At 42.1% G+C, this 72,089-nt stretch overlaps 2 protein-coding genes across 2 annotated transcripts; both read left to right on the top strand.

Moving 5' to 3' along the window:
- Positions 1-4,198: 4,198 nt before the first annotated feature.
- Positions 4,199-32,969, top strand: LOC122105068 (steroid transmembrane transporter SLC22A24-like). The gene is made up of 10 exons (XM_042676170.1): positions 4,199-4,772; positions 6,585-6,688; positions 12,449-12,603; positions 12,720-12,882; positions 14,442-14,565; positions 17,547-17,662; positions 24,501-24,715; positions 27,322-27,433; positions 30,438-30,641; positions 32,562-32,969. Exons 1-10 carry the CDS (start codon positions 4,371-4,373, stop codon positions 32,620-32,622), a joined length of 1,656 nt encoding a protein of 551 aa, XP_042532104.1. The 5' UTR covers positions 4,199-4,370; the 3' UTR covers positions 32,623-32,969.
- Positions 32,970-39,749: 6,780 nt separating this feature from the next.
- Positions 39,750-71,835, top strand: LOC122105070 (steroid transmembrane transporter SLC22A24-like). The gene is made up of 10 exons (XM_042676172.1): positions 39,750-40,271; positions 45,171-45,274; positions 57,189-57,343; positions 57,460-57,622; positions 59,194-59,317; positions 62,293-62,408; positions 65,607-65,821; positions 67,605-67,716; positions 69,283-69,486; positions 71,419-71,835. Exons 1-10 carry the CDS (start codon positions 39,870-39,872, stop codon positions 71,477-71,479), a joined length of 1,656 nt encoding a protein of 551 aa, XP_042532106.1. The 5' UTR covers positions 39,750-39,869; the 3' UTR covers positions 71,480-71,835.
- Positions 71,836-72,089: the final 254 nt, after the last annotated feature.

The raw sequence follows: 72,089 nt of genomic DNA, 5'->3' as shown, positions 1-72,089 counted from the left end.
ATCTATGATTCCTTCAAAGGAGAACCAAGGACACAAGTCCTCTATGAATGAGAAAAATAATTCTAAATCCTTTTTCTTAACCCGCGTTCCCCGTGTCTTGAAGGCCTCCCTGAGGTCTGACAGAAATAGATCATGTGACGATATTGCTTGTCCCATAGTGGGTCACTCACCATGCGCCGTCCCCACTCCCCTCCTGGATCTGTCTCTCGGTGGGGTCTGTCGAGGCGATCTCGCGATCTCGGACTGTACTTGGCCAAGTTTTCCCGGAGGACGGCGTTCCTTCCTCAGTCAGAGGCTCGTGCCCCACGTTGGGCGCCAGTTGTCCCGACCCGCAGGACTTCAACCAGGGCAGTGAACCTAAGCGAGAAGGAATGAAGGGACAAGAGACACGAAGAAGGACAGCAAGACAAGGATTCTGATCAAGCTGCCAAATTTTATTTTTCACACAGGGATATTTATATGCTTAGAATAAGGAAGCTTTTTCATTGGGCGTAGCAGCTGCAGGATGCTTGCTTAGGGCAATGTGAAAAGGTGGTCAATAGCAGCTACCTGGTCTTTGTTTGGGGCAGGATGCAAAGACCAGATTCTGTAAATAGCCTTGAGAGATGTTCCAGCGAGATAGTCAAGCTTATCATGCAGAGAGACTCCCTGCAGGGCTCTCGACAGCCAGCCTCTAGAGAGCTAATAGCAATGTCCCTTCCATAAAACAGGAAGATAATGAGCTACCAGCCCATTATATGATATATTATCAGATAGCAAAACTGTATAAGAACACAACACAAAAAGAGCAACACTCTTGATGAACATAGACGTGAAAACTTCAATCTTGCATTTCTTTTTTTTTTTTTTGGTGTGGTCGTGGGGCCTGAACTCTAGGCCTGGGCACTGTCCCTCAGCTCTTCAGCTCAAGGCTAGCGCTCTACCACTTGAGCCACAACACCACTTCCGGCTTTTTTCTTTTTTCTTATGTGGTGCTGAGGAATCAAACCCAGGGCCTCAGGCATGCAAAGCAAGCACTCTACCACTGAGCCACCTTCCCAGTCCTTCAATCTTGCATTTCTTTATATTCATTATTAATGGTTTTACAACCATTATTTTACACATGCACACATTTTTCCTTTTTCATTCTTTTCTTCCTTTTGTTTTCTTGCTTTCCTTCTTTTTTGCCGATAATGGGACTTGAACTCAGGGCTTGGGCACTGTCTCTGAGCTTCTTTCACTCAAGGCAAGTGCTCGACTTGAGCCATAGTGTCACTTCTGGCTTTTTTTTGAGTAATTTATTGGAGTTAAGAGTCTCACAGAGTTTCCTGTCTGTGCTGGCTTGAACCAGGACCCTCAGATCTCAGCCTTCTGAGTATCAGCTAAGATTGCAGGCATGAGCCACTGGCACCTGGCACAGATATCTTTAAAAAACAGTTGCAATGTAGTCATGGTATTTAAGACCTGCAATCCTAGCTACTCAAATATAGAGGATCACAGTTAGAGGTCAGCCTAAGCAAAAGTTTGGTGAGACATGATCATAACTACTGAAAGATTAAAAATTAGAGTTATATTTTACCATTGCTAACTGCTGATTTTGCTTTTGTAAACTTGCTTGGGCTAACACCAACCCCCTCCCTCGAAATAAGGAATTGGGTAAAGTCTCAGAGCCCAGATGTCGGCCCCAGGACAAGGTCAGTGGTCACAGATAAAGAACAGACCGTTCCCATTTAGAAATTCCCCAGACGGGACCTTGAGATAATGACCACGATAATGACCACCTGGCAGGACCAGCAAACTAGACCAAATGCCAACCAATCACAAGCCTGTAACTATGTGAACTCCCTTAACCCTTATTGTCCAAAGTAACCCCCCCCTTGAATTCCCCCCCCCCCACGCCAGTCATTTTACAAAGAGTGTTACAAAATTTCCCGCGTAAAAAATGATTGCTAGGGTATATGGTGACCTTTAAACGGGCCAATCCCGGGACACCTTGTGTTAATCTTGAAGTCTTTGCTTTAAAAATGCCTGTAACCACTGCTCAGGACTCTCTCCCTTCCCGAGGCAGGGAGTCCGTTTGTGCAAACACCAAATAAACTCCTCTTGCTTGTTGCATCTCTCGGCCTGGAGTCTGAGTTTCTGGGGCGCCCTCCCGTTGACGAAAGTATCCTAGGGGACTAAGGTCTTTCACTACCCAAAGATAGGCATGGTTGTGCATCCAAGAATCATGGGGAGCATGAAAAGGACCGTGGTCTTAGCTGGCTCAGACATAAATGTGACACCTTATTTGGAAAATAAATAAAGGAAAAATATCTAGGAGTGTGGGTCAAGTGGTAGAGTGCTGGCATGGCAAGTATGAGGTCAGAATTTCAAATCCAATATCAAAAAAAAAAACTTTGTGCACTGTGTTTACAACACACAAGAGACAACTGACAGTAAGGGGGAAAATACTGACAAGCTATGCAACAGGTAAAGATAACATGTCAAGGTTACACATAGAGCTCAAAAATATATACAGTAAAGGAACAAATAATGCAATTTATAAATGGACAAGTAATTTGAACAAAATCCTCAGTCAAAAAAGAATTGCAAATCAAAACCACACAAAGGGCTGGGAAGGTGGCTCAGTGGTAGAGCGCTTGCCTTGCATGCCTGAGGCCCTGGGTTCGATGCCTTAGCACCACATAAGAAAAAAGAAAAAAGCCGGAAGTGGCGCTGTGGCTCAAGTGGTAGAGCACTAGCATTGAGCTGAAGACCTGAGGGACAGCACCCAGGCCCAGAGTTCAGGCCCCACGACTGGACCCCAAAAAAAAGAAACAAAAACAAAAACACACACAAAGATTCTGTCTCACTTCAGTGGGGTTGAAATCATCAAAAAGACAGACAACATTGCTGATGAGGATGGGGAGGGAGAGGGACTCTCCTATGCTGTTAGTGGGACTCTAAACTAGAGCAATCACTATGGAAATCAAGGCAGAGATTCCTCACCAAACTAAAAATAGATCTTATGAACATGCTAACTACTCTTGCGCATGTATCCAAAGACCTGCAAATCAATATAGAAGAGATACCTACATACCCACGTTTATTGTAGTCATGTTCATAAAGCCAAACTGGAATCAGCTGAGGTGCCAGTGAACAATGGATAGATGTGGCAATATGGTCCAAACATATCATGGAATAGTACTCAGTAATATAGGAAAATGAAATTGTGGCATTTGCAGGAAAATAGATGGTTCTGTAGAGACCAGCCTGCAGGGTGAGCCAAACTCACAAATCCAAATATCGTATTTTTGCTCACTGTGGAATCTATATATATAGAAAGACACATAAATAGATACACAGAGATGAAAGTAGAGAGAGACAGAGAGAGAGGCATAGATTAAAATTCTAACTATGGGAATACTTGTGGAGATGAAGGAAAGAGAAGGGAGGGAAAGAATGAGGGAGGTTGAATAACAGAGGCTACATTGTGTCTTTATACATAGATGGGATAAGAAGCCTCACTGAAGCCTGGTATATTAAGGGAGCCTAGGGAGAAACAGTAAAATCAGAGCCAAGGACAGCTCCCAGGCCTTAAGTTCAAGCCAAGGGACCAGCATACACACACATACATTATCTGTTTCCTCCCTTTTCTCTATGCTTATTTCCCTATTTCAGATGTCATAAAAGCACCATTACTAGAACAATTTAAAAACTCACAAAAAGTTAGCATTAATATTCAGCATTCAACTTTGCTTTACATTTAACTAACCACATCTTTCATTTCTTAAGGGAAAATTCCACTCTGCTCCATTCTTTGCATAGAAACATAATAAACCAGTTAATTTCGGAGTGTCCAGAGTCCCTCTTCCGAAAAAGGGGAAAAAAAACAAGACCAGGACTGGGAAGGTGGCTCAGTGGTAGAGCGCTTGCCTCGCATGCATGAAGCACTGGGTTCCATTCCTCAGCACCACATAAGCAGAAAAAGCCAGAAGTGGCGCTGTGGCTCCAGTGGTAGAGCGCTAGCCTGGAGCTGAAGAGTTGAGGGACAGTGCCCAGGCCCAGAGTTCAGGCCCCATGATCGGCAAAAAAAAACAAGACCATTGGACACATGCCTTTTAGGTTATGAAAGCAGTAAATTAAATAAGAAGTACAAAGATCACAGTTATTCCTGGAAACAACAAAACTATTAACTATCAGTAACTATTAAAGCCATGTAGCTGCCCAAACCCACAGGACCAGGAAATTCCTTCCCCAGGCGTAGAGTGGTGAGACAGGGCCCAATGAGAAGACAGTGAGTTGGGACAAGTGCAGCACTGCTGGGCTAGTGGAGGGAAACGTGTTCCCCTCTCAATATATCTCATAGCACCACTACATTCCCCTTGGGGGGGAATTCCTGTTCACTCCCAATGGGTTTTGAGGTCCTACTGGATCATGTTGGAGTCCTAGGAAGATTCCAGATCCTTCAGCTACTTTTCTTTTACATCACTAGCTTTATAGCATATACTCATGTTCTATTAGAGAACTTCACAGCAGCCGTGCCTGAGCACCGCTGCTGGGTGCGCATCCTCGACAATCACACGCTCTCTGACAATGGCACTGGGCTCCTCAGCCAGGAGGACCTCCTGAGAATCTCCATCCCACTCGACTCCAGCCTCAGGCCAGAGAAGTGCCGGCGCTTTGTCCATCCCCAATGGCAGCTCCTCCACCTGAACAGCACCTTCTGGAACCTGAGTGAGGCAGAAACAGAGCCCTGTGTGGACGGCTGGGTGTATGACAAAAGCTACTTCCATTCCACTATTGTCACTGAGGTAAGAGGCCCCATTTAAACCTTCTGTGTGTCTGCTCAAAGGTTTTTGCAGTAACACAAAGCACAGACTTGCTTTATATATTCAATCCCCCCCTCTCCCCAGAGTATATTAGTCAGCAATTTGTATTTCCTATTCCTTCAGCAAGTAGCAACTGCTCATCTATACTACCACGATGATGAGTTACTAGTACTGAGGTCATGAATGAAACAATCTAAACAGACACCTGTTATTAAATAATTTGATCTAATGAGAAAGACAGCTGTAATTTTAAAGAACAATGGAAATACCATGAAGGAAAATATTATCCTAGGTCAGTGGCTCTCAATACTTATTATGAATTATTACCCAGAGCAAGTTAGTCAGAACCTTTGGGGCATAAATCTAGTCCCCAGCATTTGTATACTTTTTAACTGAATGGATGGGTATCCACATGAGAGTTATTTTCTCAGTTGAATTATTCAGTGGTAAAAGAAATCAAACAAGACTTTGTATTAGTCCAAGTATAAAGGAAACCTTTCTTCCTAGGGAAAAAAAGAAGTTTGTTTTTTTTTCATTGTGAGAATGCCATACAGAGGAGTTACAATTACATGGGCAAGATAACCAGTACACCTCCTATCAAACATTGTTGCCTCCTCTTTGTTTTCCCTTCCCATCCCTTCCCATACTCCCCCCACCACCCCCGACCTGATTCCTCCCCCTCCCCCCAGCCCGCTACCAAAGTTGTAAAGTTCGTTTTTCAACATAACGACTTGTACATCTCATTATTGCAATGGGTCCACCTGTATCCCTAGTTAAACGATTTGTTTTTGCCCTTCCCCTCCACAAATTGTACTAACATCAAATATAGTGAAAGCAGGGGTTATACTGTGGGGGAGAAAAAGAAGAGTTTTTGTCATGTACTCTCCATTATGGTAACTCAATTTTCTTTAAAATACTCCTTTCTATGCTATAAATTATGGTAACAAAAGAATATATGTGCTGGTGGCTCAGGACTGTAATCCTAGCTACTCAGGAGGCTGAGATCTGAGGATCATGGTTCATCAGGAAAGTCTGTGAGACTCTTATCCTTATTTAACCACTAGAAGACCAGAAGTGGTGTTGTGACTCAAAGCTGTAGAGTGCTACCCTTGAGCAAAAGAGGTTAGGGAGAGTGTCCCGGCCCCCCAAGAACAACAAGATAAACAGATACATACATACGTACATACATACATACATACATACATACATAAATGCTGAGGAAATGAAATTTTGACAAAGGAATGCATAGAACCAGGTGGTGGTAGCTTATGCCTATAATCCTGTCTACGCAGGATTCTGAAATCTGTGCATCCTGGTTCAAAGTCATCCAGGCCAGGAAATTCCATAAGAAAACATGAAAAGCATGTGGTTCAAGTGAAAAGCAGTAGACTAGAGAAAAAGAGAACCAAAAAACTCAGGGACAGCACCCAGGTCCCACCCTGACTTCAAGTTCCAGGATGGACACACACACACACACACACACACACACACACACACACACACAATGTGTGTAGAAGCTAATGCATGCAACAGATGGAGTTGGTCATCTGAGGAGAAGAATAGAGAGATAAAGCCATGGAAACTTTGAAGACAGAAACAGAACCTGAAGAGTTGAAAGGAGCTGAGTATTTGAAGGTGTGTGGACTGGTAGAGGAGAGTGGCTGCAGAGGAAATGGACAGGAAGCGGGATCCACATACCACAGCACATTTTCCCTCACAGGAAGGCGCTTACAGTCTGTTTCCACTGAAGGCTTCAACTCTCCTGACACCGCTCTCTCTTCCTTTCTCTTCCAGTGGGACCTAGTATGTGAGTACCAGTCATCCAAATCTATGGTTCAAGTAGTATTTATGATTGGGTCACTGCTGGGAGGTCTGATATTTGGCCATCTTTCAGACAGGTAGGTGTCATTTCACTTTCTCTGTGGATGTTGATCAGATGGTATAGTCTTTTCTGTAGTTAAGAAATCTCAGCTGAGCTCTAACTTTGTGCCTTACATAGTAGTCCAGCACTCAGCAGAAAATTATCTTTTAGAAGACATTTAGAGAAATTTTAATTTGTATTGTACAAACTTAGAGAATAGTGGGATCTGATGAACTGATGTATTCACAATCAACAAAATAAAAAGCGAATATCTTTTCTATATAACAACAACAAACCATCTACAAAAAAAGCCAGAAGAACCATTTCATTCTCAATGGCTTTCTCAAACTAAAACACTTAGGATTAAACTTGACCAAAGAATTTAAAGACCTCTAGAATGAAAGCTATAAAACCCAGAAGAAAGACATTGAAAGCCAGGTATGGTGACTCATACTCCTAGCTACTCAGGAGACTGAGATCTGAGGATCAAAGTTGTACCCCAGCCTGGGAAGGAAAGTCCATAGACACTTACCTCCAAGAACCTGTAAAAAGCTGGTGTGATGTCCCAACCCGCAGGACATCAAGAGGGCAGTGAACCTAAGCGAGAAGGAATGAAGGGACAAGAGACACAAAGAATGACAGCAAGACAAGGATTCTGATCAAGCTGCTAATTTTTATTTTTCACACAAGGGTATTTATATGCTTGGAATAAGGAAGCTTTTTCATTGGCTGAAGCAGCTGCAGGGTGCTTGCTTAGGGCAAGGTGAAAAGGTGGTCGTTACTTAGGGCAGGGTGAGAAGGTGAAACAGCCTCAAGATGTTCCAGTGAGATAGTTGGCTCCCAACATCTCCCCCTTTCTTATTTAGAAAATTGACCATCAATTGTTGGTGCTCTTTTTAAGGGGGTGACAGAGGCTCTGTTCCTCTAAGGGCCCAGGGTTTTTCTCCGCTCCTGAGCGAGCGTCCTCACTCAGGGAGGGGAATTTTACAGACCTTGGCATGTTTTTTGAGGAGACGGCTTGTGGGTATGCATGCCAACCGTCATGCACCAGAGCTTGCCACTCAGGGGTCTTGGGTTTGGAGATCTCACGGATCCATCCCCCTGCAGTCTTACCTGAACCCTTGATTTGAGCATTTTTTCTTCCTCCCATAGGTGCATCCTCCCCCAAGCGGAGGGGCCTATAGGAGGAAGGGCGAACCTATCTCTTATGGCAAGGGCGCAATAGGTCTTGCCCGTTGAGTGGTCAGGAGTTATGAATAAGGAGAAGGGTTTTCTGAATAAGAAAAAGGAAGGGGGGCGGGGTTCCCACTGGAACAAGCTCATGGTGAAACACTAATTAAAAGCCTAGGGTAAATCCTAGATCTCAATGCCTTGGTCTGCCATATCAAGGCGATGGTGATGAACCTGTATGGGCTTAGAAGCCAAGAGATTAATCTGTTATTTAATAAATTCAAACAGGAAGGTCCACATCTGGAGTTCTGGCTGCATCTGTAAGAGTAAGAGAAAAGGCATCATCCTGGGGGGGTGGGGGAAGGTTTCCCCTGGGTTGTGATAAGCCATTCACCTGTTTTCTCAAGCGTTCTGGCAGCCACCTTGGGGCTGCTTGTTCTTGATCTAAAAGTCAAAGAGTGGCAGGGAGTGGTCTACACGTAGCTTCGGAGGGTATTGCCCCTTGGCTTTGTTTGCCTAAGGGACATTCATGTGCGAAGTGACCAGGTTGTTTACTTTCTGCAGCCAAGTTAAGCCACGAGACAAAGTCACTGTAGGGTTCATCTGGCCCCTGTCTAACTTTTGTCAGGGAAGTAGTAGCCAATCCCTTTTGAGGGAGATGCTTCCAAGCATAAAGGCCAGCATTTTGAATTTGTGCCAAAAGTCCGGTAGGAAAGCGCGCCTGTTTAGCATTGGTATCGAAGGGCGCATTACCCAAAAGTTTAGTATAGGTCCAGGTTTTTGAAGATGTTTTAGCCAAATTTTTTTTGCGTGGTCTCTCTACATTGTTCCTTAAAGTCCGCATTCCATAAAACAAAATCACCCCCACTAACGGTGGCACGGGCCAGAAACTTCCAATCTTTAGGGGTGAGCCAGCGCGCACTTTGGTTTTCTAACAAGGCTAACGTATAAGGCGCAGTCGGGCCATATTGGGCACATGCATTTTTAAGCTTTTCAACAAACCGGAGGCTAAGCCTCTTATACTTTTGTTGGCCTTTTCCCTGGGTGGGTTGTTCCTCTTCATCCCCAGTATCCTTTTCCTCATCTTCCTTTTCCTCCTCTTCTGATTCGTCCTCTTCACCCTCTGAGGTCCTATCTGTCTGGCTCCGAGTTACTGGAAAGGCGAGAACTGATTGATGGTGTTATCTAACCTTAATTTTATCAGGTGGTTTTGGCGTATCGACCAAGGCCAGTATGCGGCGTTCATAATTACGGACCGCAGTTCTTTTAAAAGTTGGAGGTGTTCTCACCTATGTTGAAGGGCCTCTGTTGGGAGCCAACTATCTCACTGGAACATCTTGAGGCTGAGTTTACAGAATCCCACCTTTTCACCTTGCCACAAGTAAACACCCTGCAGCTACTAACGACCACCTTTTCACCTTTCCCTAAGCAGGCACCCTGCTGCTGCTTCGGCCAATGAAAAAGCTTCCTTATTCCAAGCATATAAATACCCTTGTGTGAAAAATAAAAATTGGCAGCTTGATCAGAATCCTTGTCTTGCTGTCATTCTTCGTGTCTCTTGTCCCTTCATTCCTTCTCGCTTAGGTTCACTGCCCTCGTTGAAGTCCTGCGGGTTGGGACACTCGTGTAAAGGGGCCAGGTTAGGTAAAGGGGGGAGAGAAAAAACATCTGGATCTGGAGGGGCAGTGGGCCCTTGAAGGGCCGGGCCACAAAATGAAGGGATTTTCAGTAAATTGACCATCAGGCATATCTAATACAACGGATGGGCAAGCAGAGGGGGGCCGAGAGGCATGTTGGAGAACCTCCTCTCCCGTTTTTACAAGTTTTAAAATTCCACTATCAAATAGAGAACATTTTAAAACTTCATTAATCAAATTCCAATAGGAAAAGGCGGTAGCAGGAACCTTTTCCAAACCAAAGATTTCATAATAATCTGCTAAACAATCTCCTACTCTTTGCCATCTTTTTGCATCTATGATTCCTTCAAAGGGGAACCAAGGACACACGTCCTCTATGAATGAGAAAAATAATTCTAAATCCTTTTTCTTAACCCGAGTTCCCCGTGTCTTCAATGCCTCCTTGAGGTCTGACAAAAATAGATCATGTGACGAATTGCTTCTCCCATAGTGGGTCACTCACCAAGCGCCGTCCCCACTCTCCTCCTGGATTTGTCTCTCTGGGGGTCTGTCGAGGAGATCTCGGACTGTACTTGGCCAAGTTTTCCTGGAGGACTGCGTTCCTTCCTTAGTCAGAGGCTCGTGCCCCACGTTGGGCGCTAGTTGTCCCTACCCGCAGGACTTCAATGAGGGCAGTGAACCTAAGCGAGAAGAAATGAAGGGACAAGAGACACGAAGAATGACAGTAAGACAAGGATTCTGATCAAGTTGCTAATTTTTTATTTTTCACACAAGGGTATTTATATGCTTGGAATAAGGAAGCTTTTTCATTGGCTGAAGCAGCCAATGAAATTCTATATTTATCTAAATTATATAATTATAATTAAGATAAATATAATTATTATATGTAACATGTGTATCTTATATGTGTTTATATATGCTTATTTTAGGTCTAGCATGTACATATGAGAGAAAACATGTGAACTTTGTACTCTTAAACCTGGCTTACTTCATTTCATATGATGATCTCCAGTTCCATCAATTTCTCTGAAATGATGTAATTTCATTCTTTTTCTTAGCTTAATAACATTCATGATACATCCATTCATGGTCTGGGAGTAGTACTGATAGCTTGACCCTTGTGAATAGTGCTTCCATGAATATGAGCATATAGGGTTGTCCATAATAGTCTGAAACACATCCTTTTGCATAAATGTCCAAGAGTGGTAGTACTAGATTGCATGGTAGTTTTTTTTGCAGTTTGTTAAAGAACATCTATACTGGTTTATTCAGTGCTCACATTTGTTTATGGTCCAAATGTAGTGTATAAAAAAAGTGTGATTTCCCCCAAACTCCTTGCCTCCATTACTTGCTTACGTTTTTGATGCTGACTATTCTGCCTAGAGTGAGGTGAATTCCAGTGTTGTTTCAATGACCATTTCTTTGTCACCAGAGATAGTCAGTGTTTCTTTATGTATTGATTGGCCATTTGTAGTTCTTTTGTTTTGGGGGCGAGGGGTTGTCAATCATGGACTTTGAACCTAGGGCCTTAGTGCTGTCTCTGATTTCTTCTGCTCATGGGTAGCACTCTACCACTTTGAGCCACAAATCTACTTCCTGGGGTTTTTTGGGGGGTGAGGGAACGGATGGTTAATTGGATCTCAGAGTCTACCGATCTTTTCTGCCCATGATCCTCATATACCAGCCTCCTGAGTAGGTAGGACTACAGCCACCAGCACCTGGCTAATTTGTACTCCTTTTGGGAAGTCTCTGTTCAGTTCTTTTGCCCATTTATTAATTCATGGTTGATTCTTGGAAGTTTGGGTTGTTTTTTTTTTGAGGTTCCTGCATCTATTGAAATGATCATGTGGTTCTTGACCTTACTTCTATTGATATGATGATTACAACAATTGACTTGGAAATATTGAACCAGCTTTGCATCCCTGGAGTAAATACTGTTTGCTCATTGTGTATGTTTTTTGATGAGTTGTTGAAGTGACTGGCCAGAATTTTGTTCATCAAATGTTCATCAATGTTTATCAAAAATAGATTTATACTTCTCTCTCTCTCTCTCTCTTTTTCTGATAAGTCCTGTTTGGTTTTGGGATTGAGGGTTATGATGGCTTCGTTGAATGAGTTTATAAGTGAACATTTGCTTTCAATTTCATAGAAAAGTTTGAGGAATACTGGTGTCAGTTCTGCTTTGAAGGCCTTAGAGAATTCAACTGTGAATCCATCTGGTCATGGGCTTTTCTTGTATGGGAGATCTCTTATTGTTTCATTGCTTGATATGGGTCTATTTAGATGATTTAAATCTTCTTTGAGCCTTATTCTCTCTTCTGTGAACTTTCTATCCACTCCTGAAGGGAGAGGAGGTTTCTGAGTTGTCTACTGTTCATGATGAAACAGACTTTCCAAGGCACAAGAAGCCAGACACAGCTGAGAGTGGTTGTTAGGCTATCTATCTGAAACATTGATGGATGTCTTCCCCTTCTGTCTGTCAAACAAGTTGGACTTCCACCTTGACAGTGCACAGACACTAATAAAGATAGCAGAACTTTCTGGATTTCACTCCTCAGGACTCTAAGCATAACACACAAACCTGTCATCCCAAATATGTGTCTACTAATGAACACTTCTGACAAACTCTCATATGTTATCTTCTTTTTTATATGGCTTGACATGGCACCAGAGTTCTTATGGTGACTTTGCGTGTCCTCACTGAGAGACTGTGGACATCACATTCATTGGCAAATTGCTCAGCTTCTTCCATTTCAGCTGTTGGCTAATATAGACATTCCAACAAATCTCAAGTATAATGTAGAAATAATATTTAGCATTGATTAATATTTAATATTTATTTAAAGAACAGCATATTTCAAATGGATGATACCTAATCTTTGTAGAAAGATTCAGTATCTACCTTAAATTTCATGATGTGATATCTTTGGCTGTTTTTAGTGTTATTGTTTTTGGTCTTGAATAATCTCACATAGTCCAATATTTCTTAGGTTTGGGCGGAAAACCATCTTCAGGTGGTGTTTATTCCAAATGGCCATCGGTGACACCTGTGCAGCCTTTGCTCCCACCTTCCTTGTTTACTGTTCCCTGCGATTCTTAGCTGGGTTATCTGTTGTGCCTATTTTCGGAAACTCTTCTGTTCTCAGTAAGTCAGTCATTTGATCCTTTAATTTCCTTCTTGACTAGCAATGTCTTGAAAACATGATTTGGAAAAAATAATTATAACCATACAACTATAATTACAACTGTGTTTTCTTCCAGTTGTAGAGTGGACAAGACCTCAATCCCAAGCTATGTTAGCAATGTTGGCTTCCTACAGTACTGGGCAGATGCTCCTGGGAGGACTGGCTTTTTTCTTTCGCAGCTGGATCACACTGCAGCTGATATTATCCATACCTCTGTTGGTCTGCTGCGTGTTATCAAGGTATGGACAATATGTGTGGCCTTTAATTCTAATGAAAGGGAAATAGAGGCTTAGAGGGAGGACCTGACACTTGGGATCTGTGTCATCTCTGAATGATCCTGTCACCTCACCCACAGTCGCCACTGTGCTACTGAGACACAAAGGAGAACAGAATGCACTCTGCGAGGAGGCTGTAGCTGTGGAGTGAGCACTTTTCTATCTTACCCACAGAATTATTATGGAATCTTTTTTTCTTTCCTTTTTAAGCATATGTTGCTTGGAATAAGAGAGGTCTCAGGGAGCTATTTTCACGCATGTAAATAATGTACTTTGAACATACATCTTCTATTCGCTTTTCTTATGCCATCTTCCCCTCTTTTTTAAAAAATAATTTTAATTAGTTTAACAAGCTTGACTGTGCTGTTTTTTACAGAATGAAGTTATATTTGCACTCCACCCCCACCAACTACTGACTTCAATCTCCCTGTGTTCCTATGGCTCCCCAGCAAATGGGCGCCTTTTACAGTCATAACATACAGGTGCCATATCATATAAAATATATTTAAGTCCAGATTTGCCAACAAGAGTATATGATATGTGTCTTTCAGAGTCTGGCTTTTTTCACTTAGCTCGATGATCTCCAGTTCCTTCCACTTTGCTGTAAACAACATAATTTTGTTTTTCTTTTTGAGTAATAATATGCCAGTCTGTGGATTATTTCTAGGGCTTATATTCTATTCCATTGGAATACATATCTTTTTTTTTTCTTCCAGTACCATGATGATTCAATACTCTGGCTTTGTAGCACAATTTGAAGCCAAATATTGTGATACCTCCAGCATTGCTTTTTTTGTCCAGGAATGCTTTCACTCGGCAGAGTCTGTTGCACTTCCCTATCTGTTTTAAGATTGCCTTTTCTATTTACACAAGGCATGTCACTAGAATTCTGATGAGGGCTGCATTGAATCAGTAGAAAGTTTCAGTAGTATATAATCATGAGAGGTCTTCCCATCTTTCGTTGACTTCTTCAACCCTTAATGCTTTGTACTTTTTTAGTTTTGAACAAAAGTGATAAAATGAGCAAACTCTACGGCTTCAGCCAACAACTTTCCTTCTGGTTTTTGATCAGTCCATGGAATAAAATTTACATGGACTTTGTTGCCCAGACTGGCTTCAAACTGTGATCCTTAGATCTCAGCCTCCTCAGTAGATATAATTAGAAGTCTGAGCACCAGTTCCCAGTGTGTAGAATTTTACTGTGTATAAAATCACTGAAAAAAACCCTCTATAGAGATTAATTATATGGCATGTAGATCATATAGGGATATTAACCATTGGAATGTCAATGGATACTCAGACGATTTGTTCATTCCTCCTTGTTGTCTATAATTACTTTCAACAAACAAACACTTAGATACCCTTCCTGTAAGTCCACCAGAGAAGGCAGATTTAATCAGAAATGACTCTACTAAGATGTACAAAGTCTATATGAAATGGAGAGGAAAAGATATTTCAGAATAAAGTTATGTGTAAAATAAGCAGTTAGATGTTTACTGTAGCTGTGTTGTCTTCTTTTTCAGGATGCTGGTAGAGTCTGCTCGGTGGCTGGTTTTTAGCAATCAGCTAGAAAAGGGCTTAGAGGAACTTAGAAGAGTTGCACGTATAAATGGAAAGAAGAATGCTGGGGAGACCCTGAGCATCGAGGTGATCTGAGAAGGGGGCTGATTACTGGGAATGGATGATTTGACCTCACAGTCCTACTATTCTGGGTCCTCTAGGCATATTCCAAATTAGAATTTTCTAAGTTAGAAGTTTTTTTTTTTTTTTTTTTTCGGTCATGGGGCTTGAAGTCACGGCCTGGATACTGACCCTGAGCTTTTTCCATCAAGGCTACCACTCTATCACTTTGAGGCACCATGCTACATCCAGTTTTCTGTTGATTGACTAGAGATATGAGTCTTGGCAACTTTCCTGCCAAGGCTGGCATTGAACTGGGCTCTTCTGTTCTCAGCCTCCTGAGCTCGCTGCTTCTAACTGACACTTGCACATCACCATCTTAGTTCCCCCACAGTCTTATTATTGTGTAGAGAAAGAGGAACCAAATAAAAAAATGTGTCTATCTTTTGTCAGAAATCACATCATTGTTTGAATAAAAGACCAATTTCCCACACACGACACACATATGGGCAAGGAAGCAGTAACCCTTTCTCACTAGTTCAATAAATCATGGTTCACTTTAGGGAAAGCATTAAATATCATTTTAACTTCCATGCATTTCATTCAAAAATTAAATGCTTAGTAGGCAACAAATAGGAAATCTTGTTCTAATCCCAGTGCTTTGGCAGTAATTATATAAAAGTCCTTCTTTCTCTGATATTTACACTGTCATTATCAGAGAGTACCAAGATGTTGCCTATGTAGAAAAGCTCTTTGAAAATCTTTTTTTTTTTTTGCATTTCTTTTCTTGTTGTAAGGTTTGTTGATGTTTCTCTTATTTGTTTTTCTCCATATTTCTAGAACCTAGGTCCTAATATGGCTGGCTCACTCATAGATACATTTTACTCACTCATTTTAAAATCTTTGTAGCTGGGTCCTAGTGACTCATGCCTATAATCCTACCTACTCAGGAGGCTGATATCTGAGGATCGAGCCTCAAAGCTAGCCCAGGAAGGAACATTTGTGAGGCCCATATCTCCAATTAATCATCAAAAAGCTGGAAGTGGTGTTATGACTCAAGTGGCAGAGTGGCAGCCATGTACACCAAAGCTCAAGGGCAATGCCTAGCCCCTGAGTTCAAGTCCCAGGAGCAGCTTAAGGAAAGAAAGAATTAAATAAATACCTTTGAATACGTAAAGTGTGTCAGCACAGTGTTGGATATTACTAACGGAATTAACTTCATAGCATCTGTCTGCATGAAACATTTTAAACTAGGGCCGAAAAATTGAGGGACAGTCTAATACAAAATCGGTGCTAATCCAGTCTATGTGCCAGGCATTGGTGAAAAAACCAAAAAGTGTTCAGCCAGCATTAATGGTCTAGAAAGGACTAAGGTGATAAGAGCTGGAGGAGGCCTTTGACACATCACCAAACTGGGCGGCAGTGACACTGCAGACAAACGTGCCCACAGGCTGCTCTGAAAGACAGCAAATGCCACATAAGAAAATGCTAACCAAGGAAGACACAAAGGTTGTATGTTCCCAATCAAAGTAATGTCATCCCTCTGCTATATGAAATAGCAGTGTCTCCAAAAGTTTCCTTTCATTACAACCAACATATGCTCAAAGTTCAGAATCTATTTTTCCTAGTGCTGGGTACTAAATTAAGGGCCTCTTACATGGTACGAAAATGATCTCCACCTCTAACCCACAGAATCTTAACATTTTAATGAGGTGTAAATGTGGATGGGACTACTTAAGCATTGTTCTCTGATTATAGAATCTTTACATATAAATCTGTGAAGCTACAGAGTAAAAAAAAAAAAGTCCACCTGTCCCAAACTCATCCAATATGCAATAATTATATGAGCACTGTGGAAATACTGTATTGTTTTTGTTCAAAAGGGAGAGGTAACATACAAAGGAATCCAGAGCCTAGCTGAATCCAGCTAGGCAAAGGTTAGAAATTCCTATTGTAGTTTTGAAGGCTTGGAAAATTCTAGCAGACTGGTCCTCAGCAACAAACTCTTGCCTTTCAATCAGAGCTCTGAATTCTTCACATCTGTCATTAATGATAGATAACATTTCAAATAAACAGTATTCCTAAATAGTGTCCCAAGAAACATTTCAGCAACACTTCCTCATTTTGTATTTTGTGTCTTTACTTGGATAATCTAAAGTACTAACTCACTGATAGAACAGTTTGTCATATCCAGTATTAACTCTCCACAGGCCTAATATAGAAAATGAATAAACTGTTATAAAAATAATAAACGCAAGCCAGGCACATGTGTCTCACCCCTGTAATCCTAGCTACTCAGGAAGCTGAGAACAGGGGATCAAAACCCAAAGCCAGCCTGAGGCTATTATCTCCAAAAAACCACACAGAAGAAGGCAAAAGAGGACTGGGAAGGTGGCTCAGTGGTAGAGGGCTTGCCTTGCATGCATGAAGCCCTGGGTTTGATTCCTCAGCACCACATAAGCAAAAAGAAAAAAACCTGGAAGTGGTGCTGTGGCTCAAGTGGTAGAGCGCTAGCCTTGAGCTGAAGACCTGAGGGACAGCACCCAGGCCCAGAGTTCAGGTCCCACAACCGGATCCCCCCAAAAAAAATTAAAAAAAAAAAAGAAGGCAAAAGAGTTGCTACAGTCAAGTGTTAGAGTCTAGCCTTGAGCAAAAGCAGCTCAGGGACACCACCCAGGCCCTGACTTCAAGCCATAGGACCAACACACACACACACACACACACACACACACACACACACACACACACACACACACACACGATTAAATGTCAAGGTTCTTTACTTGTCCTTGCCTCAATATTTAAACAGGCTTTAATCTTATCTAATTCCCCTCTTCCTGTATCTTTCATGGTTCTTCCCACCTGAGATGGATTTAATGCCCAAGTCCCTACTCTGTAGTTTTCCTGGAGGATTCAACACACCATATGTGTTTCATCTTCTAGTATTTAGCAATATAATTGACACATGATTGACACCTCATGAATGCTTATGACTTTTGTTGTCCAAGGTTGTGAAATCCAACCTGCAGGAGGAGTTTGAGGACGCCAAGGCAAAAATATCCATTTTTCAGTTGCTCCACACACCCAGGCTGTGTATGAGAAGCTGCTGCCTGAGTTTTATCAGGTATGTTCCTTTAAATAAACTTATCAATATGTTTTACCTCCAATATCTTATTAGAGAGGAACTACATTTATTCGTTCAAAAAGAATAGCAACAGCAGGCCAGGGACTGGTATAATGCTTGAGTTCGGGATGCCCAAAAAGACCACCAGAAACCAAGATCGATGTAATCAGCAGCGAGGTACTTATTGCAAGCTAGCTCGATCATCTGCGCACACCACAAACAACTGGTGACACTGAGAGGCCCGAGCCTGGGGTTTGCAGCCATTTCATACACTCTTTATGGAAGGCTGGGGCTTTGCACTCCTCACATCATTCCTTGACAACTCAACACACACCGAAGGAAAATCATAAAACATCTCTAATACATGGTTCATGGGTCCAATGGCGGGAAGAAATTCAGAAAGAGTTATTGGTCAGATCAAGAGGTTGATGCGCTTTAAAATTATTGGTTAAAGTCACAAGGGTGGTGCAAGGGAGTACATGCAGAACTGCAGGACTTTCTGGTTAGATATTGGTCACTACTCCTAGGTGGGGTTCTGTCTGGAATCTCAGGCAATTTGGCTTAGGTAAGCATCATCTGCAGTTTTCCAAGGACTGTTTCTACTTAGCTTTCTGTGGGATTTTCTGGCTTTAGGACTGCAGTAGGTTAGAGGCTAAATTCCAGAATAAAATGAGGTCTCAGGTAAATTATTGGTCAGGTCTTTTACTGGTGGCTCATGCCTGTAATCCTAGCTACTCAAAAGGCTGAGATCTGAGGATCACAGTTCAAAGCCAGCCTAAGGTAGGAAAGTCCATGAGACGCTTATCTCCATTAAATGACTAAGAAAATACCAGAAAGTGGAGCTGCGGCTCCAGTAGTAGAGTGCTAGCCTTGAGCACCAAGACGCTCACGGACTACATGAAGGTCCTGAGTTCAGGCCCCAGGATTCTCAAAAACAAAAAACAAAACAAAACAAAACAGTGGCAGCATTATATACAACACATCAATACATAAGATAAGAAAAATGATGTTAAAGGGTTTATGTTTAATTACCACCTTTTAAGGTTACCTTATGAGATCTCTCAGTGAGACTGAACTGGAAATCACATTCCAGAACAAAGTTCAGCACTGCATACTAGCATATGGAGTAATCTACTGTGAAACATACTTGAACATTTTATCTTTTTAGTTTTTATTGAAATAGAACTTACATAAAGAAAATAGTAGCCAGGCACAGAGGCTCACAACATGATTCTAAGTGTTCTAAGTGCTGATGTTGGGAGGATCTCAGTTCAAGGTCAGCTCAGCCAAAAAGTTCACAAGACTCCATCTCAACCAATCAGAAGAAAGGGGTGGTGTCATCACAGCTATGCAGGGGCATAAATAGGCAGGTTTGGGTCCTGGATGGCCCTGGCAAAAAGCAAGACTCTCTTTGAAAAATAACAAAAGGAAAAGGAGCTGGGGTTGTGGCTCAAGTAACAGAATCCATGTTCTCATGCCTGAGATAAAACACCATTACTTACAAAAAAGAAAAAGGCACAAAGTCTGTGTTCATCGAGATCCATTATAAATCCATAGGCCCATAAGTTAGCCAACCAAATGAGCACATTTTCTTTCCTTGAATCATTTCTCTTCTACCTTACTCCCATTAAGAAAAATAATAACCATACTTATCGCTCTCTTTCTGAGATTATTTTGCTTCTTTAAAAAAAAAAGAAGTTTTTGTTAGCCCTTGAATTCTGTTATGGGGAAAAGAGTCCACTACTCAGAGATAGCCTCAAGTAAAAAGATGACTTTACTGGGGAAGAGGAAAGCTGACCGGCCAGGGATGCAGCACACATGAAAACTGTGACCCTGAATGGCCCACAAGCTAGTGTTTTTAAAGGCAAAATCCATGTGGTCAAGCCTGGCCACAGGCAGGTGGCCAAAATGTTTACAACACCCACATAAAGATTGCATATTTATGTCAGTGGCCAGTGGAGTTAGAGTCCATCTCATACTATCTGTTCTAACTAATCTATCATTCTGGTTTGATTAGGCCAGTGAATTTGGGGGGGGGGGCCCACACAAAGCAAACAGGTATTCTTTCTCCTGGGGGGCAGGATAGGGCTAGATGGCCTGGCTGTTCTACTATTGTTAACCAAACAGGGCTGATCTTATCTGGACTACTGATAACCAAACAGAGCTGCAGATCTCACAACCTTACCACTGAAAGATTAAAAATTAGAATTACATTTTACAATTGCTAACTGCTGATTTTGCTTTTGTAAACTTGCTCGCCCTAGCACTAATCCCCCTCCCTTCTGGAAATAAGGAATTGAGTAAAAAGTCTGGGAGCCCAGATGCCGCCCTGGGACAAGGTCTGTGGTCATAGTTAAAGAACAAACAAGTAAATTCCCCAAGTGGCCAAACGGGACCCAAAAATGGGACCCAAGAATGGGACCCAAGATAAGGACCACCTGGCAAGTCCAGCAAACTAGGCCAAATGTTAATCAATCACAAGCCTGTTACTATGTGAACTCCCCTAACTCTTACCTCCCAGAGTGACTACCTCCTTTAAATCACCCGCGCCAATCATTTTTACAGAGTGTTATAAACTTCCCCGCGTAGTAAAAATGATTGCTGGAGTACATAGTGACTTTTAAACGGGCCAATCCCGGGGACACCTGGTGTTATATGCTAATCTTGTGGTTTTTGCCTTTAAGAATGCCTGTAACCGCTGCTCAGGGCTCTCTCCCTTGCTGGGGCAGAGAGACTGTTTGCACAAACGCTGAATAAACTCCTCTTGCTTGTTGCATCTACTGGTTTGGAGTCTTGGCTTCTGGGGCGTCCTCCCGTAGATGAAAGTATCCTAGGAGTCTGGGGTCTTTCAACCACAACAATCAGCAGGGCTTTCCACATTTCCTGGGGTCTCAACAAACATCATATTTCCTGACCCTGAGGGCTTATGAAAAACCAGTATTTTGATTTTCAGGGGTGAGGGGGAACTCCTGGTATATTAAAAAAGGAGTTAGTTTTGGCTTCCCCCAACAAATTCCAAGTTAATTAAAAAAAAATGCCCTATGTGTATGTTGGTGTGTGTTTGCTGATCCTGGGGCTGGAACTTGGGACTTGGGCACTGTCCCTTACCTTGTTTGTTCAAGGCTAGCACTTTTCCAGTTGAGGCATACCTCCACTCTGCCTGAGTCTCACAGACTTTCTGCACAGGCTAGCTTTGAAACTTAAACTTCAGATCTCAGCCACCCTCCCCCCTTCTCTCTTTTTCTTTTCATCGGTCATGGGGCCTAACTCTGGGCCTTGGCACTGTACCTCAGCTCTTCAGCTCAGGGCTAGCAATCTACCTCTTGAGCCACAAAGCCACTTCCAACTTTTCTGCTTATGTGATGTTGAAGAATCGAAACCAGGGCTTCATGCACAAGAGGCAAGCACTCTACTACTGAGCCACCTTCCCAGCCCAGATCTCAGCCACTTAAGGAGCTAGGATTACAGGCATGAGTCACTGACACTCACCCAATATATGTACACTCTGAGCTATGGAGAGTGACAGAATTCCTTTGTGCTCCAGTTCTAGACTGCCCAACAAGAGTCACTATCACACCAAATCCCACATCCACACTGGGTTTCATGTTTGTTCCTGTGTCCAGGATGTCTACTCTGTGGTCCCCCAGCTTGCCTGGCAGCCCTTGTGGTAGTGGCTTTAGCATAACCTCCTTCAAGTATGGATGTTTTCTTCTTTTCTCTCCATGGCCTTTCTGCACCTCCAGGTGTTTAGCTGTCCTCTCCTCTTTCACAGTTCCTAATGGTCTTCTTCTCTTTCTTTCCTTAGTATGTTGTCTTTCCCCTTACACACAGGAAGCTTCTAATCTGCTGAACCTTGGATCTTGAATGCTTCTGTTCACTCAAAACCATATTCTCCCTTTGGATATGAAGTAAGGTAGCTGAGCCTAAATAATTTCTTGCACATATCCTGGTACCTAAGCAGGAGATGGGGGGGAGAGGGGGGGGGGCTGGCCTAGAGGTGACACAAACCATCCTTTGAAATGCAGATGCTTAGTTCAAGGTGAGCTAGGAGGCTCTGCTTCAGAGAAATGCAGATGTTAACTTGCTTTCATTGTGGGGGAGGGTGATATCGCCAACCTTCAGGTAAGGGGCATACTTGATCCCTGGAGATACTGGCAGGCACTTGGCTGATAGGTTGCTGAACCTGTAGTCCAGTACCTGGGAAGTGTCCTGTGAACTTGCCCCCTGCATGGACCCTACTTAGGCAGGGATGCTATGCCATGTGTCTCCATGATCCTGTCCTGTGTCCCGGCTCCTGGCTCATCCCTGGTCCTTGTAGCATCCCAACTCACTCTCAATTGGAGCTGAATTGGTTTCTTGCTTTGTTTTTGTTCCTTCTTTGCTCTCTGGCCTGGTTCCTAACTGTGTTATATGTATTTGGGAACTACAGGCCTTTGTAACAACTGGCTGCATGCAGCCTGCTGTGTCATAAAGACTCCAAAATTCCATCTTCCAAAATATGGCTTCTGGGATAATTCACTTACCACAGATGTGTTGGAACTTAGTACCTTCAGGGAGTTCATTGACCCACCCTGAATTCTTTGTCCTCTTAAAGCAGAGCAGTCAGGTCCCTGGGTTCCCCACCAGCATTTCCATCTCTCTATTTTGATATGGTTTGTTGCTGGTTATTGAAATTGTAGTGCCTTCCCAACTATGATTCCCCTCCAAAGGACAGTGACAGAAATAAACTCTTTCCCTGACTTATGGAATTCTAACACCTCTGTACATCATCTTTGTAACAACAATTAAAATTTTTTAATGACAAAGGACAGTGCTTTCCAACAGTCTATTGCCCAGAGATGCTATTAATTGGTGTGTGACACTAGTTTTCCATCTGTACATTGAGCAACTAAAAGTTCCCTAGGCCAATATTGTCATGAATTTTAGCACAACATACAAGGAAAAATCCCAGTCAATGTTTCTTAAACACTAAGTATTATTAAATGTGTTTCTTTTAATTGCAAGTGAGTATAACATTTTAGAGCAAGTAGTCACAATCCTTGTATAGAAATAAACCACTCTGTTCTCTTTGTTATATTATAGTGGCATTGAGATACTTGAGCAGGGGAAGAAAACAAGAGAAAATCTAAAAGACCATGAATTTCTATTATTAGAGAGAAAGCATTGGAAAGATTTACTGAAACAATTTTTTGGCTTGGATTCACTTTCCTAAGGCCCATCGGAGTTCTGGCATGAGACACTAACCAGTATGATGCATTTTGCATTGATTAAATTAAATGAAAAGTGCACACGACCTGACATCAGTGGCTCATGCCTGTGAACCTACCTACTCAGGAGGCTGAGATCTTACAGTCATTGTTTGAGAGAGCCCCACCAGAAAGTCTATAAACCTCTTATCTCCAATAATCTCAGAAAAAGCCAGAGTGGCACTGTGGCTCAAGTGGTAGAATAATAGCCTTGAGCACAGAAGCTCAGAGACAGTGCTTAGGCCATTGTTCAAGCCCCAGGACTGGCAAACAAACAAAAAACAAACAAAACACTCTGGCTGCTTGTGAAAATGCACATGATTCCATTGTATGCATTTAATTTGAAACTCAATTATACATACTTATTATATTCAAGATATATTTTAAACATATAAGCTATAGGTAACATACATAATACATAGTATACATAATATAATATAAAGTATACATGTTATATATAAGATATAAGATTAGGACTGGGAAGGTGGCTCAGTGGTAGAGCCCTTGCCTTGCATGCATGAAGCCCTAGGTTCGATTCCTCAGCACCACATAAGCAAAAAGAAAAAAGCTGGAAGTGGCGATGTGGCTCAAGTGGTAGAGCGCTAGCCTTGAGCTGAAGAGCTGAGGGACAGCGCCCACGCCCAGAGTTCAAGGTCCATGACTGGCCAAAAAAAAAAAAAAGATATAAGATTATAATAGGTTTGTTTTGTTTTGTTTTTTTTTGGTCATGGAGCCTAACTCTGGGCCTTGGCACGGTCCCTTAGCTCTTCAGCTCAAGGCTAGTGCTCTACCACTTGAGCCACAGTGCCACTTCTGGCTTTTTCTTGTCATATGGTGCTGAGGAATTGAACCCAGTTCCTCAAGCATGCAAGGCAAGTACCCTACCACTGAGCCACCTTCCCAGCCCAAGATTATAATATATTTTTAAATGCTGTATATGTTTTGAATACGTGTATGTTGAAGACATCTCTGACTAATAAATTTGCTAAATATCTCACATCTTGTGAGACAAAAAGCATACAGTAATTGGAATGAACATTACAGAGGTTGAATGGAAGAGGGTTCCATACCAGTGCTGAGATACAGAACAAGTCACTTAATAGAGATTAATCTTATTTCTTCATCTAGTCAGTAGTGATGATGAAACAGTATTTTGAAGTTCATGAAGAATTTTTACCAAAATACGTCATAGGCAGGAAAGTATGAGTCACAATGATTTGAACCTAAATCTAATGTCTACTGATACATTTGTGTTCACCTGCAGGGAATCTTGTACTATTTCCCCAGGGAAAGCAAGGAATTCACTGACTTTTTTTTTTTTGGTCCGTCATGGGGCTTAAACTCTGGGCCTGGGCGCTATGCCTGAGCTCTTCAGCTCCAGGCAAGCGCTCTACTGCTTGAGCCACAGCGCCACTTCCGTTTTCATGAGAGTCTCACGGACTTGAACCGGTATCCTCACATCTCAGCCTCCTGAGTAGCTAGGATTACAGGTGTGAGCCACCGGCCCCCAGCTTCACTGATCTTCTTTTCCTTTGTATCTTAAATTAATTTGCTCTATCATTTTAAATGTGTTTTTATTCTTTTAACTTCAGAATGGCACTGTCTATACCCTTCTTCGGCCTGATACTCAACCTGCAGCACCTGGGGAGCAATATCTTTCTGTTCCAGATTCTCTTTGGCCTTGTCACACTCATCAGCAGATTTGTTGCCTTCTTGGTATTGAATTATCTGGGCCGAAAACAAAGTCAGATACTATTCATGTTCCTGACAGGACTTTCGATTCTGGTCAGCACCTTTTTGTCCCCAGGTGAGAAATGAGTTGGGGAAAAGTAAGTAATGTCTCCTATCTTCCAGAAATTTCTTTGGTTTACTCATCTGGGCCAAAAGAATGGCATCACCATGGATAACCGGAGGATCCCATGAAGTTAATGTGAAGGCTTAGAAGCTGTCCCTACAGCAGTTGTTGGCAAAACTTAGGCTCTTACTGAGCCAAAGTTCTTAAGGAGCCAATGTTCTTGAGGACCCGAGGCTGTCCTTATCAAATCTACGATAAAGCTGAACATCAGTGCCACTGATACCTAATAATTTCTTTAGAACTAATTGCATGCATTGTGTTATCAAAGATCTTGCAATTGTAAACCCAGGAAGACACACAATCCTCTCCCTGGAATTATTTTTTCCAATTTATCAAGTCTTTCTATCTTGGTCATTCTCTCCTTTGTTACACTCTAAATGCAACAGTTTTAAAAAAGAGGCTCATTGATTTGAATGAAGGGTTTTGTTGGTGATGTTGATTTGGGGGTTTGGGGGCAGGGGTTCAGTCATGGAGCTTGAACTCAGGGCCTGGTTGCTGTCTCTAAACTCTTTGGCTTGACTACCACTCTACCACTTTGAGCCATAGCATCACTTACAGTGTTGTGGTGGTAAATCAGTAATAAGGGTCTAATGGATTTTCCTGCCCAGGCTGGCTTTGAACTGCCATCCTCAGATCTCAGCCTTCTAAATAGCTAGAATTTCAGGCATGTACCAGGAACACCAGGCTACTGGAATAAGATTTAGAAAAACAAAAACAAAAAATAAACATCAACAATAAAAAATAAACCTTGCCTTCAGGCAGAGAGAAAGAATACAATAGGAAAAAGACAAGACACTAACTTAAGTATGGTTTTTAAATTTATTCTTTCTTTCTTTTTTTTTTTTTTTTTTTGGGTCCAGTCGTGGGGCCTAAACTCTGGGCCTGGGCACTGTCACTCAGCTTTTCAGCTCAAGGCTTGTGCTCTACCACTTGAGCCACAGAACCACTTCTGGCTTTTTCTTTTTGCTTATGTGGTGCTGAAGAATAGAACCCAGGGCCTCAGGGATGCAAGGCAAGCGCTCTACCACTGAGCCACTTTCCCACCTAAATTTTTTTTCTTATAAAGGAGATATAAGAGGGGTTATGGTTGTGTAAGTCAGGTAAGAGTACATTTCTTTTTGTCACCCCTTGAGTCGGTATATTCCAGCTTTTTTTATAATATATTCCTAAATAGCAAATAGATGAAGAAACTCACCCAGCACAATTTACTATATTAATTGCATGACTTTAAGTGATGATTGTGGGTGAGAAAGTAAAAGAGCAAAAATAACTCTAGCAAAAACAACTTCATCTCACTCAGGGGACACTGATGCTAACCGCCTGGGATGTTAACATCTGGTTACTGTCACTTTGTAGCTTTTGGTTCCATAACCTCCAGCTGATGCTAACCCCCCTGGAATGTTAACACCTGGTTAATGTATCTTTTTGTCACTTTGTAGTCTTTTGCCTTTATAAACCCTGCCTGCTTTCAGCTTGAGGCTCTCTGTTCTTGTGTATTCAGTGAGCCCCTTGCATGCTTGGTGAATAAATCCCCTTGCTCTTTGCATGAGAGAACGTCTCTTAGAGTCTTCCTTGTGTGCAGGGAGCTTCTCAACCCTTACAGTGGGGACTACATTGGTCCCCTCCATCATGTTCTCACGGCAGGAATGTATTTGAAGAAGCTAGAACTGTATACTCCCTTCTATATCCTGCTGCCAGCCGGCTCTCCTCTGAAAGTACCTTAGTTTTTAATCATATCTTTGACTACTTTTATTAGGTTTCAAAACTTTTTCCATTTTCTGTGTCAGTGATTCCCAACACAGCACTAGGTTCTACACGGGAGTCCTAACGTAAAGATTATAAAATCCTGGCTTGTTATCTAGATCCGGCTTTCTTCACAAAGTTTACGCCCAATGGAATCCAGTTCGCTTGTTAGTACATCTGTTGGAATACCTGTCCTATGTCAAGAAATAATCTCCTGTTCTTAGTTCTAAACTGTTGAAGGCATGAGTCATTAATGCCTCGGATTTTTTTGGGGGGGGTCCGGTTGTGGGCCCTGAATTCTGGTACTGGGCGCTGTCCCTCAGCTCTTCAGCTCAAGGCTAGCGCTCTACCACTTGAGCCACAGTACCACTTCCAGCTTTTCTTTTTCCTGCTTATGTGGTGCTGAGGAATCGAGCTCAGGGCCTCATGAATGCAAGGCAAGCACTTTACCAATGAGCCATCTTCTCAGGCTCAATGCCTCGGATTTTTATCCATGTATTCCTACCACATCCTGAACAACAACAACAAAAAGAGCATTTCCTGACTTTTCCTGCTTCTGCCATGTCTGATAAAACTCAAACGGGCAGGAAGAGTTGAAGCAAATGTTTTCTATTCCTTCATTCAGTGCTTACGCCCAAACATACTAGAGTCTGCTTTCACTAGCTCATCTGTTACATGGTTTCTGCTAGGTCCTGTTTATTTATCACATGTTTCTTGCTAGCAAATCCCTCCAATAGAACTTCTCATAATTGTTTGGGGTAGACAGATTTCTCCAGTCAAGTATGCCTGCTTCTGATGTGTCTTCCTCTCTACAGAAACTCAGCAGACCCTGCGCATGGTTTTAGCAACTCTGGGAATTGGTGCTGATACCACTGGCCTCACAGCCTATTCAATTCACTATATGGAGCTCATCCCAACTGTAGTGAGGTACTGTCTCAAGTTTAAGATATCCTGGGCTACATAACACTTAAAAATTACAAAACAAAATCTGGTCTGCTTCCAGAGAAGATTTTCTGAACTAATGACATTTATTGTGGGGACAAAATTAAAACTTCTCAACTTTCAAAAAAATAATAAAACATTTAAATATTTAGAAGGACCATACCTCTACATAATAAAGGCTATATGTTAAAATTGATAGGCAACACTGCACTAAGAAGGAAAAAATAAACCTATTTCCTGTAAAGTCAAGGATCAGAAGTGGAACTGTGCCTTAAAGTGGTAGCCTTGAGGAATAGAGTCCTTGAGCTCAAGCCCCCAGACCACCACCACCAACAAAACAACAACAACAAAAAAAAAACCAGGAAAGAGGAAAAATCAGTTGTTTTTCTATTTACCAATAATAATGAGGGTCAGAAAGAAAAGAGTTGCACTTGCAATAGCCTCAAAAATTAAATCCCTGGAGTAAGCCAGCGCAGGGGGTGAGAGGCTTCTACAAGAAAAACGACACATTTTAACAAAGAAGCCATGATTTTTTCATAGATGACCCATATCACTTTGATTTGTGGTGCTGGTCCTGGGACTTGATCTCAGGGCCTGACTGCTGTCCCTGGCTGCTTATGCTTGGGTGGTACTAATCTTTTTTTTCTAAAGAAGCCAATAAAGATAAAAAGAAAATGGATCTCCCATGTTCATGAATCAGGAGAATAAATAATGTGGTGAACTACTGAAGGGAATCTAGTTTCAATACAAGCTGTTCCAAAATTCCAATATCATTTTATACAAATAGAAAAAAAATCAATCCTAAAATTCATGAGATTACACAAGATCTTAACTAGACAAAGCAATCCTGAACTAACAGGACACTGCTAGAGATGGCAAACTTCCCAACATCAAAATACACTATTGAGATACAGTATCAAAAACCACATGGTACCAACACAAAAAGTAGACACCTAGACTGATGGAAAAGAAGACACAGGAAAAAAAAAAACACACAACTTCTGGCCATCTGATCTTAAACAAAGGGGAAAAACTTACATTCAAAAAGGATAGCCTCTTTAACAAATAGTTGGGGAAACACAATATATAAATAAATATAAGCAATTCAAAGTAGGTTACTATCTCTCACTCCCTACAAAAATCAATTCAATACAAAATGGATCAAGATACTAATTATGGCCTGAAACTGTGAAACTGATTGAGGAAAGCACAGGCAAAGAACCAAAGATGTTTTCATAGGTGATAGCTTTCTGAATAACACTCTAATTGATCAGCAAGTAGAATCAAGAATTGAGAACAAAAACTTCTGAATTGTGAAAGAAATGATTACCAGGTGACCAGAGGACAACAGAATGGAAAAAAATGCATTTCAAAATATTAATCAAATAAAAGATTAATATACAGCATATAAAGCTCTCAAAGAATTAAAAAGCAAAAAATCAATCCACTTAATAATTCATTCAATAATAATCATTAACTAACGAGCAAACATTGGAAGCATAAAATGAGAAGGACATGGGGAGATTATGGCTGAAAAACTATGTATGTATGGAAACAAAATAGTGAAACGTGTTAAAATTGTTTCAAAAAGGAGAGAGGGAAGATAAGAAAGAATAAAACAGGGTAAATGAGATTAAGGTAGATTGTGTATATATCACATAATATAAGAATTATCAAAATACAAAGTCCTTTGTACAATACACATGAATAAAAAAGGGAAGAGTATGACTTCATCAAAGGACATGGCACATTGCTAGACATAAAAATTAACTGAGGGGCTGGGAAGGTGGCTCAGTGGTAGAGCGCTTGCCTTGCATGCATGAGGCCCTGGGTTTGATTCCTCAGCACCACATAAGCAAAAAGAAAAAAGCCGGAAGTGGTGTTGTGACTCAAGTGGTAGAGCGCTAGCCTTGAGCTGAAGAGCTGAGGGACACCGCCCAGGCCCAGAGTTCAGGTGCCACAACCGGACCCAAAAAGACAAAAAATAAAAAAAATAAAAATTAATTGAAAGCTCACTGTCAGTGCTCATGCCTGTAATCCTAGCTGCTTAGGAGGCTGAAATCTGAAGATCACAGTTTGAAACCAGCTCAGGCAAGAGTTCATAAGTGTCTAATCTCAATTAACCAAAGAAAGACAGTACTGGAGCTGTGGCTCAAGTAGTAGAGGACTGGCCTTTGGAGAAAAAGCTCAAGGATAGTACCCACACCCTGAGTTCAAGCCTTGGACTAGAAGAAAAAGTTTAACTGTGGGTTGTAAGTTGAGTATATATCCTGTATTATGTTGAGAGAGATGCTCCTTCTAAAACATTCATTTAGTGTTGTAGGTATCCCTATTTTAAGAATAATGAAACTAAGGGTTATAAATCATTAGCAGTAAGTGTGACAATTGACAACTGGCTGCCAGAGCCTATGTGTTTAATAACTTTATTGTGTTGCTTCCAAAATGAAATGAAGACAATAAATAAAATTTACTTGATCCAGGCATGATGTCAGATACCTGAAATCCTAGAAGTTGTGAGAGCAAGTAAGGACAGTCTCGTCCTTGTCTACATAGGAAGATCAAGGCTTTAAAAAAAGAAAAGGAGGAAGTGGCACTGTGGCTCAAGTGGTAGAGCGCTAGCCTTGAGCTGAAGAGCTGAGGGACAGGGCCCAGGCCCAGAGTTCAAGCCCCACATCCAAAAAAAAATTTTTTTAAAAAACAAAAAGAAAATATACAGGATGGGAAGGTGGCTCAGTGGTAGAGTGCTTGCCTTGCATGCATGAGGCCCAGGGTTCGAGTCCTAAGCACCACGTAAGTAAAAAGAAAAAAAGCCGGATGTGGTGCTGTGGCTCAAGTGGTAGAGCGCTAGCCTTGAGCTGAAGAGCTGAGGGACAGCGCCCAGGCCTAGAGTTCAGGCCCCACGACCAGATCCAAAAATGTAAAAAAGAAAAAGAAAATATACATGTAAAGTTCTTAAACATTTTCTTTATTATTTTGTTTGCAATCTAAGGTCAACAATTGGAGGAATCACTGAACTTTTCGGCAGAGTAGGGGCAGTGATGGCGCCTCTCTTTATGACCTTAGCAGTGTATTCTCCCCACCTGCCCTGGATTCTCTATGGAGCCTTCCCCATGCTTTCTGTCCTTGCAGTCCTCTGCCTTCCAGAAACAAGAAACCGGCCTCTCCCTAACACTATCCAGGATGTGGAAAATGAGTAAGTAAACACTCCAGTGGGCACCTGCCTAGGGAGGGACTGTGTCCTGTACCTGTGACCAGGGAGATTCTGTGTGAATACAAGTCACTTATTCATTGCCAACCTCATCCCTACCCACACAATTGCTTGGTATTGTGTTTGTTATTACTCTTTGTAAGTAGCTCTACAAAGGAGTTGCCATTTAACAAGGTATCTTGTGATACGATGAGTCTTCATCAGTGTCATCCCTTTCAGCATTCTCGCACCCCCCCTTCCCTCACTCTTCTTAATTTTGTAGGGTGGCATTGCGTTCTTGAGTTTGAACACGCCTCTGAGGCTCTCTAGATCACACAGGCTGCCTGTGGGTTTTTGTTTTCTTATTAACATCGATTTGTTATACAATGATGCCTAGTGATCAGAGTCACCTTCCTTCACTCTCCCTCCTCCTCTTTTCTCTTCCCAAATCAATCTCATCAGGTTGACACAGGCTGTCTTACACCAGTAAGTTTACTGGTAGAAAGGTCCAATTTAGTCAAACTTATACATGACATATAGTCTGTCCTTTTATGAGAAATACACATTTGCCAGGTGGTGATAGGTCATGCCTATAATCCTAGCAATTCAGGAGGCTGAGATCTGAGGATCTGAGTATTGCAGTTCAAAGCCAGCCCAAGCAAAAATGTCCCCATAACAAGGCTCTTGTCTCTAATTAACCACTCAAACACTGGAAGTGGAGCTGTGACTCAAGATGGTAGAGGGCTAGCCTTGAGCAAAAGAGATCAGGACAGGGGCTGAGAAGGTGGCTCATTGGTAGAGCACTTGCCCTGCATGCCTGAGACCCTGGGTTCGATTCCTCAGCACCACATAAGCAAAAAGAAAAAACCCGGAAGTGGTGCTGTGACTCAAGTGGTAGAGCACTAGCTCTGGGCTGAAGAGCTGAAGGATAGTGTCCAGGCCCAGAGTTCAGGCCCAGAACACGACCCCTCCCCCCCTCCAAAAAAAGAGAAATCAGGACAGAACCCAGGCTCTGAGTTCAAGCCCCACAACTCACCCAAAAATATTTTAAAAAGAAAAGAAAGAAACATACATTGCTTATATTTTCTCAGAAATGAGCTGAAAATTAAATGTCTTCTTCTCTGATCCCTGGTTTTATTACCCATCAGCACTATGAGTGCTCAATATATTATGGGGAAAGGTGTGAGTTTATCACATAGATACAATCCTGGGTATTTCTTAAGGAAAAGGAGAATTGTGGAATTAAAACCAGGCAAGAAACAAACAAGTCTTCTTCTTGCATAGTTGAACAAGTTCCTCAATAATTGGATCATATAAGATTTACCCAAAGTGCCTGCCAAAGGCAATGGAAATTTTGAGGAAGAGAATTTAAAAAATATGAAACCAACATATAAGGAACACACTTATGGCTCACACCTATAATCCTAGTCACTCAGGAGGCTGAAATCTGAGGATCATCATGGTTGGAAGCCAGCCTGGGCAGGAAAATCCAAGAGACCTATTCTCTCCACTTAACCACCACAAATCAAAATGGATATGTGGCTCAAGTGGTAGAGCAGTAGCTTTGAGCACAGAAGCTCAGGAACACTACCAAGGCCCTGAGTTCAAGCCCCAGGATACACACACACAAACACACACACACATACACAATTTAAAATGGGGAAAAATTTATGATTCCTTAAATTTTGTGTTCTCCCTTTGATTTTTTTCCAAACACCAAGGTCTAAATGACAGTGTTATAAGAGGAAACAGTCAGTACCATCTCCCCCAGCATGCGCTGGTGTCAAGGCCAGTGTGAAGCCCTCTAATATTGGGTCACAAAGGTGCCAGGCAGAGACTGTCCTCAGGCATGCAGGAATTATGTGCTTAATCTACGTCTTCTTTGTTTTCTGATTTTGTTTTTGTTTGGATATTTTTACTTTACAGCAAAACTGCTTCAAGAAAAGAAAAGAAGGAAGATATTTCCGTGAAAATCACACAATTTTAAGGAATTCGGGAGAGTTGATACAAACAAGCCCAAAATAGGGCTCACTCCAGTAGGGATGAAATCATCCAGAAGACAAACAACCAATGCTGATGAGAATGTGGACGGAGAGGAATTCTCCTGTACTCTTAGTGGGACTGTAGACTAGTGCACTCACTATGGAAATCAGTGCAGACATTGAGGTCAGCCCAAGCAAAAGTTTGTAAAGACCTCCTCATAACTACCAAAAGATAGGCATAGTTGTGCATGCTGTCATATGCTGTCATCCAGGAAGAGGGGGAAATATTAAAACGACTGGGGTTTAAGCGGGCTGGGGCATACATGTGAGACCTTATTTAGAAAATAAAGAAAGAAAAATATCTAGGAGTGTGGTTCATGTGGTAGAGAGCTTGCATGGCAAGTATGAGGTCATGATTTCAAAATGCACTACAATAAAAGCCCAACAAAGAAGTGGCGCTGTGGCTCAAGTGGTAGAGTGCTCACTTTGAGCTGAAGAGGGCAGGGACAGCGCCCAAGCCCAGAGTTCAAGCACCACGAAAGACTAAAAATAAATAAATAAAGTTAAACAGTATCATTTAAAAAAAAAAAAAAAAGCCCAACAAAAACCAAAGCACCAAACACCTTGCACATTGTGTTTACAACACACAAGAGACAACTGACAGAATGGGAGAAAGTCTTGACCAGCTATGCAATAGATAAAGATACCATATCCAGATTATACAAATAAAGCAGAATAGACTCAGGAAAAATGATGGTCAGCTACCAGCAAATACAGGAGATATGCCTTCATGTAGTTCCCTTAAAATTAAGGGAAGAAAGTCATTTAGGGGAAAATGAGACAGGATAACTTAAGGAAACTGAGTCCTGGTGAAGGCAACTCAGAAATATGGAATTTAAAACACAGAAGTACCATCTTTGCTTCAGAGGGAAATACCTCCCTTCGTAAGGGATGCATTCCTTACCCCAAGAATGAACACTTGTCTGACAGGATCTATGCCTTCCTGAGAAAAGTGCTTCTCCAAATATAAGCAACCTCCTGCCTCAAAATGCAGATAGCAAGGACCTCCTTAACTCGGGATGCAGTCTTACCTGCAAACTCAGAAAGTAAAACCATAACTTTGAAGCCAGAATCTGCCTTTACCCTATAAATGGCCCAAGAGCCCATGGAGCTGTGTGTGTCTCTCTCTACGTGGGTGTGTCTCTGTGTGTCTCTCTGGGTGTCCTTGTCTCTCTGCGTCTGGCTCTGGCTCTTTCTCTCCATGTTTGTCTCATTCTCTCCCTGTGAGAGCATGTACACTCTAACAGAATGTGCCCTTGCCTTTCTGTTTGTCTGCCTGTCTCTTTTCTGTCTGTCTACTTGCCTGCTTCCATAATTACTCAGTAAAGCTGTGCCAAGTTTTCTTGGTGACTTGTCCAGAAATTTTTATTCTGCAATCAAGGTCAAAGGTCCTAAGTGAAGCATTCCTACATTTAAAGGGAAACTTCACTAACCCTGACCTCCCTCTGGTGACACAAAGAACTCAAAAATATATAAAGTAAAGGAACAAATAATGCAATTTATAAATGAACAAGTAAACTGAACAAATAATTTTCAGAATAATGTATGTTTCGAAGTCCTCAGTCAGAAAAGAAATGCAATTCAAAAATTACACCAAGATTCTGTCTCACTCCAGTGGGGTTGAAATCATCAAGAAGACAGACAACCATTGCTGATGAGGATGGGGAGGAGGGCAAACTCTCCTATGCTGTTAGTGGGACTGTAAACAAGTGTGATCACTATGGAAATCAGTGCAGAGATTCCCCAACAAACTATAAATGGATCTTATGAACATGCTAACTATTCTTGGGCACATAAACAAAGACCTCCAAATCAATATACAAGCGATACCTGTGTATATATATCCATGTTTATTGTAGCTGCTAGTATTATCCCCACCTCAGGTCCTCAGCTCCAAGCAGACTTGAACTCCTCCCTGCCCTAGAGGTCCTTCCAGACAGCTGGCCACTACTTTTCTCCACCCAGACCCACCTGCGTCCGTGTGTACCCGGGCACACACACACACACACACACACACACACACACACACACACACACACACACACACACACACACACTCCTCCCTCACTACCTGCCACAAGAGCTACCTGCCACTTGGATAGGGGCAGATGTCCTCTGCCCCTTCTCTTGGGAAATATGGTCCCTCTAATAAACCTTATAACCATCTTTCTACTGTGCCTGCTTGATTCTACATGGTCCCTAGGGGTGGTTGTAAAGGATTATTATGCTCACAAAGTCAGACTGGAATTCTCAGTAGTTGGAGATGAGGTTTGGTGAAGCTTCCCTTTTAATGTAGGAACTCTTCACTTAGGGTCCTTGACTTTGATCGCAGAATTAGAATTTCTGGACAAGTCAGAATGGTAAGTGAAAGTTTAACTGAAAGGTTATTAGATTTGCCAGAGAACCGTGAACACATCCAAGGTACAGAGAATAAAGAAAGGTTTATTGCCAGGAAAGGGGACTATCAAGACTCCTTCTCACAGAGAGAAGTGAGAAGAAGCACTGGCTATTGTCTGAGGTGGCCTATATAGCCTAGGAGGTTTGGAGGGACTAGAAAGGGCTACGAGGCGGAGACCCTGGTGTGGATGTGAGGGCCAGGGGCTTCATCATGGCAGACTAGGATTTATGGCTGCTGTCCAAATAGTTAGCTGCCCTAACCTGAAGTCACTCTAAGGGGCTCTTGTTGCCTTCTATGGTGGTAGATGCCCCAGAGAACTGCCATCCCAAGGTAAAGGGGGTTGGAAGTTGATTATTTCCTGCCTTTACTATATGGGAATAGTGTTGCCTAGGAAAGGAGCATGTTAAGCTGTGGGAAGGAAGCTCATTTCACTAACAGTAAAAAAACTTGGCACAACTTTATTGAATAAATAAACAAACAGGCAAACAGACTGACAGACAAAAAACAAACAGAAGGGCAAGAGCACACTCTAGCAGAGGATGCTTCTTTTTACAGGGTTATAGAGACACACGCAAGATAAACATGTAGCGAGACACAGACCAGAGGGAGAGCACACACACAGAAGGAGACACAGAGAAACACCCAGCTCCTTGGGCTGTTAGGGTATTTACAGGGTAAAGGCAGGGGATCTGGCTTCAAAGTTATGTAAAGACAGTGATTTGTCTTTGCTCTAATCACACCTGTTGTTGCTTTCTGAGTTTCCAGGTAAAATGCAACCTGCCATAAAACAGATCTTTATCCTTGGCTCAAGGAGGTGCCCCACTATCAGCATTTGGGAGCAGCAAGCGGCTTACGTTTGGGGAAGCAGTTTTTCTCAGGTAGGAATAATCCAGTCAGACAAGAGTTCATTCTTGGGGTGAGGAATGCATCCTTCAAGGAAGGAATACATCCCGTTGTCCCTCTTTGAAGCAAAGATGGCACTTCTATGTTTCTAAATACCACATCTCAGTTGCCTTCACCATGCCTCAGTTTCCTTAAATCATGCTAATTCCCAGTCCGCTGAGTTGCTTAATAAGTAATATAAATTGTAGAAACATATTATGGAATATTACTTAGTCACAAGGAAAATGAAATTTATGGAGTTTGTAATATTGTACCTTAAATCAGATATAAATCCAGTCATAACAAAATAGAGAAGTCAAGTTTTGGAGTCTTTATTGGAGCTCTAGAGGTCTGCAGGTGGCCAACTGTTACAAAGACCTGTTACCCAGAACAGAACTTGCACCAAGCTCGTTACAGTGGAGACAAGGCCTTAGCAAAGCATTATACATAAACACAGCACAAGGAAGAGGGCTCCCCTGGGGCTAAACAACACAGTGTATCTACACATTCCCCAAAGCAAGGCCCTCCTAGCTCTATCCATTTAGCCAGACATCTGCAATTCACACTAGCCAGCTGTGAGAAGTGCCAACACGGCCTGGTGCCAGCCAGAACAATGAATAAACCTACCCCTTACCTGAATATGACATGGGTGGTATTGTTCTTACTCAGAATCCTCTTTGAAAACCTAACACCTACCACCATTTTTTTCTTGTCTTCCTCTCCTCTATCCACATTTCTTATCTTTCTGATAAATGTCCATATGGGTGAGTTTTATTATTTCTGTATCTTCCTCATACACACACACAACACACACATACACACACACACACACACACACAGTCAGGAGGTTGAGATCTGTAAGACTAGTTCAGGCCAGGTGCTGGGGCCTTGCACCTCTAATCCTAGCTACTCACCAGGCTGAGATCTGAGCATGACAGTTTGAAGCCAGCCAAGGAAGGGCAGGAAAGTCCATGAGACTCTTACCTCCAATTAATTACAGAAAAACCCAAAAGTGGCACTATGGCTCAAAGGGTAGAGTGCTAGTCTTGAGCAAAAAGAGCCCCAAAAAAGCACTCAGCCCCAGAGTCTAAGGCCAAGACTGGCAAACACAAACAACAACAATAACAACAACAAAAATAACCTGTATTTTGAAACTAGCAAAGGCAGAAAAGCCCATGAAACTGGATCCCAGTGTCTCACACCTGTAATCTTAGTGTAATAAATATGCTCCCTAAGAATCACAGGGCTCACAACGATAAGCATAAAAATAAAGAACTGCTGCTCCTCATGGCGAAATTTACTTCTGTGTAGAAGGGTGAGCCACTGGCCAAAATCAGGCAAGCAAGCACACAGAGCAGGCAGGCTGCTCTGATGTTTACTCCTAATGCAGAGATCCTGCTTCTCTGGTCAGAATAGCTGAGTTCAGGAACATAATCTGTTCCCTACTGGCTAGTTTGATAGTGTACAATGTATTTATATAAGGTGACTTAGAAATAAGATTAACAGTACACAAGTAATCATAAAGTATGTCCACACCCTCTGCTATATCTTGAATAGTCTGGAGTGTGGCATAATTCCATCTTGAAAAGAAAAAAGAACTGTTTAAAGACAGAACCTTACATTTCAACAGTCCTTTCTCATCCCAGATCAGTTCTTCTTTTCCTTAACAGGAGCCAAGCCACCACACCAAGGCAGGAATTTATAAGCAATACACTTCGATAGAAAAGAGAGTTTTTCTCACATCAGCTACTCAGGATGCTCAAGTCTGAGGATCATGGCTTGAAACCAGCACAGGCAGAAAATTCTGTGAGAGTCTTACTCAAAAACACACTTGCAAGTGCAGCCATGGTTCAAGCAGTAGAGGATCAGCCTTGAGGCAGATAGCTGAAGGAAAGCTTACTGGCCCAGGACCCTAGCCCCAGCACTGGAGTATGTGTGACCATGTGGGCAAACACACACACATATGTACACACACACACACACACACACACACACACACACACACACACACACACACACACACACACACACACACACACACACCAGGGAGGTAATTTTACCCCCTTCTCTACAATTTTGCCTAGAGTCCTATGTTAGGTTCCATTGACACTTTCATGAAACTAAAATTCTTAACTCTGGATTCATCTAGTTTCTGTACACTAACTACTGTCCTCATCTGATTTGTTTCAGGTTTTTAAAGATGCAGGGCAATGTAGGATGTCTCCAAACCACCATCTCCCCCCACCCTTTGTTTTTATTTCTATTCTATTTTTCTTTTGGTGATATTAGAGTTTGAACTGTCAGGTGTTGTACTGCTTGAGACTCAACTCTAGACATTTTGCCTTCATAATTTGTCTAATGGGGCCTCCTGTGGACCATGATGCTCACATATGGGTTCCCACCTAGCTGGGAGGATAGGCACATACCACCACACCCAACTCTTACTAGTCATGGTGAGATCTCATGAGCTTTGCCTAGACTAGCCTTGGACCATCATCCTCTCCATCTCCCCATCCTGAGTAGTTAAGATAATGGGTGTGAGACACCACACTCGGATGTTTTTATTTTTTTAATCTCACCTCTTAGATTTACTTAATTATATTTATTTATATTATTTCATGACTGGACATTTTATCATATATATGCGTAGGTGATGGGTTCAAGCCCCATGACCCATAAAAAAATGGAAGAAGACAGAGGAAAAGGTAGAGGAAGAGGAGGAGGAGGAAAAAGAGGAGGAGGCAGAAGAAAAAAAGGAGGAGGATGAAGAAAAAAAGAGGAGCAGGAGGAGGAGGAACAGGAGGAGGAAGAGCAGGAGGAGAAAGAAGAGGAAGAGAAAGAGAGGAAGAGGAGGAAGAGGAGGAGAAACAGAAGGGAGGGCAGAGGAGGAGGAGGAGGAGGAGGAGAAGTGGTGTGAAGCATCACTGTCTCATGCTTGTAATCCTACCTGTCAGGGGATGTTACTGACTTCACTGCCATCTCCATCAGGAATAACTGCTGTATTCTTTTTTTTTTTTGGTCCTGAGGCCTGAACTCTGTGCCTGAACTCACCCGAGCTCTTAGCTCAAGGTGAGCACTCTACCACTTGAGCCACAGTACAGCTGCTGGCCTTTTCTGCTTATGTGGTGCTGAAGAATCAAACCCAGGGCCTCATGCATGCAAGGCAAGCACTCTACCACTGAGCCACTTTCCCAGCCCAATCTGTTGCACAATTACCTGCAACTAACCATTGAAACGCAAGAAATGGAGCTGTGGCCCAAGTGGTAGAATGCTGGCCTAGAACAAAAGAAGCTCAAGGAGAGCTCCCAGGCCTTGAGTTCAAGCCCCAGGACCAGCATACACACAAATACATTATTTGCTTCCTCCCTTTCTCTATTCTTTTTTCCCTATTTCAAATGTTATAAAAGCACCATGACTAGAAGAATTTAAACACTAACCAAAAGTCAGCATTAATATTCACTATTCTACTTTGCTTTACATCTTACTAACCACATCTTTCATTAACTTGAGGGTAAATTCTACTCTGATCCATTTTTTTGCACACAAATATAATAAATCAGTTAATTTCTGGGTGTCCAATGTCCCTCTTCTGAAGAAGAGAAAAAAAAGAAAACATTTTACACATGCCTTTAGATTATAAAATCACTCAGCTCCTCAAGAAGTGCAAAGATCACAGTCATTCCTTGAAACCAACAACAAAAAGTCCCTTCTAGCCACTATTAAAGCCATCTAGCTGCCAAAACCCACAGGACCAGGAAATTCCTTCCCCAGGCATAAAGTGGTGAGACAGGGCCCAATGAGAAGACAGTGAGTTGGGACAAGTGCAGCACTGCTGGGCTAGTGGAGGGAAACCGCTCCTCTCCCATAGCAGCACTCACATTCCCCTTATGGGAGACTTCCTGTTCAGTCACAATGGGTTTTGAGGTCCTACTGGAGCATGTTGGAGTCCTAGGAAGATTCCAGATCCTTCAGCTACTTTTCTTTTTCATCACTATTCTTATAGCATATCCTCATGTTCTATTGGAGAACTTCACGGCAGCCGTGCCTGAGCACCGCTGCTGGGTGCGCATCCTCGACAATCACACGCTCTCTGACAATGGCACTGGGCTCCTCAGCCAGGAGGACCTCCTGAGAATCTCCATCCCACTTGACTCCAACCTCAGGCCAGAGAAGTGCCGGCGCTTTGTCCATCCCCAATGGCAGCTCCTCCACCTGAACAGCACCTTCTGGAACCTGAGTGAGGCAGAAACAGAGCCCTGTGTGGACGGCTGGGTGTATGACAAAAGCTACTTCCACTCCACTATTGTCACTGAGGTAAGAGGCCTCATTTAAATCTTCTGGATTTCTGTTCAAAGGTTTTTGCAGTAATACAAAGCACAGACTTGCTTTATATATTCAATCCCCCCCTCTCCCCAGAGTATATTAGTCAGCAATTTGTATTTCCTATTCCTTCAGCAAGTAGCAACTGCTCATCTATACTACCTCGATTGTGAGTTACTAGTACTGAGGTCATGAATGAAACAATCTAAACAGACACCTGTTATTAAATAATTTGATCTAATGAGAAAGACAGTTGTAATTTTAAAGAACAATGGAAATACCATGAAGGAAAATATTATCCTAGGTCAGTGGCTCTCAATACTTATTATGAATTATTACCCAGAGCAAGTTAGTCAGAACCTTTGGGGCATAAATCTAGTCCCCAGCATTTGTATACTTTTTAACTGAATGGATGGGTATATCCAAAGATGAGAGTTTTTCTGTCAGTTGAATTATTCAGTGGTAAAAGAAATCAAACAGACTTTGTATTAGTCCAAGTATAAAGAAAACCTTTCTTCCTATGGAAAAAAAGATTTTTTTTTTCATTGTGACAATACCATACAGAGGAGTTACAATTACATGGGCAAGATAACGAGTACACCTCCTATCAAGCATTGTTGCCTCCTCTTTGTTTCCCCTTCCCATCCCTTCCCATACTGCCCATACCACCCCGGACCTGATCCCCCCCCACCAAAGTTGTAAAGGTCGTTTTTCAATATAACGACTTGTACATCTCATTGTTGCAATGGGTCCACCTGTATCCCTAGTTATATGATTTGTTTTTGCCCTTACCCTCCACATCCTGTACCAAGATCAAATACAGTGAAAGCAGGGGTTATATCCTGGGGGAGACAAAGAAGAGTTTTTGTCATGTACTCTCCATTATAGTAACTCAATTTTCTTTAAAATACTCCTTTCTATGCTATAAATTATGGTAAATAAAGAATACGTGTGCTGGTGGCTCAGCACTGTAATCCTAGCTACTCAGGAGGCTGAGATCTGAGGATCATGGTTCATCAGGAAAGTCTGTGAGACTCTTATCCTCATTTAACCACTAGAAGACCAGAAGTGGTGACTCAAAGCTGTAGAGTGCTACCCTTGAGCAAAAGAGGTCAGGGAGAGTGCCCCAGTCCCCCAAGAACAACAAGATAAACAGATACATACATGCATATATACATACATATATACATACATATATACATACATGCATACATAAATGCTGAGGAAATAAAATTTTGAAAAAGGAATGTGTAGAACCTGGTGTTGATAGCTTATGCCTATAATCCTGTCTACGCAGGATTCTAAGATCTCTGCATCCTGCTTCAAAGACACCCAAGCCAGGAAATTCCATAAGAAAACCTGAAAAGCATGCGGTTCAAGTGAAAAGCAGTAGACGAGAAAAAGAGAACCAAAAAACTCAGGGACAGCACCCAGGTCCCACCCTGACTTCAAGTTCCAGGATGGACACACACACACACACACACACACACATACACACACACACACAAACACACACAAACACACACACACAGAATGTGTGTAGAAGGTAATGCATGCAACAGATGGAGTTGGTCACCTGAAGAGAATACAAAGATAAGGCCATGGAACCTTTTTTTTTTTCTTCAGGTAAGGGGTAGTAGGTTTATTCATCGCTCTGGCTGACACCAGGCCAACTTGGCCCTCCATGCGGTTGGGAAAGGCCTGGGAAAGAGCTGGGAAAAGAGAGGTGGGAAAGAGAGAGAGCTGGGAAAGAGCAAGAGCTAGAAAAGAGAGAAAAGAGCTAGAAAAGAGAGCTTCTGGGAAAGGTGGAAAAGAGAGAGCTAGGAAAGAGAAGGGAGCTGGGAAAGAGAAGAGAAGGAAAGAGCTGAAAAGCTAGAAAAGAGCAGAGAGAGGGCATCTGGGCCTGGGCTAGGCCTTATCTAGGGTACGGTTGGAAAAAGGTGTGGCCATATCAAATTCAGATGTGACCTCAGCAGATGCACATGTGACCTCTTCCAGGTGTCCCAGTTGCCTAGGTAATGCAGGTACTGGGTGGAGACTTTGCTGTGAGGATGATGGAGTCTGCTAGCCATCCAGGAGCAGACCTTACATTCCAGCCTTGAAATAATCTTGAAATACAGCGAGGATTCTCTCTGGCTACTTCCTGCTGACAAGGGGTGTTGACAATAGGGGTAAAAGGCTGGAATTTGGTCCCCTCCCAGAGAAGGCAGTGAGCAGCAGCTGTCCCTTGGTGGCATGAGCCCTTAGATAAAGTCTAGAGAAGTCTCATGAGCATTGAGGGGCTAGAAAAAAAACATACTAAAGAGCAAATAATGGCAAGAGGAAGGTGTTGGGGCTGAAAATGTTGATAGAAATGTCCCTAGCTACTTCTGACATCTGGCGACTAGGTAGAGAAGTCAGGTGATAAAGGCAAGACTATAAATTCCTGTTCAGTTAATAGGTAGACAGGTATAGACATTGGATGGGCAGGCTTCTTACTTCTACTGACCTCCTGGCTCTGGTTAATTTTGAAAGGGCAGGCACAAAGTAGCTGATGTGACATCATCTCCTCTTACTCCTCTCCATGTTCCTTTGTTCCCCAGACTGGCTGAGTCTAGGTGCTCGTTGCTGGGATGACTTATCCCAGTTGGTATTCAAGGAGGATTGGACTCAAGGCCTTGGCACTGTCCCTGAGCACTTCTGCTCAAGGCTAGTGCTCTACCACGTTGAGTTACAATAGCACTTCCAGTGTTTGGCTGGTTAGAGATAAGAGTCTTGAGCCATGCTTCCAGCCTGGCTCTTTGCAGGTTAGTTGGGAGATGGAGTCTTTGGGATTTTTCAGCCCGGGTTGGCTTTGAACTGAAATCTTTGCCACAAATGCCCTTTATTATTTCCAATTAAAGCAACAAGGACATCAAATAGAATACGTAGAGCTTACCTGGTCCTTATTAAGAATTGGCAACAAATATTCTGAAATGACAAAACTCATGAGATGTGATGAGAATTTTAGCACAGATATGCCCAGTGTTTTAGAACCATGTAGTCAGTAGAATACACAACATAAAACAAAAAAGGCAAAACTCAAAACCTAAAATTATGACAACAATGTTTAGACATCTTTGCTAACAAAGCACATCAAATGGTTGGGCCTCAGTTACCAGGGCCTGTGAAAAGAGCAACTTGTTAGCAAGGCACCTTAGAATAGCTGGATGGAGTAGTAAGCTTGGTGGAAGGTTAAGGGCCAGATGGGGCCAAACCCTTAACCCAACATGTGGCCAAGATGGCAAACTCAAGATGGCGAATTTCTGAAAAAATGCAAAGAAACCCTGAACAAATAGATCAAGCCTACATTGGCTAGCCTTAGAGAAGGATCCAAAAGGGGGGTCCCGGGGACCCAGCCTGCGTTGCACTCTTCAGGGCACAAGCCAAAATGTAGAAAAGAGAAAGGGAGACATAGGAAAAGTTGGAAATGAATGGCAGAGAGAGAGCAAAGAGAGCCTGAAAGAAAACAGACTTCTGACCATTTACCATTGCAGTGGCAAAAACTGTCTACATCTGAGAATTGCATAAAAATGAGGTGCTCTGGCCTTCCAGGGAGCGCACGAGGCATTTCAAAGGGGTTCCACGGCTCAGGCGTGATTTGCAGCACCCCATTAAATGTGTAAGAGAGTCAATCTGGTGAGTGAAGGACAGCTGACCAGGCAGAAGCGGTGTCCCGACTTCCCCAGAGCCCTCTAGAGAGAAATGGCCAAGCCACAAAGCCAAGCATCCTCGGCTTCAGAGGTGACAGGCCTTTCAGCTAAAGGCTGTAGGAGTTCTCTGGCGTGGCGCCATGTCTGGACAGAGACTGAGTGACAGAGAGCCGTAGAGAGTAGTTTCACTCACCAGAGCATAGAAGTGGTGTGGACGTGGATGTGAAGGCTAGCAATGGTATCAAAGCACTATGTCTGCAGCGCACAGACCAGTTCGCAAAAAAGGCCATTAGAACTGTGGGTATTACTCAGGGCAAAAAAAGGGAAGAAAAAAAAAAACAGAGAAGAATCCCACCTATCCTGGTGGTGCCGCGTGAACCCGGCACCATTTATGTTATGTTTTTATCTTTTTACTATTTTTTATATTTTGGGTCCGGTTATAGGGCCTGAACTCTGGGCCTGGGCTCGGTTCCTCAGGTCTTCAGCTCAAGGCTAGCACTCTACCACTTGAGCCACAGAGCCCCTTCCAGCTTTTTTCTTTTTGCTTATGTGGTGGTGAGGAATCAAACCCAGGAACTCAGGCATGCAAGGCAAGCGCTCTACCAATGAGCCACCTTCCTAGCCCCTTATGTTAGGTTTTTAAAAAGAGGTAGCCGAGTAAGAACAGCACCACACACGTGGTATTCAGGTAAGGGGTAGGTTTATTCATCGTTCTAGCTGGCACCAGGCCATCTTGGTCCTCCATGCGGTTGGGAAAGGCCTGGGAAAGACATAGGAAATTGATGAGAAAAGAAAGAGGTGGAAAAGAGAAAGAGCTGGGAAAGAGAGAGAGCTGGGAAAGAGCAAGAGCTAGAAAAGAGAGAAAAGAGCTAGAAACTAGAAGAGAGAGCTAGAAGAGAGAGCATCTGGGAAAGGTGGAAAGAGAGAGCTAGGAAAATGAAGAGAGCTGGGAAAGAGACGGGAAGGAAAGAGCTGAGAAAGAGCTAGAAAAGAGCAGAGAGCCATGGAAACTTTGAAAACAGAGACAGAACCGGAAGAGTTGAAAGGAGCTGAGTATTTGTAGGTGTGTGGACTGGCAGAGGGGAGTGGCTGCAGAGGAAATGGACAGGAAGCGGGATCCACATACCACAGCACATTTTCCCTCATGGGAAGATGCTTACAGTCTGTTTCCACTGAAGGCTTCAACTCTCCTGACACGGCTCTCTCTTCCTTTCTCTTCCAGTGGGACCTAGTATGTGAGTACCAGTCATCCAAATCTATGGTTCAAGTAGTATTTATGATTGGGTCACTGCTGGGAGGTCTGATATTTGGCCATCTTTCAGACAGGTAGGTGTCATTTCACTTTCTCTGTGGATGTGGATCAGATGGTATAGTCTTTTCTGTAGTTAAGAAATCTCAGCGGAGCTCTAACTTAGTGCTATATATAGTAGTCCAGCACTCAGCAGAAAAGTATCTTTTAGAAGACATTTAGAAAGGAGGGGGCCAAGATGGCGACTGGGCTGTAGGGAAATGCCACAGCTCTCCCCAACCAAAAGAGAGTTCGAGTTCCAACGCTCAATCTCCCCAAGAGACCGACAAAAACAAAAGGCAAACACCCAGAGAAAAACAGGAGGTGGAAAATAACAAAAAAGAAAGAGAGAAAAAGGAATTTCAGAACAGAGAAGAGCAAAGACCCCTTCCCCAATTTTTGCTGGCCACATGGCAGCACACCAAGCCGCGGCCAGCCGGCCAGGCGGGAGCTGCTGGAGTCCCAGAGAGACAGGGAGCTGCATGCAGATCACCTGCCCAGAAGCCGCCTGAGGTACCGGTCTGCAGACCCTCCGATCGCCACGTACAGAGAAACCTACCAGCCGGAAGTCTGCACAAAGATCCCACCCTCACTCTCCAACTGAGCAGAGAGTCTCCATCCCGCCAAAGCCGCTCAGCCCCAGGGCGGGAACCCCAGAGCTACACCCCTAATCTTTACTGGCCCTGCAGCAGCGTGTCAAGCCACGGCCAGCCGGCCTGGTTGGGGCTGCCGGAGTTCCAGAGACACAGGGGGCTGTCTGCAGATAACCCGCGCAGAAGCTGCCTGAGGTACCAGGGTCAGACACACCGATTGCAAAGAGTAACCCCCGAGCCCAGAATTCGGCCCCACGATGGGAGCCCCAGAGCTACACGGGAGGCCCACAGAACACCAGAGCAGAAGACCTGCAAGGAACTGCTGCTGATCCGGAGAGTGCAAACAGAGACAAACACCAGCCCTCAGAACCTGTACAGAGGCCCCGCCCCCTCACCTCAGGCAGAGGCCAGAGGCCCATCCCGAGGCGTTGACCAGACAGCATCAACATCGATGGAGGCAGAGACAGAAAAGCATCACACAGAGCCACCACCACCCACCCCAACCCGCAACCACCCCAACTGAACTCTGATTGCAATGGCAACTGATGACCTACAACTCAGAGAAACATCTAGCTGCAGGGTGAGTACCCCACAGGAGAGAATGTATCCCTCAAGGGTGACCACAGCTGGTGAGAATCCCCAGACCCTGACCCAGACTCCCTACGCCAACACCTGAACCACAGGACCCACTAAAACTGGGAAGTGTTCGAGAACTCCACCAGCCCACGGAGCACACTCCGCTGGCCAGGCTAGAGCAAGAGTGCTCCTGGAAGGGAGCTTAAATGCCCAAGTCAGGAAGAGCGCCCCTGGGACAAGACACCCAACAGTATAAGAAATTTGAACTGTGTACCTCAGTCTGCATAACGTAGGTGCTATACACAGCAGCACAGGCCCAACCTGTGTGCCCCAGGCAGGGGGGCGGGACCAAGCCTGGGGATCCCGTGCCTGAGCAACACAACCAACTCCTCCCAATTGAAGTCAAAAGCTGAGTACATGCCTCAGCAGAGGGGAGAAAAACAGGGAACTGCACCCCCTGCCAAGCATGCCTGTGACAACAAAAGACCTGGGGGCTCAGGACGAGAAGCCCAAACCCCACCAGAACCCCACCCATATATTCTAGGCTGGGAATTGGACAACACTGGCCGCCAGCACCTGATAATAGGCCGGAGCTCAGGCTGGTAAGGTGGCTCAGCAGTAGAGTGCTAGTCTGGGGTGCATGAGGCCCTGGATCTGATTCCTCAGCACCACATAAGCAGAAAGGGCCAGAAGTGGTGCTGTGGCTCAAATGGTAGGGTGCCAGCCTTGAGCTGAAGAGCTGAGGGACAGCACCCAAGCCCAGAGTTCAAGCCCACAAACCGCCAAAAAAAAAACCCATTAGGAGCCCATAGCAGACTCCAGCATCTGGGAGAGTGCATCCAGAACATCCGATCTTGCCAAGAGCAGCCGTAGGAGCAAACACCAGCAGTCTAGGATGCTCAATCCTTCCAAAGGCAGGAATTGCCAGCGATCTACAGCAGAGAGCCGAGAATCCTACCTAGGTCAGACCAGCAGCTGGAGGTAGGCCCCCAACAGAACCCAGATCAGGTACAGACTCTCTCTACCAATACAGAAACAGCAACCATGCAAAGACAGACACACCAAAACAAAATTTCAGATTAGTCTCCCATAATCCCTGAACCCCCATGCGAAAATCACAGAGAAAAATTACAAGGCTTATCAACACCCAGGATAGCAAGCTATCCCCAATAGCCAGTATCCATGCAGGGGAGATCCCCAGTGGGAGCAAAGCAGGAATGGAAGACAAAACCTACATCCAAGCGATGCTAGAGGCAATGACTCAAGAAATAAAGCGAGAAATAGACCAGAAATTGAAAGAGCACAGGGATGAACTATCAAAAGAGATGCAGGATCTCAAACAGGAGATGCATGCAAAAATAGAGGCAGCACACACTTAACTAAGAAGTGAGATAGGGGCCAAAATAGAGGCAGCACACACCTCACTAAGAGCTGAGATCAGTACTTTGAGAACCAACATCGAATCCATAAAGGAGTCCATTTCCTCCATGCAAACCACAATGGAAGCCACAGTTAACAGAGTGAACGAAATGGAATGTAGAGTGTCAGATACAGAAGACAGAATACACCCACTGGACCAAAAAATGATAGATATGGATAATTCACTCAAATTATGGCAAAGGGAAATTCAAGAGCAAGCAGACAGTGCCAAGAAATACAGTGGATGAAGGTGAGGAATATCATAACAAGGGAATACAACACCTATTCAACAAGATAATTGGTGAAAATTTTCCCCATCTCAGAAAAAGAACATCTTACCTACATAACAGAAGCATATAGAACACCTCACAAGCAAGATCCCAGGAGAAACACTTCTTGACACATTATAGTAAAAATGATAGATCTGAATAATAAGGGAACAATCTTGCATGCAGCAAACATGAAGAAGGAGCTATACTACAATGGGAAAAAATTAGAATCACTGCAGATCTCTCCACACAAACACTGAATGCAAGAAAGGCCTGGGAAAGTACCACACGAGCCCTGAGAGCCAATAACTGCCACCCCAGACTGATATACTTGGCAAAGCTAGCATTCACGTTCGATGGAGAGCTGAAAATTTATAATAGCAAAGAAAAACTAAATGAATACATAAACATTAAGCCAGCATTACAAAACATACTAAGAGGAGGGACACAACATGAAGAAAGCAGCCAGGAACTGGGACCTGCACCGAGACAGGCATTACTCCAAGTCTAACTGAGCAAGCACAGGAGGAAAGGAAAGAAGAGAAACTGAGGAAAACAGGGAATGACAGGGACCACAATGCAGAATCTCATCTCTCTATACTATCTCTTAATATTAATGGGCTTAATTCGCCAATCAAAAGAAAAAGAACTGCAGACTGGATCAGAAAACATGACCCATCCATCTGTTGCCTACAGGAGACCCACCTCTCAGCCAAACATACAAACAAACTCAGAGTAAAGAGTTGGAAAAGGATCTACCAATCAAATGCCCCCAGTAAGAAAGCAGGTGTAGCTATCCTGATATCTGACAAAATAAACTTTTCATTAAAATCAGTACAGAAAGACAAGGACGGACACTACATGTTAATACAGGGAACAATCCAAGAGGAGGATATTACCCTCATCAACTTAATATTCCCCAAACATTGGTGCACCCAGATATGATAAGCAAATACTCTCAAACTTACAGAATAAAATAGATCCCAATACAATAATACTAGGACACTTTAACACCCCACTCTCACCAAAGGACAGGTCTACCAACCAGAGGATTGGCAAAGAAGCTACCGAATTAAGTGAGGCCATACTTCAAGCGGAATTAACTGACATCTACCAAGTATTTCACCCAAAAACAACACAGTACACATTCTTCTCAGCAGCTCATGGAACTTTCTCCAAAATAGACATATTATAGTTCATGCAAGGAACTTAAGCAAATACAAGGGGATCGACATAATCCCCTGTATCCTATTTGACCACAGTGGAATCAAGCTAGTTCTCAATAACAAAGCATATCACAGAAATTTCTCTAATACATGGAAATTGAACAGCACACTCCTTAGCAATGCCTGGGTAATGGAAGAGATCAAAGAAGAAATAAAAAATTTCCTACAACTCAATGAAAATGAAAACTTGTGGGACACAGCAAAGGCAGTCCTGAGGGGCAAATTTATTGCCCTCAGTGCCAACATCAAAAAAATAGAGACAGACCAAGTAAATAATCCCATGTTGCAATTAAGACAGATAGAAAAAACATGAAAAAATGGAACCTAAAGTTAGTAGATGGAGCCAGATAACCAAATTAAGAGCAGAGATTAATCCATTAGAAAATCAGAAAACTATAGCCAAAATTAAACAAACAAAAAGCTGGTTCTTTGAAAAAATAAATAAAATGGATGGCATTGGCAAGATTAATTAAAAAAAGAAGAGAGGAAACCCATATTAACAGGACTAGGGATGCCACTGGAAAAATCACAACACGCACCCAAGATATCCAAATAATCTTAACAGACTACTTTCAAAAGTTATACTCTCTAAAGGAAGAAAACTTGGCAGAAATGCATGCATTTTTAGAGAAATACAAGTTGCCCAAACTGAGCAAAGAAGAAGTAAATCAATTAAATAAGCCAATATACTACAAGGAAATACAGGAAGCTATCAAAAGTCTTCCAACAAAAAAAAGCCCAGGACCAGATGCATTCACAGCAGAATTCTATAGACCTTTAAAGAAGAACTAATACCCATACTCCTCAAGCTCTTCAGAGAAACAGAGAAGGAGGGAGCTATCCCAAACTCATTCTACAAAGCCAATATCACACTCATCCCCAAACCAGGCAAAGAACCAACCAAAAAAGAGAATTACAGGCCAATTTCCTTGATGAACACAGAGGCAAAGATCCTTAACAAGATTCTAGCTAACAGAATCCAGAAATACATCAAAAAAATCATACACTATGACCAGGTAGGCTTCATCCCAGAGATGCAGGGATGGTTTAACATGCTTAAGTCAATAAATGTAATCCAACACATCAACAGAGCCGAGGTCAAGAATCACATGATTATTGCCACAGATGCAGAAAAGGCCTTTGAAAAAATTCAACATTCATTCATGCTAAAAACTCTGGAGAAAATAGGAATAGGAGGAACATTTCTTAAAACAATAAAAGCCATTTATGAGAGACCAATAGCCAATATTATACTTAATGGGGAAAAGCTACAACCAATTCTCCTAAAATCAGGAACAAGGCAAGAATGCCCACTGTCTCCACTCCTCTTCAATATAGACCTGCAACCCTCAGCCAGGGCAATAAAGCAAGAAAAAGACATTAAAGGGATCCACATAGGGAAAGAAGAAGTTAAACTATCCCTTTTCGCAGATGACATGATACTATACCTTCACCATCCCAAAAACTCCATCCCCAAACTCTTAGAAATCATAAATCACTTCAGCAAAGTAGCAGGATACAAAATCAACCCACAAAAATCAGTTGCCTCCCTGTACACTGACAATGTACAAGAAGAGAGGGAAATAAAGGGAGCAACCCCATTCACAATTACCTCCCAAAAAAATAAAATATTTAGGAATCAACCGAACCAAAGATGTAAAAGAACTATTTCATGAAAACTATAAAAAGTTAAAGAAAGAAATTGCAGAAGACACTAGGAAATGGAAAGACCTCCCATGCTCTTGGATAGGCAGACTTAACATAGTGAAAATGGTAATACTGCCAAAATTAATATACAAATTCAATGCAATTCCTATTAAAATCCCAATGACATACATCACTGAAATACAGAAAACAGTCCAAAAATTCATTTGGAACAACAAAAGACCTAGAATAGCCAAAACAATTTTAGGGAATAAAGACAACATGAGAGGGATATCCATGCCGAACTTCAAACTCTACTATAGAGCTATAATAACAAAGACAGCATGGTACTGGCACAAAAACAGAACTGAAGATCAATGGAACAGAATAGAAGGTCCAGAAATAAATCCACAGGCTTACAGTCAGCTGATATTTGACAAAGGAGCCAAAGACATACAATGGAAGAAACACAGCCTCTTCAACTACTGGTGCTGGGAAAACTGGGCGGCCACATGAAGAAAACTACAAGTGTGGGGCTGGGAAGGTGGCTCAGTGGTAGAGCCCTTGCTCTGCATGCATGAGGCCCTGGGTTCAATTCCTCAGCACCACAGAAGCAAAAAACAAAGCCGGAAGTGGTGCTGTGGCTCAAGTAGTAGAGTGCTAGCCTTGAGCTGAAGAGCTGAGGGACAGTGCCCAGACTTAGAGTTCAGGCCCCGCGACCAGAACTACCCCCCTTCCCGCCCCAAAAAAACAGAAAAAAGAAAACTAAAAGTGGACCCCAGCCTATCACCATGCACCAAAATCAAATCAAAATGGAGTAAAGACCTTAACATTAAACCTGAATCTCTGAAACTACTGCAGGACAGAGTAGGAGAGACACTTGAACTTACAGGCACAGGAAGGAACTTCCTGAACAGTCCCAGGGTCACAACAAATTGGAGAGAGACTCGACAAATGGGACTACCTTAAAATAAAAAGCTTCTGCACAGCTAAATCTATTGCAACCAAGCTAGAAAGACAACCAACTAATTGGGAAAAAATGTTTACCAGCAATATATCAGACAAGGGGTTAACATCCCGTAATACAAGGAACTCAAGAAACTAATCCCTCCCAAACCTAACAAACCAATTACTAAATGGGCAAGGGAACTAAAGAGGGACTTCTCAGATAAAGAAATAAAAATGGCAAAGAAACACATGAGGAAATGTTCACCATCCCTGGTTGTGAAGGAAATGCAAATAAAGACAACCCTGAGATACCACCTTACCCCAGTCAGAATGTCCCACATCCACAAGTCAGCTAACGACAAATGCTGGAGGGAGGGGATGCGGAGAAATAGGAACCTATTACACTGCTGGTGGGAATGTACACTTATACAACACTTTGGAAAGCAGTCTGGAGGGTCCTCAGAAAGCTAAAGATTGACTTCCCTTATGACCCAGTCATACAACTTCTAGGCATCTACCCTGAACAACAGGAACCAATATACAAGGACACATGCACCTCCATGCTTATTGCAGCACTGTTCACAATAGCTAGGATATGGAAACAACCCAGATGCCCCACCACAGATGAATGGATCCAAAAATTGTGGTATCTATACACAATGGAATATTATGCAGCCATTAGAAATGACAAAATAATGGCATTTGCAGGGAAATGGATGGAGCTAGAAGAATTCATGTTGAGCGAGGTAAGCCAAGAGCAAAGAGACAAACGGTACATGGTCTCCCTGATAAGTAGATGTTAAATTCAAAATGTTAGGTAATACGACAAAATTAACAGGACTTAAGAAACAAAGAACTTCCACTCATCTGGTCGAACCACTACTAAATATCCCCATGCTGCTGATCACATGTATGGTGTATATGTGTACACCGTTATCTGATATAGACCGTGATAGACAATTTGCTCCAGGAAAGTTAGAGTTTGTGACTTTAAATGAGCATCATTATCCCAGAATACTGTGAAATTTGGGAACTTATGTAATCATTTAATTACAATTTTAAAAAAAGCACCAGAAAACTAGAAGTGGTGCTATGGCTCAAGTGGTAGAGCATGACCCTTGAGCTGAATTGTTCAGGGACAGCTCCCAGGTCTAGAGCTCAAGCCCCACCACTGACCAAAAAAAAAAAAAGAGAGAGAGAGAGAGAGAGATCTTTCATGCAATTCTTTCTATCATATTTATAAGATTATGTCTTTGTTGCCTTGTATGTCCCTCCCCCATGGTACAACCCCTGCTTTCACTATATATGATGTTGGTATATGTGGAGGGGAAGGGAAAAAACAAATTGTTCAAACAGGGATACAGGAGGACCCATTGCAACAATGAGATGTACAAGTCGTTATGTAGCAAAACCAACTTTACAACTTTGGTGGGGGGAATGGAGAGGGGGAAGGGAGGATACGAAGGGATGGGAAGGTGAAACAAAGGAGGAGGCTACAATGCTTGATAAGAAATGTGCTCATTATGTTGCCCATGTAAATGTAACCCCTCTGTACAGTACTTTCACAATTAAAAAGAAACACAAAAAAAGAAGACATTTAGAGAAATTTTAATTTGTATTGTATAAACTTAGACAATAGTGGGATCTGATGAACTGATGTATTCACAATCAACAAAATTAAAAATGAGTATCTTTTCTATATAACAACAATAAGCCATCTACGAAAAAAGCCAGAAGATCAATTTCATTCTCAATGGCTTTCTCAAACTAAAATATTTAGGATTAAACTTGACCAAAGAAGTTAAAGACCTCTACAATGAAAGCTATAAAACCTAAAAGAAAGACATTGAAAGCCAGGTAGGTGACTCATACTCCCAGCTTCTCAAGAGACTGAGATCTGAGGATCAAAGTTGTACCCCAGCCTGGGAAGGAAAGTCCATAGACACTTACCTCCAATGAACCTGTAAAAAGCTGGTGTGAAGCTGTGGCACAAATGATAGGGTGCTAGCTTTGAGCAAAAAGCTAAGGGAGATTAATCAGTCTTTGAGTTCAAGCCTAATGCTGGCAAGAAAGGAAAGGAAGGAAAGGGTGTGAAAAGAAGGGAAGAGAGAGGGAGGAGGAAATGAGGGGGGGAAGGAAGGAGAACCAAGCATGTGATATTTGTCTTTCTGAGACTGGCTTTTATTTTTCTGTTTGGGGTGGGAGGGGTGGGGGAGTGCATGCATGTGTGTGCCAGTACTGGGACTTGACAGAGTTCAAGGGAAGGGCACCGTCCCTTCTCTTAGTTTTTCTCTCAAGGCAGGCATTCTACTACTTGAGTCACACTTACACTCCCACATTGGAGATGAGAATCTCATAGACTTTCATAGAGGCTGTGCTGGCGTAGCCTCCTGAGCTTCTAGGAATACAGGCCTGAACCCCTGCCACAGGGCTCTTGGGTTCCTTTAAGTCAGGTTTTCTCTCCCCCACTACCCCACCTCAATTTCACAGGCTTAAGATTCCATAGTATTTAATTCTAGTGCACTATGCGTGGTGTCCCTACTTGAGCTTGCTTCTCCTACTTGAGCTCTGGACCTTCTGTCAGTGAGGAGAGACACTGACTTTCCTGTCAGCGATCTGCCATCTTGCCTCTATCTCCTTATTTATGCATTCTTACATCTCCTAGTAGCCTCTTAGTAACATCTCTTACTTGTACTAGATTTCATTTTGACATGCATTTATGCATATGATGTATCTTGATTAGAATAACTCCATGTATCACTCTCCATCCCTCCCTCTCTCCCTTTCTAAAGTACTTGCAACAAACTATATTGATTGTTCCATTCCACCTCTGTATAGAAAGTATTTTGATCCTATTCACCATCCTTTAACCTCTGTTCACTTTCTTCCTACGAGTGCCCACACCCCAGACAGTCATGTTCCATCTTCTAATACTCACTTTTATTGAAATGCTTTTTAATTGTTAAAGGGGCTTCACCATGGGATTTTATATATCCATAACCACAGTTTAATGATTTTATATATACACGATAAAATGTTATATTGTATGTATGATTATATTATTAGATAACATTATGTATTATAGTACTGTAGTATATAATATACTATAGTATTATAATACTGTAATATATAATAATACAATCTTATATAATTTCGATAAATATAATTACTATATATAACATGTGTATCTTATATGTGTTTATATATGCTTATTTTAGGTCTAGCATGTACATATGAGAGAAAACATGTGAACTTTGTACTCTTAAACCTGGCTTACTTCATTTCATATGATGATCTCCAGTTTCATCAGTTTCTCTGAAATGATGTAATTTCATTCTTTTTCTTAGCTTAATAACATTCATGATACATACATTTTCTTGATCCATTCATGGCCTGTGAGTAGTATTGGTAGCTTGCCCCTTGTGAATAGTGCTTCCATGAATATGAGCATAATAGTCTGATATACATCCTTTTGCATAAATGTCCAAGAGTGGTAGCACTAGATTGCATGGTAGTTTTGTTTGCAGTTTGTTAAAGAACATCTATACTGGTTTATTCAGTGCTCACATTTGTTTATGGTCCAAAAGTAGTGTATAAAAAAAGTGTGATTTACCCCAAAAATCCTTGCCTCCATTACTTGCTTACGTTTTTGATGCTGACTATTCTGCCTAGAGTGAGGTGAATTCCAGTGTTGTTTCAATGACCATTTCTTTGTCACCAGAGATAGTCAGTGTTTCTTTATGTATTGATTGGCCATTTGTAGTTCTTTTGTTTTTGGGGGGGAGGGGTTGTCAATCATGGACTTTGAACCTAGGGCCTTAGTGCTGTCTCTGAGTTCTACTGCTCATGGGTAGCACTCTACCACTTTGAGCCACAAATCTACTTCCTGGGTTTTCTTGGGGGGTGTGGGAACGGATGGTTAATTGGATCTCAGGGTCTACTGATCTTTTCTGCCCATGATCATCATATTTCAGCCTCCTGAGTAGGTAGGACTACAGCCACCAGCACCTGGCTAATTTGTACTCCTTTTGGGAAGTCTCTGTTCAGTTCTTTTGCCCATTTATTCATTCATTGTTGATTCTTGGAAGTTTGGGTTCTTTTTTTTTGAGGTTCCTGCATCTATTGAAATGATCATGTGGTTCTTGACCTTACTTCTATTGATATGATGATTACAACAATTGACTTGGGAATACTGAACCAGCTTTGCATCCCTGGAGTAAATACTGTTTGCTCATTGTGTATGTTTTTTGATGAGTTGTTGAAGTGATTGGCCAGAATTTTGTTGAGAAGTACTGCATCAATGTTCATCAAAAATAGATTTATAGTTCTCCCTCTCTCTCTCTTTTTCTGATAAGTCCTTGTTTGGTTTTGGGATTGAGGGTTATGATGGCTTCGTTGAATGAGTTTAGGAGTGAACATTTGCTTTCAATTTCATAGAAAAGTTTGAGGAATACTGGTGTCAGTTCTGCTTTGAAGGCCTTATAGAATTCAACTGTGAATCCATCTGGTCATGGGCTTTTCTTGTATGGGAGATCTCTTATTGTTTCATTGCTTGATATGGGTCTATTTAGATGATTTAAATCTTCTTTGAGCCTTATTCTCTCTTCTGTGAACTTTCTATCCACTCCTGAAGGGAGAGGAGGTTTCTGAGTTGTCTACTGTTCATGATGAAACAGACTTTCCAAGGCACAAGAAGCCAGACACAGTTGAGAGAAGTTGTTAGCTATCTATCTGAAACATTGATGGATGTCTTCCCCTTCTGTCTGTCAAACAAGTTGGACTTCCACCTTGACAGTGCACAGACACTAATAAAGATAGGAGAACTTTCTTGATTTCACTCCTCAGGACTCTAAGCATAACACACAAACCTGTCATCCCAAATATGTGTCTACTAATGAACACTTCTGACAAACTCTCATATGTTATCTTCTTTTTTATATGGCTTGACATGGCACCAGAGTTCTTATGGTGACTTTGCGTGTCCTCACTGAGAGACTGTGGACATCACATTCATTGGCAAATTGCTCAGCTTCTTCCATTTCAGCTGTTGGCTAATATAGAAATTCCAACAAATCTCAAGTATAATGTAGAAATAATATTTAGCATTGATTAATATTTAATATTTATTTAAAGAATAGCATATTTCAAATGGATGATACCTAATCTTTGTAGAAAGATTCAGTATCTACCTTAAACTTCATGATGTTATATCTTTGGCTGTTTTTAGTGTTATTGTTTTTGGTCTTGAATAATCTCACATAGTCCAATATTTCTTAGGTTTGGGCGGAAAACCATCTTCAGGTGGTGTTTATTCCAAATGGCCATCGGTGACACCTGTGCAGCCTTTGCTCCCACCTTCCTTGTTTACTGTTCCCTGCGATTCTTAGCTGGGTTATCTGTTGTGCCTATTTTAGCAAACTCTTCTGTTCTCAGTAAGTAAGTCATTTGATCCTTTAATTTCCTTCATGAGTAGCAATGTCTTGAAAACATGATTTGAAAAATATAATTATAACCACACAACTATAATTACAAGTGTGTTTTCTTCCAGTTATAGAGTGGACAAGACCTCAATCCCAAGCTTTGTTAGCAATGTTGGCTTCCTACAGTACTGGGCAGATGCTCCTGGGAGGACTGGCTTTTTTCTTTCACAGCTGGATCACACTGCAGCTGATATTATCCATACCTCTGTTGGTCTGCTGCGTGTTATCAAGGTATGGACGATATGTGTGGCCTTTAACTCTAATGAAAGGGAAATAGAGGCTTAGAGGGAGGACCTGACACTTGGGATCTGTGTCATCTCTGAATGATCCTGTCACCTCACCCACAGTCGCCACTGTGCTACTGAGACACAAAGGAGAACAGAATGCACTCTGCGAGGAGCTGCAGCTGTGGAGTGAGCACTTTTCTATCTTACCCACAGAATTATTATGGAATCTTTTTTTTTCTCTCCTTTTAAAGCATATATTGCTTGGAATAAGAGGGGTCTGAGGGAGCCATTTCTACACATGTAAATAATGTACTGTGACCATATTCACACTGTAGTTTGACCATATTCACACTTCTAATCGCTTTTCCTATGCCATCTTCCCCTCCTTTTTAAAAACTAATTTTAATTGGTTTAACAAGCTTAACTGTGCTGTTTCTTACAGAATGAAGTTATATTTGCACTCCACTACTGACTTCCATCTCCCTGTGTTCCTATGGTTCCCCAGCATTTGGGCCTCTTTTACACTCATATCATACAAGTGCCATATCATATAAAATATATTTAAGTCCAGATTTGCAGAGAAGAGTATATGATATGAGTCTTTCAGAGTCTGGTTTTTATCACTTAACTTGATCTCCAGTTCCATCCATTTTGCTATAAACAACATAATTTTGTTTACCGTTTTGAGTAATAATATGCCAGTCTGTGGATTATTTCTAGGGCTTATATTCTATTCCATTGGAATACGTATCTTTTTTTTTTCTTCCATTACCATGATGATTCATTACTCTGGCTTTGTAGCACAATTTGAAGCCAAATATTGTGATACCTCCAGCATTGCTTTTTTGTCCAGGAATGCTTTCACTCGGCAGAGTCTGTTGCACTTCCCTATCTGTTTTAAGATTGCCTTTTCTATTTACACAAGGCATGTCACTAGAATTCTGATGGGGGCTGCATTGAATCAGTAGAAAGTTTCAGTAGTATATAAACATGAGAGGTCTTTCTATCTTTTGCTATCTTCTTAAATACTTAATGCTTTGTACTTTTTACTTTATCATCAAAAGTGATAAAATGAGCAAACTCTACGACTTGAGCCAGCAACTTTCCTACTGGTTTTTTATCACACTGTGGAATAAAATTTTCATGGACTTTGTTGCCCAGACTGGCTTCAAAGTGTGATCCCAAGATCTCAGCCTCCTCAGTAGCTATAATGAGAAGTGTGAGCACCAGTTCCCAGTGTGAAGAATTTTACTGTGTATAAAATCACTGAAAAAAACCCTCTACAGAGATTAATTATATGGCATGTAGATCATATAGGGATATTATCCATTGGAATGTCAATGGATACTCAGACTATTTGTTCATTCCTCCTTGTTGTCTATAATTACTTTCAACAAGCAAACACTTAGATATCCTTCCTGTAAGTCCACCAGAGAAGGCAGATTTAATAAGAAATGACTCTACTATGATGTACAAAGTCTATACAAAATGGAGAGGAAAAGATATTTCACATTAAAGTTATGTGTAAAATAAGCAGCTAGATGTTTACTGTAGCTGTGTTGTCTTCTTTTTCAGGATGCTGGTAGAGTCTGCTCGGTGGCTGGTTTTTAGCAATCAGCTAGAAAAGGGCTTAGAGGAACTTAGAAGAGTTGCACATATAAATGGAAAGAAGAATGCTGGGGAGACCCTGAGCATTGAGGTGATCTGAGAAGGGGGCTGATTACTGGGAATGGATGATTTGACCTCACAATCCTACTATTCTGGGTTCTTTAGGCATATTCCAAATTAGAATTTTGTAAGTGCGAAGTTTCTTTGTTTTTGATTTTGTTTTTCGGTCATGGGGCTTGAAGTCACGGCCTGGATACTGACCCTGAGCTTTTTCCATCAAGGCTACCACTCTGTCACTTTGAGCCACCATGCTACATCCGGTTTTCTGTTGATTGATTTCAGATATGAGTCCTTGAAACTTTCCTGCCAAGGCTGGCATTGAACTGGGCTCTTCTGTTCTCAGCCTCCTGAGCACGCTGCTTCTAAGTGACACTTGCACATCACCGTTTTAGTTCCTCCACAATCTTATTATTGTGTAGAGAAAGAGGAACCAAATAAAAATGTGTCTATCTTTTGTCAGAAATCATATCATTGTTTGGATAAAAGACCAATTTCCCACACACGACACACATATGGGCAAGGAAGCAGTAACCATTTCTCACTATTTGAATAAATCATGGTTCACTTTAGGGAAAGCATTAAATATCATTTTAACTTCCATGCATTTCTTTCAAAGATTAAATGCTTAATAGGCAACAAATAGGAACTCTTGCTCTAATCCAAGTGCTTTGGCAGTAATTATATAAAAGTCCTTCTTTCTCTGACATTTACACTGTCATTATCAGAGAGTACCAAGATGTTGCCTATGTAGAAAAGCTCTTTGAAAATCTTTTTTTTTTTTTTTTGCATTTCTTTTCTTGTTGTGGGGCTTGTTGATGTTTCTCTTATTTGTTTTTCTCCATATTTCTAGAACCTAAGTCCTAATATGGCTGGCTCACTCATAGATACATTTTACTCACTCATTTTAAAATCTTTGAGGCTAGGCCCTGGTGACTCAAGCCTATAATCCTACCTACTGAGGAGGCTGAGCGCTGAGGGTTGAGCCTCAAAGCTAGCCCAGGAAGGAACGTTTGTGAGGCTCATATCTCCAATTAACCACCAAAAAGCTGGAAGTGGTGTTATGACTCAAGTGGCAGAGTGGCAGCCATGTACACAAAAGCTCAAGGGTAATGCCTAGCCCCTGAGTTCAAGTCCCAGGAGCAGCTTAAGGAAAGAAAGAATTAAATAAATATCTTTGAATGCATAAAGTGTGTCAGCACAGTGTTGGATATTACTAACGGAATTAACCTCATAGCATCTGTCTGCAAGAAACATTTTAAACTAGGGCAGAAAAATTGAGAGACAGTCTAATACAAAATAGGTGCTAATCCAGTCTATGTGCCAGGCATTGGTGAGAAACCAAAAAGTGTTCAGCCAGCATTAATGGTCTAGAAAGGACTAAGGTGAGAAGAGCTGGAGGAGGCCTTTGAGACATCACCAAACTAGGCGGCAGTGGCACTGCAGACAAACGTGCCCACAGGCTCCTCTGAAAGACCACAAATGCCACATAAGAAAATGCTAACCAAGGAAGACACAAAGGTTGTATGTTCCCAATCAAAGTAATGTCATCCCTCTGCTATATGAAATAGCACTGTCTCCAAAAGTTTCCTTTCATTACAACCAACATATGCTCAAAGTTCAGAATCTATTTTTCCTAGTGCTGGGTACTAAATTAAGGGCCTCGTACATGCTACGAAAATGATCTCCACCTCTAGCCCACAGAATCTTAACATTTTAATGAGGTGTAAATGTGGATGGGACTACTTAAGCATTGTTCTCTGATTATAGAATCTTTACATATAAATCTGTGAAGCTACAGAGTAAAAAAAACTCATTCAATATGCAATGATTATATGAGCACTGTGGAAATACTGTATTGTTTTTGTTCAAAAGGGAGAGGTAACATACAAAGGAATCCAGAGCCTAGCTGAATCCAGCTAGGCAAAGGTTAGAAATTCCTATTGTAGTTTTGAAGGCTTGGAAAATTCTAGCAGACTGGTCCTCAGCAACAAACTCTTGCCTTTCAATCAGAGCTCTGAATTCTTCACATCCGTCATTAATGATAGATAACATTTCAAATAAACAGTATTCCTAAATAGTATCCTAAGAAACATTTCAGCGACACTTCCTCATTTTGTATTTTGTGTCTTTACTTGGATCATCTAAAATACTAACTCACTGGTAGAACAGTCTGTCATATCCAGTATTAACTCTCCACAGGCCTAATATAGAAAATGAATAAACTGTTATAAAAATAATAAACACAAGCCAGGCACATCTGTCTCACCCCTGCAATCCTAGCTACTCAGGAAGCTGAGAACAGGGGATCAAGACTCAAAGCCAGCCTGAGGCTCTTATCTCCAAAAAACCACACAGAAGAAGGCAAAAGAGGGCTGGGAAGGTGGCTCAGTGGTAGAGGGCTTGCCTTGTATGCATGAAGCCCTGGGTTTGATTCCTCAGCACCACATAAGCAAAAAGAAAAAAAGCGGGACGTGGTGCTGTGGCTCAAGTGGTAGAGCGCTAGCCTTGAGCTGAAGACCTGAGGGACAGCACCCAGGCCCAGAGTTCAGGTCCCACAATCGGATCCCCCCAAAAAAAATTAAGAAAGAAAAAAAAAAGAGGAAGGCAAAAGAGTTGCTATGGTCAAGTGGTAGAGTGCTCGCCTTGAGTAAAAGCAGCTCAGGGACAGCACCCAGGCCCTGCCTTAAGCCATAAGACCAACACACACACACACACACACACACTCCCTCTCTCTCTCTCTCTCTCTCTCTCTCTCTCTCTCTTAAATGTCAAGGTTCTTTACTTGTCCTTGCCTCAGTATTTAACAGGCTTTCATCTTATCTAGTTCCCCTCTTCCTGTATCTTTCATGGTTCTTCCCACCTGAGATGGATTTAATGCCCAAGTCCCTACTCTGTAGTGTTCCTGGAGGATTCAACACACCATATGTGTTTCATCTTCTAGTATTTAGCAATATAATTGGCACATGATTGACATCTCATGAATGCTTATGACTTTTGTTGTCCAAGGTTGTGAAATCCAACCTGCAGGAGGAGTTTGAGGACGCCAAGGCAAAAATATCCATTTTTCAGTTGTTCCATGCACCCAGGCTGTGTATGAGAAGCTGCTGCCTGAGTTTTATCAGGTATGTTCCTTTAAATAAACTTATCAATATGTTTTACCTCCAATATCTTATTAGAGAGGAACTACATTTATTCTTTCAAAAACAATAGCAACAGCAGGCCAGGGACTGGTATAATGCTTGAATTCGGGACCCCCAAAAAGACCACCAGAAACCAAGATCGATGTAATCAGCAGCGATGTATTTATTGCTAGCTAGCTCGGTCCTCTGCGCACACCACAAACAACTGGTGACGCTGAGAGGCCCGAGCCTGGGGTTTGCAGCCATTTCATACACTCTTTGGAGAAGGCTGGGGCTTTGCACTCATCACATCATTCCTTGACAACTCAACACACACCGCCGGAAAATCATAAAACATCTCTAATACATGGTTCGCGGGTCCAATGGCGGGAAGAATTTTAGAAAGAGTTATTAGTCAGATCAAGAGGTTGATGCGCTTTAAAATTATTGGTTAAAGTCACAAGGGTGGTGCAAGGGAGTACATGCAGAACTGCAGGACTTTCTGGTTAGATATTGGTCACTACTCCTAGGTGGGGTGCTGTCTGGAATCTCAGGCAATTTGGCTTATCTTAGGTAAGCATCATCTGCAGTTTTCCAAGGACTGTTTCTACTTAGCTTTCTGTGGGATTTTCTGGCTTTAGGACTGCAGTAGGTCAGAGGCTAAATTCCAGAATAAAATGAGGTCTCAGGTAAATTATTGGTCAGGTCTTTCACTGGTGGCTCACGACTGTAATCCTAGCTACTCAAAAGGCTGCGATCTGAGGATCACAGTTCAAAGCCAGCCTAAGGTAGGAAAGTCCATGAGACGCTTATCTCCATTATATGACTTAGAAAATACCAGAAAGTGGTGCTGTGGCTTCAGTAGTAGAGTGCTAGCCTTGAGCACCAAGAGGCTCAGGGACTACATGCAGGCCCTGAGTTCAGGCCCCAGGACTCTCAAAAACAAAAGGCAAAACAAAACAAAACAGTGGCAGCATTACATACAACAGATGAATACAGGAGATAAGAAAAATGATGTTAAAGGGTTTATGTTTAATTACAACCTTTTAAGGTTACCTTATGAGATCTCTCAGTGAGACTGAACTAAAGAAATATGGAAATCACATTCCAGAACAAAGTTCAGCACTGCATACTAGGATATGGAGTAGTCTACTGTGAAATATACTTGAACATTTTATCTTTTTAGTTTTTATTGAAATAGAACTTACATAAAGAAAATTGCAGCCAGGCTCAGAGGCTCACAACATTATTCTAAGTGTTCTAAGTGCTGATGTTGGGAGGATCACAGTTCAAGGCCAGCTCAGCCAAAAAGTTCACAAGACCCCATCTCAACCAATCAGAAGAAAGGGGTGGTGTCATCACAGCTATGCAGGGGCATAAATAGGCAGATTTGGGTCCTGGCTGGCTCTGGCAAAAAGTAAGACTCTTCTTTGAAAAATATCAAAAAGGAAAAGGAGCTGGGGTTGTGGCTTAAGTAACAGAATCCATGTTCTCATGCCTGACATAAAACACCATTACTTACAAAAAAGTAAAAGGCACAAATTCTGTGTTCATCGAGATCCTTTATAAATCCATAGGCCCATAAGTTAGCCAACCAAATGAGCACATTTTCATTCCTTGAATCATTTCTCTTCTACCTTAATCTCATTAAGAAAAATAATAACCATACTTATCCCTCTCTTTCTGAGATTATTTGGCTTCTTTAAAAAAACAAAAAAAGTTTTTGTTAGCCCTTGAGTTCTGTTAAGGGGAAAAGAGTCCACTACTCAGATATAGCCTCAAGTAAAAAGATGACTTTACTGGGGAAGAGGAAAGCGGACCGGCCAGGGATGCAGCACATATGAAAACTGACTCTGAATGGCCCACAAGCTAGGGTTTTTAAAGGCAAAATCCATGTGGTCAAGCCTGGCCACAGGCAGGTGGCCAAAGGGTTTATAACACCCACATAAAGATTGCATATTTATGTCAGTGGCCAGTGGAGTTAGAGTCCATCCCATACTATCTGTTCTGATACATACTATCATTCTGATTTGATTATGGGAGTGAAATTGGGGGGCCCACACAAGGCAAGCAGGTATTCTTTCTCCTGGGGGCAGGATAGGGATGGATGTCTGGGCTGTTCTACTATTGGTAACCAAACAGGGCTGATCTTATCTGGGCTACTGATAAGCAAACAGGGCTGCAGATCACACAACCTTACCACAACAATCAGCAGGCCTTTCCACATTTCCTGGGGTCTCAACAAACATCATATTTCCTGACCCTGGGGGCTATTGAGAAACCAGTATTTTGATTTTCAGGAGTGGAGGAACTCCTGGTATATTAAAAAAGTAGTTTTGGCTTCCCTCAACGAATTCCAGCTTAATAAAAAAAAATGCCCTATGTGTATGTTGGTGTGTGTGTGCTGATCCTGGGGCAGGAACTTGGGACCTTGGCATTGTCCCTTAGCTTGTTTGCTCAAGGCCAACACTTTTCCAGTTGAGGCGTACCTCCACTCGGCCTGAGTCCCACAGACTTTCTGCACAGGCTAGCTTTGAAACTTAAACCTCAGATCTCAGCCACACCCCTCTCTCTTTCTCTCTTTTTCTCTTTGTCGGTCATGGGGCCTAACTCTGGGCCTTGGCACTGGACCTCAGCTCTTTAGTTCAAGGCTGGCAATCTACCACTTGAGCCACATAGCCACCTCCAGCTTTTTCTGCTTATGTGATGTTGAAGAACCTAGTCAGTAGTGATGAAGTAACAGAGAAATTTGAAATTCATGAAGAATTTTTACCAAAATACGTCATAGGCAGGAAAGTATGAGTCACAAGGATTTGGACCTAAATCTAACGTCTACTGAAACATTTGTGTGCACCTGCTGCGAATCTTGTACTATTTCCCCAGGGAAAGCAAGGAATTCACTGATCTTTTTTTTGTTTGTTTGTTTGTTTTGGTCAGTCTTGGGGCTTAAACTCTGGGCCTGGGCGCGGTCCCTGAGCTCTTCAGCTCAAGGTGAACGCTCTACAACTTGAGTCACAGCGCCACTTCCGGTTTTCGTAAGAGTCTCAGGGACTTGAACCGTGATCCTCACATCTCAGCCTCCTGAGTAGCTAGGATTACAGGCGTGAGCCCCCGGCCCCCGGCTTCACTGATCTTCTTTTTCTTTGTATCTTAAATTAATTTGCTCTATCATTTTAAATGTTTTTATTCTTTTAACTTCAGAATGGCACATTCCATACCCTTCTACGGCCTGATACTCAACCTGCAGCACCTGGGGAGCAATATCTTTCTGTTCCAGATTCTCTTTGGCCTTGTCACACTCCTCAGCAGATTCGTTCCCTTCTTGGTATTGAATTATCTGGGCCGAAAACAAAGTCAGATACTATTCATGTTCCTGACAGGACTTTCGATTCTGGTCAGCACCTTTTTGTCCCCAGGTGAGAAATGAGTTGGGGAAAAGTAAGTAATGTCTCCTATCTTCCAGAAATTTCTGTGGTTTACTCATCTGGGCCAAAAGAATGGCATCACCATGGATAACCGGAGGATCCCATGAAGTTAATGTGAAGGCTTAGAAGCTGTCCCTACAGCAGTTGTTGGCAAAACTTAGGCTCTTACTGAGCCAAAGTTCTTAAGGAGCCAATGTTCTTAAGGACTCTATCAAATCTACAATAAATCTGAACATCAGTGCCACTGATACCTAATAATTTCTTTAGAACTAATTGCATGCATTGTGTTATCAAAGATCTTGCAATTGTAAACCCAGGAAGACACACAATCCTCTCCCTGGAATTATTTTTTCCAATTTATCAAGTCTTTCTATCTTGGTCATTCTCTCCTTTGTTACACTCTAAATGCAACAGTTTAAAAAAAGAGGCTCATTGATTTGAATGAAGGGTTTTGTTGTTGTTGATTGGTGGGGTTGGGGGCAGGGGTTCAGTCATGGAGCTTGAACTCAGGGCCTGGTTGCTGTCTCTAAACTCTTTGGCTTGACTACCACTCTACCACTTTGAGCCATAGCATCACTTACAGTGTTGTGGTGGTTAATCAGTGATAAGGGTCTAATGGATTTTCCTGCCCAGGCTGGCTTTGAACTGCCATCCTCAGATCTCAGCCTTCTAAATAGCTAGAATTTCAGGCATGTACCAGGAACACCAGGCCACTGGAATAAGATTTAGAAAAACAAAAACAAAAAACAAACAAAAAACAAAAAAATAAACAACAACAAAAGCCCTTGCCTTGAGGTAGAAAGAAAGAATACAATAGGAAAAAGACAAGACACTAACCTAAGTATGGTTTTTAATTTTTTTCTTATAAAGGAGGTATAAGAGAGGTTATGATTGTGTAAGTCAGGTAAGAGTACATTTGTTTTTGTCACCGCTTGAGTGGGTATAATCCAGTTTTTGTTTTATAATATATTCCTAAATAGCAAATAGATGAAGAAACTCACCCAGCACAATGTACTATACTAATTGCATGACTTTAAGTGATGATTGTGGGGACTACATTGGTCCCCTCCATCATGTTCTCACGGCAGGAATGTATTTGAAGAAGCTAGAACTGTATACTCCCTTCTATATCCTGCTGCCAGCCGGCTCTCCTCTGAAAGTACCTTAGTTTTTAACTATTTTTATTAGGTTTCAAAACTTTTTTCATTTTCTGTGTCAGTGATTCCCAACACAGCACTAGCTTTCTCATGGGAGTCCTAATGTTAAGATTTTAAAATCCTGGCTTGTTATCCAGATCCTGCTTTCTTCACAAAGTTCACTCCCAACGGAATCCAGTTCTCTTGTGAGTACATCTGCTGGAATACCTGTCCTTTGTCAAGAAATAATCTCCTGTTCTTAGTTCTAAACTGTTGAAGGCATGAGTCATTAACTCCTCGGATTTTTATCCATGTATTCCCACCACATCCTGAACACAGCAACAACAACAAAAAGAGCATTTCCTGACTTTCCCTGCCTCTGCCATGACCCATAAAACTCAACTGGGCAGGGAGAGTTGCAGCAAATGTTTTCCATTCCTTCATTCAGTGCCTTAGCCCAAACGTACTAGAGTCTGCTTTCACTAGCTCATCTGTTACATAGTTTCTCCTAGGTTCTGTTTGTTTACAACATGTTTCTTGCTAGCAAATCCCTCCAATAGAACTTCTCATAATTGTTTGGGGTAGACAGATTTCTCCAGTCAAGTATGCCTGCTTCTGATGTGTCTTCCTCTCTACAGAAACTCAGCAGACCCTGCGCATGGTTTTAGCAACTTTGGGAATTGGTGCTGATACCTCTGGCTTCACAGCCTATTCAATTCACACCATGGAGCTCATCCCAACTGTAGTGAGGTACTGTCTCTCAAGTTTAAGATATCCTGGGCTACATAACACTTAAAAATTACAAAACAAAACCTGATCTGCTTCCAGAGAAGATTTTCTGAACTAATGACATTTATTGTGGGGACAAAATTAAAACTTCTCAACTTTCAAAAAAATAATAAAACATTTAAATATTTAGAAGGACCATATCTCTACATAATAAAGGCGATATGTTTAAACTGATAGGCAACAGTGTACTAAGAAGGAAAAAATAAAGTTATTTCCTGTAAAGTCAAGGATCAGAAGTGAAATGTGCCTTAAAGTGGTAGCCTTCAGGAATAGAGTCCTTGAGCTCAAGCCCCCAAACCACCACCACCAGCAAAACAACAACAACAACAACCAGGAAAGAGGAAAAATCAGTTGTTTTTCTATTTACCAATAATAATGAGGGTCAGAAAGAAATGAGTTGCACTTGCAATAGCCTCACAAATTAAATTAAACACCTGCAAGTAAAGGCTTGACCTGAAGAGCTGAGAGATAGCACACAGGGCCAGAATTCAGACCCCACGACTGGACCCAAAAAAGAAAAAATGAAAAAAGAAAATAAATAAAAATTAATTGAAAGCTGACTATCACTGCTCATGCCTGTAATCCTAGCTGCTTACGAGGCTGAAATCTGAAGATCACAGTTTGAAACCAGCTCAGGCAAGAGTTCATAAGAGTCTAATCTCCAATTAACCAAAGAAAGACAATACTGGAGCTGTGGCTCAAGAGTAGAGGACTGGACTTCAGAGAAAAAGCTCAGGGACAGTGCCCAGACCCTGAGTTCAAGCCCTAGGACTAGAAGAAAAAGTTTAACTGTGGGTTGTAAGTTGAGTACATATCCTGTATTATGTTGAGAGAGGTGCTCCTTCTAAATCATTCATTTAGTGTTGTAGGTATCCCTATTTTAAGAATAATGAAACTAAGGGTTATAAATCATTAGCAGTAAGTGTGACAATTGACAACTGGCTGCCAGAGCCTATGTGTTTAATAACTTTATTCTGTTGCTTCCAAAATGAAATGAAGACAATAAATAAAATTTACTTGATGCAGGCATGATGTCAGACACCTGAAATCCTAGAAGTTGTGAGAGTAAGTCAGGACAGTCTCCTCCTTGTCTACATAAGAAGATCAAGGCTGGAGCTGGGAAGGTGGCTCGGTGGTAGAGCACTTGCCTTGAATGCTGGAGGCCCTGGGTTCGATTCCTCAGCACCACATAAGAAAAAAGCCGGAAATGGCCCTGTGGCTCAAGTGGTAGAGCGACAGCCTTGAGCTAAAGAGCTGAGTGACAGCGCTCAGGCCCAGAGTTCAGGCCCCACGACCGGACCCAAAAAAAAAAAAAAAGATGATCAAGGCTTTAAAAAAAAAAAAGGAGGAAGTGGCACTGTGGCTCAAGTGGTAGAGCGCTAGCCTTGAGCTGAAGAGCTGAGGGACATTTCGCTCCCAGGCCCAGAATTCAAGACATATATCCAAAAAAAAAAAAAAAAAAAGAACAACAAAATATACAAGTAAAGTTCTTGAATATTTTCTTTATTATTTTGTTTGCAATCTAAGGTCAACCATTGGAGGAATCACTGAACTTTTCGGCAGAGTAGGGGCAGTGATGGCGCCTCTCTTTATGACCTTAGCAGTGTATTCTCCCCACCTGCCCTGGATTCTCTATGGAGCCTTCCCCATGCTTTCTGTCCTTGCAGTCCTCTGCCTTCCAGAAACAAGAAATCGACCTCTCCCTAACACTATCCAGGATGTGGAAAATGAGTAAGTAAACACTCCAGTGGGCACCTGCCTAGGGAGGGACTGTGTCCTGTACCTGTGACCAGGGAGATTCTGTGTGAATACAAGTCACTTATTCATTGCCAACCTCATCCCTACCCACACAATTGCTTGGTATTGTTTTTGTTATTACTCTTTGTAAGTAGCTCTACAAAGGAGTTGCCATTTAACAAGGTATTTTGTGATACGATGAGTCTTCATCAGTGTCATCCCTTTCAGCATTCTCGCCCACCCCTTCCCTCACTCTTCTTAATTTTGTAGGGTGGCATTGCGTTCTTGAGTTTGAACACGCCTCTGAGCCTCTCTAGATCACACAGGCTGCCTGTGGGTTTTTGTTTTCTTATTAACATCGATTTGTTATACAATGATGCCTAGTGATCAGAGTCACCTTCCTTCACTCTCCCTCCTCCTCTTTTCTCTTCCCAAATCAATCTCATCAGGTTGACACAGGCTGTCTTACACCAGTAAGTTTACTGGTAGAAAGGTCCAATTTAGTCAAACTTATACATGTCATATAGTCTGTCCTTTTACAAGATATACACATTTGCCAGGTGGTGAAAGGTCATGCCTATAATCCTAGCAATTCAGGAGGCTGAGATCTGAGGATCTGAGTATTGCAGTTCAAAGCCAGCCCAAGCAAAAATGTCCCCATAACAAGGCTCTTGTCTCTAATTAACCACTCAAACACTGGAAGTGGAGCTGTGACTCAAGATGGTAGAGGGCTAGCCTTGAGCAAAAGAGATCAGGACAGGGGCTGAGAAGGTGGCTCATTGGTAGAGCACTTGCCCTGCATGCCTGAGGCCCTGGGTTCGATTCCTCAGCACCACATAAGCAAAAAGAAAAAACCCGGAAGTGGTGCTGTGACTCAAGTGGTAGAGCACTAGCTCTGGGCTGAAGAGCTGAAGGATAGTGTCCAGGCCCAGAGTTCAGGCCCAGAACACGACCCCTCCCCCCCTCCAAAAAAAGAGAAATCAGGACAGAACCCAGGCTCTGAGTTCAAGCCCCACAACTCACCCAAAAATATTTTAAAAAGAAAAGAAAGAAACATACATTGCTTATATTTTCTCAGAAATGAGCTGAAAATTAAATGTCTTCTTCTCTGATCCCTGGTTTTATTACCCATCAGCACTATGAGTGCTCAATATATTATGGGGAAAGGTGTGAGTTTATCACATAGATACAATCCTGGGTATTTCTTAAGGAAAAGGAGAATTGTGGAATTAAAACCAGGCAAGAAACAAACAAGTCTTCTTCTTGCATAGTTGAACAAGTTCCTCAATAATTGGATCATATAAGATTTACCCAAAGTGTCTGCTAAAGGCAATGGAAATTTTGAGGAAGAACACTTTAAAAAATATGAAACCAACATATAAGGAACACACTTATGGCTCACACCTATAATCCTAGTCACTCAGGAGGCTGAAATCTAAGGATCATCATGGTTGGAAGCCAGCCTGGGCAGAAAAATCCAAGAGACCTATTCTCTCTGCTTAAACACCACAAATCAAAATGGATATGTGGCTCAAGTGGTAGAGCAGTAGCTTTGAGCACAGAAGCTCAGGTACACTACCAAGGCCCTGAGTTCCAGCCCCAGGATACACACACACAAACACACACACACAAACATACACACACACACAATTTAAAATGGGGAAAAATTTATGATTCCTTAAATTTTGTGTTCTCCCTTTGATTTTTTTCCAAACACCAAGGTCTAAATGACAGTGTTATAAGAGGAAACAGTCAGTACCATCTCCCCCAGCATGCGCTGGTGTCAAGGCCAGTGTGAAGCCCTCTAATATTGGGTCACAAAGGTGCCAGGCAGAGACTATCCTCAGGCATGCAGGAATTATGTGCTTAATCTACATCTTCTTTGTTTTCTGATTTTGTTTTTGTTTGGATTTTTTTACTTTACAGCAAAACTGATTCAAGAAAAGTAAAGAAGGAAGATATTTCCGTGAAAATCACACAATTTTAAGGAATTCGGGAAAGTTGATACAAACAAGCCCAAAATAGGGCTCACTCCAGTAGGGATGAAATCATCCAGAAGACAAACAACCAATGCTGATGAGGATGTGGACGGAGAGGAATTCTCCTGTACTATTAGTGGGACTGTAGACTAGTGTACTCACTATGGAAATCAGTGCAGACATTGAGGTCAGCCCAAGCAAAAGTTTGTAAAGACCTTAACATAACTACCAAAAGATAGGCATAGTTGTGCATGCTGTCATATGCTGTCATCCAAGAAGAACGGGAAGTATTAAAACGACTGGGGTTTAAGCTGGCTGGGGCATACATGTGAGACCTTATTTAGAAAATAAAGAAAGAAAAATATCTAGGAGTGTGGTTCATGTGGTAGAGAGCTTGCATGGCAAGTATGAGGTCATGATTTCAAAATGCACTACAATAAAAGCCCAACAAAGAAGTGGCGCTGTGGCTCAAGTGGTAGAGTGCTCACCTTGAGCTGAAGAGCGCAGGGACAGTGCCCAAGCCCAGAGTTCAAGCACCACGAAAGACTAAAAATAAACAAATAAAGTTAAACGGTATCATTTAAAAAAAAAAAAAAAAAAAGCCCAACAAAAACCAAA

Source organism: Dipodomys spectabilis, unplaced genomic scaffold (genome assembly GCF_019054845.1).
Source record: "Dipodomys spectabilis isolate Male_0828 unplaced genomic scaffold, ASM1905484v1 ptg000030l, whole genome shotgun sequence".
Classification (NCBI taxonomy): Eukaryota; Metazoa; Chordata; class Mammalia; order Rodentia; family Heteromyidae; genus Dipodomys; species Dipodomys spectabilis.
The sequence above is the reverse complement of the archived record's forward strand: the minus strand, read 5'-3'. Positions and strand labels throughout refer to the sequence as shown.

Bases quoted from the DNA above. Each gene is read 5' to 3' on its own strand.
- LOC122105068 (XM_042676170.1), top strand. From the start codon at position 4,371: ATGGGTTTTGAGGTCCTACTGGATCATGTTGGAGTCCTAGGAAGATTC. The intron at 14,566-17,546 runs GTGATCTGAGAA...TTGTTGTCCAAG, and splicing joins GGGAGACCCTGAGCATCGAG to GTTGTGAAATCCAACCTGCA. The intron at 17,663-24,500 runs GTATGTTCCTTT...TTTTAACTTCAG, and splicing joins TGCTGCCTGAGTTTTATCAG to AATGGCACTGTCTATACCCT.
- LOC122105070 (XM_042676172.1), top strand. From the start codon at position 39,870: ATGGGTTTTGAGGTCCTACTGGAGCATGTTGGAGTCCTAGGAAGATTC. The intron at 45,275-57,188 runs GTAGGTGTCATT...AATATTTCTTAG, and splicing joins TTTGGCCATCTTTCAGACAG to GTTTGGGCGGAAAACCATCT. The intron at 65,822-67,604 runs GTGAGAAATGAG...TCCTCTCTACAG, and splicing joins CAGCACCTTTTTGTCCCCAG to AAACTCAGCAGACCCTGCGC.